Source organism: Hemicordylus capensis, chromosome 1 (genome assembly GCF_027244095.1).
Source record: "Hemicordylus capensis ecotype Gifberg chromosome 1, rHemCap1.1.pri, whole genome shotgun sequence".
Taxonomy (NCBI): domain Eukaryota; kingdom Metazoa; phylum Chordata; class Lepidosauria; order Squamata; family Cordylidae; genus Hemicordylus; species Hemicordylus capensis.
This window is the reverse complement of record NC_069657.1, coordinates 259,128,757-259,200,845: the sequence shown is the minus strand read 5'-3', so window position 1 is coordinate 259,200,845 and position 72,089 is coordinate 259,128,757. Positions and strand designations below refer to the sequence as shown.

Here is a 72,089-nt window from a genome sequence, read left to right as displayed (position 1 = left end):
AAGGATAGATTGGGACTTCTGTTGGTATACCAATCACCCTGTTGTCCAACAGAGTACCTAACTGAGTTGACAGACCTGGTTGCTGAGTTGGCATTGGAGTGGACCAGGTTGTTGTTGGTGTGGGGGACCTTAATGTCCATTTTGAAACCGGGTTGTTAGGGGTGGCTCAGGAATTCATAGCAGCCATGATGACTATGGGCCTATCCCAAGTGGTTTCTGGGCCACCACATGATGCAAGTCATATGCTCGACTTGGTCTTTTGCTCTGATCAGGGAGGTGTTCCATGGGTGGAGGACCCTGTTATTTCCCCACTGTCTTGGATGGATCACCACCTCTGTAGGGGTGAAGGACCCATTAGGTTGGTCTGCCCAAGAAGGTTATTGGATCCAATAGGATTCCAAGAAGCCTTGGAAGGGTTTCCAGCTGGCTCTGTGAGTGATTCTATTGATGCTCTGGTGCAAACATGGAATAATGAACTTTCTAGAGCGGTAGACACAATCACACCTAAGCATCCTCTCCAGCCTGCTTTAAAGTCTTCCCCATGGTATTCAGACAAACTGTGGGAGCTGAAGTGCTGAGGTAGATGACTAGAGTGCAAGTGGAGGAAGTCTTGGCATGAATCTGATAGATTGCAACACAGAACTCATTGGAGGATCTATGCTCGGGCAGTGCAGATGGCAAAGAAGCGGTTCTTCTCCGCCCGCATTGCTTCTGCAAATTCATGTCCAGCTGAGTTATCTAGGGTTGTGAGGGGGTTAGTTCATGCCCCCTCTGCCTGGAATTTGAATTTGGAACCATCTGTCACTTGCTGCGATGTGTTTAACAACTTTTTTGCAGATAAAATATCTTGTATTCGCTGAACTAGACTCCACAGTTACTGCAGAGTCTATCATAGAGGTGCCCAGCAACTCCTCTTGTAGAATTGAACTGGATCATTTTCAGTTTGTTACTTCTGATGATGTGGACGAACTGCTTCGGACTGTACGCCCCACCACCAGCTCTCTTGATCCTTGCCCAACTTGGCTAATCTCACCTGATAGTCATATTATCATAGAGGGTCTGGTAAATATCATAAATGCTTCTCTGAGGGAGGGCAGGATGCCTCCTTGTCTTACGGAGGCTATTATTAGACCTTATTTGAAGAAACCTGTTTTGGATCCCTCAGTTAGCTAATTACAGACCTGTCTCTAATCTTCCTTGGTTGGGCAAGGTGATTGAGCGAGTGGTTGCTTCTCAGCTCCAGGCGGTTTTAGATGACACAGATTATTTAAATCCTTTCCAGACTGGCTTTCAGGTGGGCTATGAGGTTGAGACAGAGGGAGTGTGACTCTGCTGATCCTTTTGGATCTCTTGGCAGCTTTCAATACCATTGACCATGGTATCCTGCTGAGTCGCTTGAAGGAGTTGGGATTGGGTGGCACTGTTTTACAGTGGTTCCACTCCTACCTCTCTGGCAGATTCCAGATGGTGTCACTTGGAGACTATTGATCTGAAAAATGAGAGCTGAAGTGTGCGGTTCCACAAGGCTCCATACTGTCTCCGATGCTTTTTAACATCTACATGAAACCAATGGGAGAGATCATCAGGAAGTTTGGTCTGGGATGCTATCAATATGCTGATGACACCCAGATCTATTTCTCTATACTAACTTCATCAGGAAATGGCATGACCCCCCTAAGTGCCTGCCTGGAGGTGATATTGGGCTGGATGAGGGATAGTATCATGAGCCCCTGGTGGCGCAGTGGTAAAAAACTGCTGCCCTGTAACCAGAAGGTTACAAGTTTGATCCTGACCAGGGGCTCAAGGTTGACTCAGCCTTCCATCCTTCCGAGGTCGGGAAAATGAGTACCCAGAATGTTGGGGGCAATATGCTAAAATCATTGTAAACCGCTTAGAGAGCTTCGGCTATAGAGTGGTATATAAATGTAAGTGCTATTGCTAAGTGCTATAATAGACTGAAGTTGAATCCAAACAAGACAGAAGTACTGTCTGTAGAGGGTCAGGATCTGAGAGATGGTTTAGATATGCTTGTTCTGGATGGGGTTACACTCCCCCTAAGAGATCAGGTTTGTAATCTGGGAGTGCTCTTGGATCCCAAACTCTCCCTGGTTTCTCAGGTTGAGGCTGTGGCCAGGAGTGCTTTTTATCAGCTTTGGCTGATACACCAGATATGTCAATTATTGGAGACTAGTGACCTTAAAATGGTGGTACATATGCTGGTAACATCTAGGCTTGACTACTGTAATGCACTCTATGTGGGGCTGCCTTTGTACATAGTTCAGAAACTACAATTGGTACAGAATGTGGCATCCAGACTGGTGTCTGGGTTCACCCGAAGGGACCATATAACACCGATTCTAAAAGAACTGCACTGGCTGCCGATAGGTTTCAGAACAAAATACAAAGTGCTTGTTAATACCTATAAGGCCCTTAAAGGGTATTTAAGAGAATGCCTTCTCTGTCGTGAACCCTGTCGCCTATTAAGATCATCTGGAGATGTCCGACTACAGGTGCCGCAAACTCATTTGGTGGCAACTCGGGACTGGGCCTTTTCTGTGGCTGCCCCAGGGCTTTGGAACACGCTCCCTGCTTAAATAAGAGGATCTCCTTCTCTGTTTGCTTTTAGCAGGACCCTGAAGACGTACCTGTTTTCCCAGGCCTTCAACTGAGATTCAATTTTTAAATTTTAACGTTTTAACGTGTTCTTATCTACAATGTTTATCTTTTTATGAATTTAAAATGTGTTATTTTTATGTTTTAATTCTGTACACTGCTTAGAGATGTTTATACTAGGCAGTATATAATTTTTTTTAAAGTAGTTCTGATGGCCCTTTGGAACCTCTAGGTTTAGAAACAATGTGCCACTGAATGACAATTGCTGAATGAAAAGTGAGGAGAGCTGTTGCCTTCATCTGCTTGTGGGCTTTCTGGAGGTTTATGTTGGTAAATTTGGGAAGCCAGATGTGGGATTAGATGGGCCTTTGGTCTGATCCAGCAGGGCTCTTCTTATGTGAATATTAGGCCTTTGCAAATTTGGATTCGGAAATTCAAAAAATCTGAAATTGAACAAAATTTGTAAAAATCCCATAAAATCCTAATCCGACCCCAGAAAATCACATTGTAAACTCAGAATTAATTCTGAAATATCAGAAATAATTTTGGAAATATGTTGGAATTTCAGCATTCGCAAAAATGGGGCCTGTGACATGTTTTGGCAGGATTGTCACCCATGATTCAATAAAGTGGCTAAAAGCATGTTCTTAGGTGTATTTTTTCATGGGTGGGGGGAGTTTGAGAAACAAGCAAAATATTAAAAATTCAATGCTTTTAGCTTGTGTTTCTTTAAATCTAAAGAGAGAGGTTTTATGGGAGTGGTTTCAGAGGGCGAGGACTCTTGAGTGGCAGAGGGCAGTGGCCAACCAAGGAGCATTTCATCAAATGGCCTCATGCTTCTCCTCCAGTCACTGTGGTGTAGGGGAGAGACACAGATCCCTTTATTATCCTTCTGCAACAGATCTCCTGCCTGCCTGTCTGAAGCCAAGCTCCAACCAACCAACCACAGCACTACATATCATCAGCAATGATCTCTGGGCTCTGCTGGTCAACTCTGAGTGCTCGCACATACAGGGTGCTTTGCTCTGCTCTGTTCCAGTACTCCATGGCCAACCAGCATTTCCTAAAATGTTAAAAGTTGCACTGAAAAGTGGGGTGGTGCTCCACACACTGCTCATTTTTGGCATCTTTTTCTTTGACAGTTTTCCAAATGATTTCAAATAATCTTTTGATGAGTTGACTGATTTCCTTGGGGAAAGAACCCCGGAGTCCCGCCACCAAGGACTATCTCTGTGTCCAGTTTCAGAGCTCTATGCTGAGCTATTTCAGAAATATAAGAGTTGACTGTTACCCTTTTTAATGAAGGCACATTTTAGTTTATTCCGAGTGTGGATGGAATGAGGGTCCAAGATAGGAGCTTCAATTCCAGAAGGTTTTGTAGCTCTCTGCCTTGAAACAAGCCAGTTTTGGCAATTTGTTTTGGCAATTCTTAGATTAAAAAAACACACCCCAAATCACCAAAAAAAATCACACAATTGTCCAATCTGTTTCAAACTGCCCACATTGCCTTCTGTCATTCATCCCCACATATGTGCCTGACATCTAATCCCTAGAACCATCTCCTGATATTTGGTGATTATTATTTTAAAAACAAAAAAACAAAACTTCATTGACTGCTGTGGGGAGAAATCTGAATTTAAGTAGGAATTTAGATCTGGATTCCGAATCCAATCTGATATCAAATATCACCAGAGCCCATAGAATCCAAATCCACCATTGTCAAAGTCGGATCAGTTGGATCTGAATGCACACAGTTTACCACTCAGTTGATCTCCCGAGCAAAGCCACGCAGCCCCTGTTCAGGAGTTAAATGACCAGCACTGCATTCGCACTGTGGTCAGGAGTGGCTCTCCCTCAGAGAGAGAGGCCAGGAGCAGCTCTTCCCTTAAGGCAGGGTGAGCCACTCCTGGCCACACTGCGAACACAGCGCTGGCCTGGATCTAACTCCTGAATGGGGCCATGTGGCCCCGTTCAGGAGCCAGACAAGGCCCGCCCCTCATATCTGGCATCAGATGCAGGGGCATGGCTAATCCTAGTCTGACATCAGACTAGGGGGCAGGGTGAGTGGGGCCGCCGTGGTGACCGGACACAGGCTGCCACTGACCTAGCTCCGCTACTGCCCTTGTCTTCAGATATTAGCAAATAGTTGCAAATAGTTGTCTGGACATGAGGATAATGTACATCTATTTTATCTAAGAGCCAGTGTTTACCTATAAGATAGAGGAACTATCTTATACTGTGGAACAGTCCCAGGTTTGAAATCCTACTGTGTTATGAACATACTGAATGACCTCAGTAAAACACACACACTCAGCCTCAGTTTCCCGTTTGTGAAAAGCAAATAATCATAGACTGTCATATTGTGGTTGTGAAGATGAACGAGAGAGTTATTGCACAGCAATTTGCACAGTGAAATTGCAATATAAATTATTATTAATAACAGTAATTAATAAATGTTACATAGCAGTAATACATTTGCCAGTAATGAACAATGAGCTGAACATTCATTTGGATGTCTGAGAGCTATCAAATGGCAAAAATTAGTTGCCTTTCTCATAAAAAGAATGAGCTAATAATCCTCTGAGAAATATTATTTATTGGACCATATTCATCTTTATAATGGCACCCACGTTATTAAATCCAGCAGCATTATTTGAAATTATGCCCTGTGAACTTTGGATTTAATAAAAAGCATTTCATAATATTAAAACACTTTGTTATAAACACAGCAAAGAAAAAAATCAGTGTGCTCTCCCACTGTTCAAATCAACAGTGCAACCCAAAGGTTATGTAGGGGAAACTATCCAGTTTGGGAATGGGAATTTTATCATGTAATTATTTTGACAGGGCTGCTAATGCTTTCAGAATAGAAGTGTTATCTATAAATCTGATTCTGGAGTCATTCATATTAGAGCTTGCCTTGTCTTGCCCTGCCTGAGGCATTTTAAACCATCATCTTTTTAAAAATAATAGTTTTAAGGTCTATATGCCTTTAAACAAATAAATTGCAATACAAATACACTTTGCTTCCAAAAGTCAATAAATGGATGCCATGCCTTAGCAAAATTTTCTGTGTCCTGTCTCTCTAATCTACCATTTCAGTTACATTAAGCATTTAAGCATTTGCAACTTAAGCATTTGCATATTCAGAATGTCTTCTGTTCTTGAGATGGAGGCTTTGGGTTTTAAAAAATATCTTCAAACTTAAAAATAAAGTCTGACTGGCTTCTGATGAAGCATGAAACATTATGATCAAGGAACAAGTTGGAAACAAAAAAGTATTCTTTTCCCTGGGTCATTCTTATCTCGCCCTTTCCCAAATTTTAATAGGAAAAACTACACAAATGATGCACATGTGTTTAATTTTTCAATATTACACTGTGTAAACTCTAGATGCTTACACAATCCTACAAAGAAATTCCATTGTCAGATAGAAGTACAATGGTAGAATTTAATCTATTGGTCTCCTATTGTGATTGTATAACAGAAAGGAAATAGTTGCTGTGAAATAGTAACTATCAAATAGTACTCTCTAAATATTGTTAAAACTAGACTCAAAAGATTAGAGTTAGTAAATCTAGCTCACTCTCAATCATAATTATCTGATTTTATTGATTATTCTGTGCAAGGAATATTACCCCCAATCAGCTGTATTTATGTTATTTATCTCCCCCTAGCTACTTGCTGAGTTGCTGTGATGTCATAGAATGTTTGCTAATATCATTCAGTACTAAGAAAAATTGTCAGCCGTACACATTCATATGAAGAAAGCAGAAAAATAGGTTCAGCCATAAACTTCATGCAGAATGAGGTTATAGGGATGTGCAAAACGTTTCGGGCACAGATCGATCTGTGCCCGAAATGAGCAATTTCGGGTGATTTGGGGCTGAGCCGAATCACCCCCGATGACCCCCGATATTTTTCGGGCCTGAGCCGAATCACCCCTGATTCGTGCCCAAAAAATCCGGGTGATTCGGGATGACGTCTCTTTGAATTTCCCGCCTTTTTGCCTCCATTGATTTCAATGCAAAAAGGTGAGATTTGACGTGTGCTCGAATTTTGAGTCCCAGGGGCAAAATAGTGGGGTGGGGTAGTAGTTCCTAATGGGTGGAGGCTACCACCCCAATTTCAGGGGAATTGGGCAAAGGGCTGATTTTTGGGGAATTTTTGAAGTTTTAGTGTCTTTGGGGCAGATCGGGGGCATAGCGTGGGATCTGGGCAAAAAGAGTGGGGTGGTAGTGCCTAATGGGTGGAGGCTACCACCCCAATTTCAGAGTGATTGGGCAGAGGGCTGATTTTTGGGGAATTGTTGAAGTTTACACGTCTTTAAGGTTTTTCTCCATAAAGAAGCATGGAGGTGTCAGCAAATGTATAGCTTCACATGGGGGGCAAAGGGGTGGCCTAGAGCAGTGTGGGGTTGTTGGTAGTGCCAGGTAGGGGCAAGGAAGCTACCTGAATTTTTTCAAAGGATTTGGGCAGAGGGCTAATTTTTGGTAAATTGTTGAAGATTACGCGTCTTTAAGCTTTTTCCTCATAAGGTATACATGGAGCTTTCAGCAGCCCCATAAGTGCACTTGGGGGGTGCTGGGGTGGCCCAGAGCGAGTGGTAATGTAGTGCACATAGGGTGCCAACCACCCCCATGGGTTTCTAACCTATGGGGTACAGGGTTCTGTTGTTTCTGAGGTATTCTGAGTGTGGATTCTATGATAGCAAATTAGAGTGGATTCATGGTGTCTCATAGAATATCTCATTGGGGGTGGTAGCCTCCACCCATTAGGTACTACCACCCCACCCCACTCTTTTTGCCCAGATCGCAAGCTATGCCCCCGATCTGCCCCAAAGACATGAAAATTTCAAAAATTCCCTAAAAATCAGCCCTTTGCCCAATTCCCCTGAAATTTGGGTGGTAGCCTCCACCCATTGGGCACTACCACCCCACCCCACTATTTTGCCCCTGGGACCCATTTTTCTAACCCAAATCAATTCAGATTCGGATTTAATCTGAATCCAAACCGAATCAGGGGTGGTTCGGGTAGCCCATATTCGGGCACAGAACAGAACAGGGGTGATTCGGTTCGGGTCCTGAACCAAATCACCGAAAACCCGAATTGCACACCCCTACGAGGTTACAGGAGGACCTGTGTGGTTGGCAGTGTTAGGCAAGAATAGACAACTTGGAGTGAGCAGCTTGGAAACTGAATGGGGAGAAGGCCCAGGAAGGGCCAGCCCTAGGGTTTTTGGTGCCCTAGATGAATTTTGATTTTGCTCCCGGCCCCCCACTGAGAACTGAGGAACTCTGACTTTAACTTGAGGCACATGAGCCGCTCATTTGTGAGGTCAAATGATCAGCCTGCACGGATGAGCAGCAAATGACTAGCTGTGCTAGTTTGAGGATAAATGGGAGGAAGTTCCCAGTCTATTATGAGGGCAAAACTCTGATTCCTTCAAAGAAGAAAAGATGCTGCTGTTAATCTGGAAATCCAGTCTGAGACCATTTCATTTTTGAAATGAATGCTGAGGCAGGCAACTCATATTCAAGAGAGGGAGTGCAGTTTATGAGATTACCTGTTTATTGGGGGTTGAGCTGCAATGAGCAAAGAAAACGATGTATTTTGTGGTGCAGAATGAACAGGCACTTTGGGGAGGAGAGTAGTACATCTTTCATTCTTTCATCACTCTTCAGTACTTCAGGGTGCAATATGAGAGAGAGAGAGAGAGAGAGAGAGAGAGAGAGAGAGAGAGAGAGAGAGAGAGAGAGCTATATTCTGGCTCTGTCTATGTACCCCCCAAGAACTGGAGTTCTAGGCAAGTACCTAGGTCTACCTAGTGGATGGGCCAACCCTACACTCAGGATGAATGGGAGGCAGAGGGCAAGATGCTCAAATGCCAGGTAGATGGCATTTAGATGGCAGGGACAAAGTAAACAGTCAGTTGAAAAGCAGGAGAAAGGGGTGGATGGCAGAGACCTGAAAGAAAGAAGAACCAAGGAGTTGAGGGACATTTTTCATTACTGGGAGTCTCAATATATCATCTTAACAGAAGCATAAAACAGTGGTTTCTGTCTAGGAGAACTGTTTTCCAGGACAACAGTCACTAAATCAGACTCATGGCTGCAAAAACAAAACACAGTCTATCAGTAGTAAGAGCTACAAATGAAGAGTATGTCCATTGTTGAATGTAGATTTTCTTTGTCACAAAAACATTGTCATAAAGTTCCTGCCTGAGGCAATTTTTGAACAGTTTAAATGCTATCCATCTCTATGACTAACTTTATTCTCTTTTGGCATAAGTCCTGGAGCCAGAGTAATTTTCAATTCCTGATATCACAACTAATTATCCCATTACAGCACACTATACAATAATATTATTCATGCTAATATTAGCAGTGTTATCACTTTTATAAATGCTACTCCTCCTAAATAAATTAAACTCCAAGGCTATTAACATTTTGATTACTGTTTAGCGGCACTGAATTTCTCCTTAATATTCATCTTGTGCTGGCAGCCACAGTAGTACCTGGATTAATTGCAAAAGTAACTGAAATTTAAAGTTAATGCTCTTTGTGTGTTACTCTGGACCGCTAGCCATTTTCTAATGCAATCAGATACTTAATGCAACAAAATAGGTTTCTGAGTCAATGCAAAGCCCTGGAGCATCCAAGCTCTACTCCCTATGATGATGGTTAGCATTGCAACAGAAAATGTTCTTTGGTTCTTTCCATTTCCCTGTTGGGACAAATTGGATGGGGTCTTATGAAACACAGGCAGACTCCATTTATGAAGCAAGGCTTCCCTCCTGCTGTGACTTCCTGGTCCGGAGGGTTGAAGTGGCTCTCTGAAATGCTGTTTGATGTGGAGCAGGGACTGCCTCTGGGGAGGAGTTCATGGAAATAAGAGACCCTCCATTTAAGTGGAGTGTTTTTTCATTTCTCATAACACTAGAATCAAGGGTCATGCCATGAAACTGACTGCCAGGAAATTTAGGACCAACAAAGGTAAGCACTTTTTAACACAACACATAATTAACTTATGGAATTCTCTATCACAGGATGTGGTGACAGCTACCAGTGTGGAAGGCTTTAAGAGGAGCTTAGACAAATTCATGGAGGACAGATCTACCAATGGCTACTAGTCTGATGACTATAGGCCACCTCCAGCTTCAGAGGTGATGCCTCTGAATACTAGTTGCAGGGGAGCAACAGCAGGAGAGAGAGCATGCCCTCACCACTTTGTGGGCTTCTCGGAGGCATCTGGTGGGCCAGTGTGTGAAACAGGATGCTGGACTAGATAGGCCTTGGGCCTGACCCAGCAGGGCTGCTCTTATGTTCTTAGAGCCAAACAACCCATGCCCACTCAGCTGCATTAAGGATTCCCCCCACCCATCTTCTCTTCTGCTAATTTGGTTTCTTTTAACTGAAAAGAAACAGGATGGTTTGGACTAACAGAACAATTCTTCATGAATCATGGTAGGATATTGGGTGTGTTAATGTGGGTTGGTGCACATTAAGTGACACTGATGGCATGAGATTGGTCACAATGTCCTTTGGACCTCTAAGCTTTGTCAGAACCAGCTTTCTTACATATTTGTTTTAAGCATCTTGCATATGAGCAGCATCATGCTGATGAGGCCAGGTGAGGTGACTCCCTCAGGTGGAAGATTGCCCCCAGTTGCCTCAGCTGACTCGCTACTGACCCCAACTTGACTAATAAGTGTCTCATCTACTGTCTCCTTATTCTTAATGCCCTTCTTCTTCTAGCAGTTTCAAAAGCCAGGGAAGAGAGTGGAAGGACGTATACAGAGGAGGGGAGGATATGGCTTGGCCAGAGTATCTGCTCTTGGTTCTGCTCTGGCTCCGTATTGTCTGCACTGACTGGCAACAGCTTCCCTGATTTCAGGGAGGGGCCTTTCCCAACTCTACCTAGAGATGCTGGGTGTCAAACCTGGGATCTTCTTCATGCAAAGCATGTGCACTACCACTGAGCTACAATATAAGGAATGTTGCAGTTAGCCAAGCTTCCAGAGGGGTCCAGATCCATCCATGTTTCAGAGCCCACCAAATCCTCAGCAGACAAGGCAATTTTCTCACAAACATGTTCAAAACAAATAACACATGGAAAACTAAGAATTCCATCAAGATGAACAGCAAAAACCAAAAGATCTTAGAGTTCTTCTCTTCAAGTAATGCCTATTTAATCAACCTGGATTGCCCCACATCATGCAGCTGGAGCTCCAGGGGAAAGGTGGCACCTTAGTATGATTGATCATCTCAGACTCAAGATTCTAGACCCAGGGACCCAGATATAAGTCACAACTGAGCAAAAGTTAGATGCACCTTATGTTCCATGAAAATCAATGGGACTTTAGAAGACAAGTAAGTTCTTAAGGCAACCATATTGCTCACTTCTACAAGTTCAGATGGTGCAGCCTACTCATCCACAGTAAGGGTTCTCTGAGAAAGTGACCCACTAGCATAGCAATGAGATTGGCAGCCCACAGCTAGTTTATTTTTGGCAGTTCTCCCCACCACCGCCAATACTACCTTCCACCACCTGTCTGCCGGCCTCCCTCCTCAGCTTCTTGCCCACCTCCATCCCCATCGCCACCAGCAGCAATGAGCTGGTGTATGGGCTAATGATGTCATCACCTGGCAACATGTGCCGCGCAGTGGTGTCATTAGCCTTTGCACTGGCTCTTTACCACTGGCAACAAGGGTAGAGGTAGGTAGGTGGGGGGATAGGCAGCTGCAGATGAAGGCAGCACATGGATCCCCCACCATGGCCCTGTTGGGCAGCCCTGGTCCCATTGGGTCCCATTGCACATGGTCACCTAGTGCTAGATCTGCCCTTGGATGGACCTCAGCTCAGTTGACTTTAGGCATCAACACAAGTCTTGTGTTGAAGTCTCTCTTTTTTAAAGGGACCTTGTTCAATTTCTTAAGCACTGGTTCTGGTGTACAGAAGGGCTGTATTTTCAGGTTATGGTGCAGGCGCTGGGCTTGGGTTCCCCCAACGTGCCTGGTGTGAGGAATCCCAGTGACAAGGGTTGTTCAGGGTCTGGAACTTAGGTTGTTTTCACCAAGTCTTACCTCTTGAAGTTTCCACCTCATCCTCCATTTATGAGAGGGGTCCTGGATGCAGGGTCAAGGCACCAGGTGTAAATAATTAACTCAAAGAGGTGGCAAATAGACTTGCTAGACTGCAGAATTTGACCTGAGAATGAGCACTTCTGCCTCCTTATCAGAAACTCCAGGGGAAGAAGGAGCAATAATTCCCATGGTGCCCCAGCAGAGACGCTCTTAGCCACGGACTTGGAGATCTGTTCCGTGGCCTCCTGCCTCTGGGGGACCTCCAAATGTTCGGGGGGGCAGAGCCCTGCCACTGCTGGCGGTGGGATGGGGCATGGCTGCAGTGAGGGTGGGGGGCAAGGAGAAAGTCCCCCCTTCTACATTTTTTTTAAAAAGCCACTGTGTAGTGCTGGCAGTACTTGCAGGGATTGGGGGCAGCGAGCTCCTTCCAGCTCCCCTCTCTCCTTCCAAGTGACTGCACAGACCCTCCACCTCTCTGCTTCCTCCACATGGAGGAAGGCTGAAAACAGGCTGCACAGCAGAGAGGTTCGTGCAGTCACTTGGAAGGAGGGAGGGGACCTGGAAGGAGCTTGCTGCCCTCTATCCCAGTAAAAGGGGGAGCTCTTGCTTCCTCACTCCCCACCATCCCTGCAGCCCCCACAGCTGCACCCCATCCCACCCTCTCTGGTCAAGGAAAATATTTAGGTAAGGGGGAACTCTCCCCTCGTCATTGTCCCCCCCCCTTCCACATTGCTGTGCAGCAGAGTGGTTTTTTAAAATGTAAACAGGGGGACTTTTCCCTTGCTCCCCGCCCCTGCTGCAGCCATGCCCCATCCCATTGCCAGCGGTGGAAGGGCTCTGGGAAGGCCCCCTGGAGGCACAAGCAGTGCAGCAGGTTTTAAAAAAAAACTTAAGGGGGGGTTCCTTGCAGTGCGGGGGGTCTCCAAAGCCCTTCAGGTCTGGGTTGATTTTGGACCAAGGTGCACCACTGTGTCCCAGGTGAGAAGGCCTAGGATTTTGCAGGTCATCAGATTTGAAATACTGAGTTGACAGTTTACCCAAATTAAGACCCAGAAATTTGCAAAATCCCACTTCACTTGTAGCCCTGAAGCTGTTCTCACAAGTGCGCAGTGTTCTTAAAAGCAGCACACCCAGGTAAAAATGCAACCTTGGCTTGGCATAAGTGTGTTGTTATAGAAAGAGTACGTTTTTCTCCTGAATTCTATCCCAAAGATGAGATTTGAATAATGGAAATTAAAGTCTCCCTCGTCAGGTACAGGTTATTTAGTGTGCATTGTCTATACGTTCAATATATATGTAAGAAATGATAGCTAAAGAAGGCAGGTTGTTTTAAGTGAGCTTTTCATGTGGGCTATAATAGGGAAGACAATGTAATTAAAGGATTAGGAAGACTGAATGCAATTTCCTTCCTATTGATTTGTTGATACAGGAAATGAGAATTAATTTTCTCATTTCATCTAGTGAGTACAGAGCTTGTGAAAAGTGTCTGATTGACAGCACTGGGAATTGGAGTCTTATTTATCTGCTTTGAACAGGTATATTGTAGACCTTAGAAATGCAGCCTTGTCTGTCCCCCTCCCTCACCCAGGAGTGAAAACGGGAGTACCTGTGCTATGCTAAAGAAGTGGGAAGCTTATAGTACAACGGAGGGCCAGTGAGGTGAAGTAGTTAGAAGGCTGGATAGACACCAGAGAGGCCTGGCTTAAAGTCACGGATTTGCCACAAAGCCTGGGTGGGCTCCCTCCTCCCCAGCAGCTGTAACCAGCTCCTCCCCAGCTGCTGCTTCGTAGATGATCACTGCTGATGTCTCTGACCTTGCTTTTAACTGACTATCAACTATTGGGATCATGCACAGATCCTGAAGTTGGGTAGGAGGCTTTTCCCACCCCATGCTTGATCATGTGAAAAGGTAAAGTGTGTGTAAAGTCAGTGTAGACTCCTGGAGATCAGAGAGCCCTGTGGTTCTTTGGTAGAATACAGGAGGGGTTTACCATTGCCATCTCCTGCGCAGTATGAGATGATGCCTTTCAGCATCTTCCTTTATCGCTGCTGCCCAATATAGGTGTTTCCCATAGTCTGGGAAACATAACAGAGGGGATTCGAACCGGCAATCTCTGGCTTGCTAGTCAAGTCATTTCCCCACTGCGCCATTAGGAGGCTGCTCATGTGAACTGCCCTATTATGTATTTAAGGACACACTAAGGGTGTTTTAAGTGCACACCTAAAATGGTATACTGTAACATAACAAATGTGGCGGCAGATAAAACACATGTATCAGATAGCAACACTTATTGGCAAGCCTGGCATCGGCTGCAGTTCCCTCTTGGGTTTACACTTGGTGACAAGCCCACATAAATGTTCATAGTCGCAGGAGCAGTAACAGCATGTCCAAAGGGGACTGAAATAAGCCAGACACTTGTCAAGATGGTCGATTCCTCAAGGGTCATGTAAAAGCTCAATTCTGTGAGCCAACCTCAGCTACAATTTATCTGATGTGTCGCTGTTTTGAAGTCAAAATCTGTCTGAAGCCAGGGATTACTTGTATAACAATTAGCATCGCCTGATTATGCCTGATCAAATGAGCATTATCACATTAACATGTGTCTTTCACAATGCCATTGTTAACTATAATGAGTAGACTTTCTCATGAAAGGTAAAGAAAATGCAGGTTTGTTTTCCATGAAAGGTGGTATCCAGAGTTTGTTGCCAGGAGGATGGAAGGCCTGCTATGGGGAAAGAGAATGACTGTGCTCCAAAGAGGTGTGCATATATGTTCTGTGAGTGCCCCTTGATCTTCTTCCCAGCAGGGGAGGATTAAGCTTTCTGCCACCCAGAGGCAGTCAAGGATTTTCCACCCCAACTGCAGAGAGGAGGGTAAGAGTGGTGAGGATGAAGAGATTAAGCCTCTTGCTGCCCTACTGCAGCAGCAAGGATGAAGCTCCCACCTTTTTTACTTCTAAATGCCGCAGCAGCTGCTGCAAGGAGCAGAGGATGAGAGACAAGTCTGGAAACTGCAGCTAGTGCAAAACACGGCAGCTAGGGTTTTATCTGGAGCTGCCCAGTGGGAGCACATCACACCCATTCTGAAAGAGTTGCACTGGTTGCCAGTTTGTTTCTGGGTTCAATTCAAGGTGCTGGTTTTGACCTTGAAAGCCCTTAGTGGTTTGGGCCCGGGGTACCTGAGGGACTGCCTGCTCCCAAGGGTTGCTGCCCGCTTGACGAGGTCATCTGAGGGGGCTCTGCTCCAAGTGCCGCCAATGAGGGAGGCTCGGCTGTCATGCACTCGGGACAGGGCCTTCTCTGTTGCTGCCCCCATACTTTGGAATGCTCTCCCAGTGGCCATTCGCTCCTCGGACTCCATCACAGCTTTTAGAAAGCTTGTTAAATCGTGGCTTTTTATCCAGGCCTTTACATGCTTCTGTGTGTTTTTATCCGTGTATAATTTTTATGTTTGTATTTTATAGATTTTAAATTAGATTTGTTTCATATTTTTAGCTTAATATTTTTATTGTCATTTTTATTGTATGTTTTTTAACTTTTGTAAACCACCTTGGGATTGTTTTTAATGAAAGTCAGTATATAAATTTAACAATAAAATTTGAGAGGGAGGAGAGGAGCTGGAAGGAGCTCTCCCTCGCTCCTCCAGTTAACTGTTCATCCCTCCACCATGGAGGCTCCACACAGCAGTGGAAGCTGCTTTAAGGTAAAACAGGGGAACTTCCCCCCCACACACAACCCTCCCAGTCCCAACCGTAGCCAGCCGCCCCATTCCGCCCAGTGGCATTTTAATGTAGAAGGGGGGGGACTTGCCTTCTGTCCCCCGCTCCCTGCAGCTGCTGCAGCGGTATTTAGAAGTAAAGGGGGGGGAGCTACATCCTCACCACCCCTACCCTACTCGCTGCTGCAGTGGGATGGCAAGAGGCTTAATCTCTTGCCACTGCCGCCAGCAGTGGCAGTCTTGAAAGTTTTTTTAAAAAAAACTTTCCCCCATCCCAAGATCTGCCGCTCCTCCAGGATTCGCCACCATAGGCAATCGCCTCCATTGCCTCTGCAGTAATCCCCCTATGCTTCTCAGTCTATCTCATATGTACTTCCTCAGGCATTAAAGGACAAAATTAATTCGAGCACATCGTCAGATCAGCCTGGAGAGGATCACATATGTTGCAAACCCAAACTGTATACATCTGAGGATAGAGATTCAGAGTGGATAGGATGGGTGGCAATCCCCTGGATGAGTGTATAAAAATGGGAAAGGGATAAAAAGAGTTCTCCTTTATGTATGTTCATGCTGTGCTGGGCTCTATTTACTACACCATAAGACTCCCTGTGAGAAGTTCTTGAAATTATTGTCTCGTTTGTGAAAGGATGGGATATCTCCAAAATATGCACCTTGATTTATTTCTAATGAAATAAAGGGGCTGTTTTCCATTTCAGTCTTTATATCAGACTGCCTCCAAATATAGTTTTTACTCCTGACTTGCTTAGATGTTAACTACAAAACTGTGGACTGCACTTATCTCCACAAGGTATGACATGGTAGCTAATTTATAGGCCCAGACTTGGATTGACAAATCGTATCTCATGTCCTTATCATAGTGAAATTGGCTTCCTCCTGCCTGTGTAAAATAAGACCCATGCAGTACAAATAAATTTATTTAAAAGTGTGTTCAATCTTTCATGCAGCATAGAAAATAATCAGAACTTACTGGAGCATGCCATTTTCCTGTGCAAGAACACTAAAAACAGGATAAGGTTTTCCTCCTTAATATAAGAACTAAAGGCCAAACCCTCACTGATTAATAGCTGTGTAATCTGTCAGTCGAAAATCAGGGAGTTTGTGGGTGGGGGTGGAGAGTCAGAATTAAATTATTTGTAAGGCAATTTAGTATGACCTTAATGAAATCTAAGGTCCACCAATGTAGTCTATTAATCTCCATGCCACTGAAAGCAATGGGAGATTTGTCTCAGCATGCCATTAAAATTAATTTGTCTCTTAAAAAAACTGCCAGAAAGAAACTTTATATAGCTTGTGGGCATATGAATGTCTATATGAACTATATGTCCCTATGAACATAATTGATTTATGATTAGTTGGACCATCTAGTAGGGATGTCAACTTGACAGGCATGTTGGACCCCCGATGCGTCCTATGTCAGGCATTGTCAGAAGGAGTTCCACAATGACAGGAGGGAGGTCCAACAGTCAGAACCCCAACAAAACTCTCTCCTGTTGTGGAATTCTGACATGCCTGGTAGAACTCCCTCCCACTACCCTCTCCCCCATCCTCCTCCCTTACCTGGGACCCAGGTGGGTGCAGGAAACAGTAGGCACAACTATTTCTTCACTCTTCTTGGAGTACTGGACCCAGCCATGGCTTCTATCTATCTATCTATCTATCTATCTATCTATCTATCTATCTATTTATTTATTTACATACATTTCCAGCCCTCCCTATACCCAAAGGTCTCAGACCAGGTTACAATAAAACCAATATAAAACATAATTAAAATTCAGCACCGTAAAGTCAAAAATACAGTAAAACATTACAGTGCCAAAGAGGAGAAGAACCACTACATCTCTAGTCAAAGGCCAGGGTAAAGAGGTCCAGGGTAAAGAGGTACCATTCTCCTGAATGTACACAATGTCGGAGCTTGGTGCACCTCAGAGGGGAGGGCATTCCACATCCTAGGGGCCACCACAGAGCAAGCCCTCTCACGTGCCCCTACCCCTTTAACTGCTGGCAGTGGTGGCACTACCAAGAGGGCCTCTCCTACAGATCTTAAATTTTGAAATGTACTTTGACCTTTCCCCACCACCACCCTTTAAACTCTTTGTAGGACCCAGCAGGAACAGGGGATTGTGGGAATTGTACATCTTTGATTATTTATTTATTTATTTATTTATTTATTTATTTATTTATAACATTTATATACCACTCAAAATGCAAGTATCTGGCCGGTTTACAACAAAATATGAAATTAAAAAATATGAAAATTTGTAATAAAAGAAATACAAGATGAGCAAATCTTTCTTATTAGGATAATCATAAAGCAGTTTACTGGTGATGCTACTAGTGGGAGCAGGCACAAAATCATCTGAACTTTATACAGGACAGCTGTAGCGTTTGAAATTGAGAAGATAAAGGAAGATTAAGTTCTGGCATATATTTACCATAGAAAGATCAGGCTGGAGAGGTCAATTGTCCAAACATGATACTGTCTTTTGGTGTAGGAAGATTCACAGATTCACAATGTCCGCCTGTTGCAGCCTTTACCTAAATGAAAGAGCTGAAGAGATGTATGCTCTCACTTTTAGAGTAATTTTACTGTGAAAAAATCTGAGTTATCATCACTGACACATCTCAGCTTGACAGACATAATAATTTGCCGACCAAAACATCTTGTAAACACAGCATTTATTACTCCATTGAACTGAAGTCTTGAAGCTCATTCTCGATTCAGAAACCCCGCATCCAAATTAAGAAAGAATAAAACAGTGAGTAACTCAGTTACTTTCCTAACGATGGTCCATTAACTCTAAATCTGTAACAAAACAATAAAAACAAATATCCATTAGAGCTGGAAAACAAGTATGAGTGTGCCTAGAAAATGCTGCAAGACATAGCTATACATACTCACCAGCATCAATGAACAAGGAAGACGGAAATCAAGGGAAAGTTCTGCATCCTCTTTGCTTTTATAAGAACAGCCAGTACATTGGTTTTCTTCTGAGGTTGGCAGCAGATGGCATGAATGAGTTCTTTTGCATCACGTAGGGATCTCCAGATGCAATAGCAATAGTCCTTTGGTTCTTCACTGAAAACAATGATCAATTCTCTTATTAGGCCTGATTCATACAAACAAGTTGTTGCTGCTTTCTCTCTGGTTTGCCACTAGTAAGTCAGCACCAGTAGCCATCCTTAACCAGCATCCGAGAGTAGAGTTGTGTAAACCTGATTCTATGAGGGCCCTCCCAGACCATTTGCACAATAGGGTCTGATCCAACAGGATCCAAAACAAGGGGTCCAATAACTGGATCAAATCAGTGGGGGATGGAGGTTACCTGGCAGCAGTCCAGTCCAGTGCAGTGGGCTCCCCTTAACTGCTGCTTGCATCGTTGGAAGAAGAGCAGAATTCTTAAAACCCGACTTCTGCCTCTAATGGAGGCAGCAGTGTTTCTAATTTAAAAGAGAAAAGGAGAGGCTGCCACTCTGCTGCCAAGCAAGCTCTCCCCACTTCCCCAATTCATCAAAAAGATTTGATGCACCTGCACTATTAGATTGATTTGATTATGGCATGCCCAATGCATCACCAGCCCAGTGCATTTTATCATAATTGCATCAGACCCAAAACCATTCTGAACGTCATGGTAATGCATAGCTCTATCCTAGAGCTTCCTTACAAGTGTGGAGTGGAGGATACTCTATCACCCCTTCTGGTAGCCTGATAGAACGTATCTCTGAATTGTAAGATATATATTGCATAGCTTTAAAAAAAACCCTATCTCTTACTTATATGAAAATGAATAACATAGTTTAACTGACTTCTCTTATTGGTGCATAGTATTTCCAAATACTATGGAAATACTATGGACCGGGTCTCACGATCCGTGATACTCGGTTTTGGGAAGTGAGTGGGAAGAGCGGGCTAAGCCCGCTCTCCATGTTCACGAGCGGGGAGGGAACCCTGGGCAGCCAGGTTGGCTGCCCAAACGATGGCCGGCCCTGAGACTGAGATGGCGGGGGCTGGGGAGCTCGGGGGCCGCGTGGCCCCCGGAAGCCCCAGTACATGAGGGCGCAGGGCATACTGGGGAGACTCCCAAGCCGGGAGGCTGCTTTTAAGCCTCCCAGCCGGGGGTCTAATCACAAGTAGCCGCGGCGTGGAGCCGCGCCGCGGCTACTCACGAGCAGATAGCCCGGGTTTGCGGAGCACTCGCTCCGCAAACCTGGGCTAAGGGGTGGGCTACAGGAACGGGTTAGCCGCTCCAGAACCACTGGGCTTGGCTGTGGGCCCAGTGGTTCTTACGATCACAAAAATTTTCCTAGCCCGATTTTTGTGATCATAAGAATAGCCCCTATGTTTCTTTTTTAGATGGTGAGCCCTTTGGGGACAGGGAGCCTTATTTGTTTGTTTGTTTGTTTGTTTGTTTGTTTGTTTGTTTGTAAACTGCTTGGGGAACTTTTATTGAAAAAGGATATATAAATATTCGTCATATTCATATAAATATTTGTCGTATAAATATTTGTCATATTGGTATTCTTGCTAATCAATCAGAATGTATTTTGGCCCTTGAGCATCCTCCTCATCCATGGTTTTTTGGCATTTCCTTTTTGATATTCCAAACGTGGTGAGTACTTGGATGTCATATCTTCTCTCTGAGCACTCATTCCTGGCCAGTACAGTATGCCTTGTGCCCTTCTTTTGCACAACATGGTACCAAAATGTCCTGTGTGAACTTTCTCTAGCATGCATGTCTCAACAATCCTGGAATAACAGTAACTTAGTTTTCCTCGAAGGATAAGTCCTTTTCCTACCATTAATTTTTCTTTAATGTTCCAGAAGTCTTTGATTTCCCATGGCAGCTGAGATTTGGTTTTGTGCCAGTCTCCTTTAATCATCTTAAACAACTTCTGCACAGCCTTGTCCTTCTCTGTTTTGTATCTTATTTCCTCACATTTCTCTTCAAGGGCTAGCAAGTTTCTGAGAATCACATGTACTTCTTCCTCATCCAGATCGTCTTCCTCTTTGGCATTCCTGACCTGTAGAAATTATCTGCACATCATGTCTTCTACAGGTACTTTTTTCTCAGGTTTGTGATTCTCAGATAAAATTTCTTCAAATATAAAATAATTCATTGCAATGTGGCTGGTGCCTCAGCTAAAGGGTATGTGTGTGCGCGCGTGTGCGCGTGCGCTCAAATGGCTTGTGGTCTGTCTCCACTGTTCTGCCACAGTTCTGTTTTGTTCTGATGTATTGATGGCACTTCTCACACCATGCCATAATGGCAAACATTCATTTTTCAGTTTGTGCATAATTACACTATGTAAAGTCAGTGGGTCAGATGCCGTGATGGACTATACCTACAAAGATTAGAATTGTTTGGACAATAGTTTTTCCCGTGAAACACTATGGATGCGAAAGCTGGACTTTGAAGAAGCAAGATAGAAAAAGTATTGACACTTTTGAACTTTGGAGAAGACTTTTGAAGATACCTTGGACAGCCAGGAAAACAAACTAATGGATCCTAGAACAAATCAATCCAGAATGTTCACTCGAGGCACAAATGACCAGGCTCAAACTATCATACTTTGGACACATTGTGTGAAAACCTAGCTTCCTTGAGAAGTCCATAATACTGGGGAAAGTTGAAAGAAAGAGAAGAAGAGGATGACCAGCAGCAAGGTCGATGGACTTGATTATTACAGCAATGAATATACCACTGAGAGACCTTCAAGGCCAAGTTGAAGACAGATAATCCTGGAGGTAATCTATCTATGTCATCGCTAAGAGGCGACACTGACTTGATGGCACTTAATCAATCAATCAAAGTCAGCAAGTGTTTCTGTTGCAAAGGGATAGGAATGCAGTAGGATAGGATGCAGTAGTACTGATTCTGTGATACATCCACTTCTACCATCACCTTCTTTTCTACTTCAAAATATTGAAGAATTGGACTTAAGGTTATTATTATTAGTTGCTTCACTTCCTGGAAGGCTTTGTCATAAGATGTATTCCAACACATTTTGTGTTCTTCCCGAGCAACTCCCTCAGGAATGCAGACATCTATGCCAGTTCTGGAAATAAAATGGCTAACTTCTAGGGGTGTGCAATTCGGGATTTCGGGTGATTCGGCTCGGACCCGAACCGAATCACCCCTGTTCTGTTTTGTGCCCGAATCTGGGTCACCCGAATCACCCTTGATTCGGTTCGGATTCGGATTTAATCTGAATCTGGATCAGAATCGATTTGGGGGGGTAAAAAGGGGACCAGGGGCAAAATTTTGGGGTGGGGTGGTAGTGCCCAGTGGGTAGAGTATACCACCCCAATTTCAGGGGGATTGGGCAAAATCCTGATTTTTGGTGAATTTTTAAAGTTTTAGTGACTTTGGGGCAGTTCAGGGGCATAGCATGGGATCTGGGCAAAAGGAGTGGGGTGGGGTGGTAGTGCCTAATGGGTGCAGGCTACCACCCCAATTTCAGGGGGATTGGGCAAAGGGCTGATTTTTGGTAAATTTCTGAATATTTCATGTCTTTGGGGCAGATTGGGGCATATTGGGGCAGAAAGTGGGGGCTGGGGCAGAATAGTGGGGTGGGGTGGTAGTGCCTAATGGGTGGAGGCTACCACCACAATTTCAGGGGGTTTGGACAAAGGGCTGATTTTTTGAGAATTTTTGAAGTTTTAGTGACTTTGGGGCAGTTTGGGGGCAGAAAGTGGATCTGCCCCAAAAGAGTGGGGTGCGGTGGTAGTGCCTAATGGGTGGAGGCTACCACCCCAATTTCAGGGGGATTGGGCAGAGGGCTGATTTTTTGAGAATTTTTGAAGTTTGGGTGTCTTTGGGGCAGATTGGGGGCAGAAAGTGGATCTGCCCCAAAGGAGTGGGGTGGGCTGGTAGATAGTGCCTAATGGGTGGAGGCTACCACCCATCCCCAATTTAAGAGTGATTGGGCAGAGGGGTGAATTATGGTGAATTTATTTGTATGAGGTTTGTCTTCATAAGGTGAAGTGTGCTAAATTGATTACTTCCTCATATTATTCATAGTATACACCTTTTGTGTGAATTCTCATTCTATCATAGCAAATGAGATATTTTTCAATTAAACAACTCTCATGACCCCACTTTCACTTTTTCACACTTTCCTTTACTATGAATAATATGAGGAAGTAATCAATTTAGCACACTTCACCTTATGAAGACAAACCTCATACAAATAAATTCACCATAATTCACCCCTCTGCCCAATCACTCTTAAATTGGGGATGGGTGGTAGCCTCCACCCATTAGGCACTATCTACCAGCCCACCCCACTCCTTTGGGGCAGATCCACTTTCTGCCCCCAATCTGCCCCAAAGACACCCAAACTTCAAAAATTCTCAAAAAATCAGCCCTCTGCCCAATCCCCCTGAAATTGGGGTGGTAGCCTCCACCCATTAGGCACTACCACCCCACCCCACTCTTTTGGGGCAGATCCACTTTCTGCCCCCAAACTGCCCCAAAGTCACTAAAACTTCAAAAATTCTCAAAAAATCAGCCCTTTGTCCAAACCCCCTGAAATTGTGGTGGTAGCCTCCACCCATTAGGCACTACCACTCCACCCCACTATTCTGCCCCAGCCCCCACTTTCTGCCCCAATATGCCCCAATCTGCCCCAAAGACATGAAATTTTCAGAAATTTACCAAAAATCAGCCCTTTGCCCAATCCCCCTGAAATTGGGGTGGTAGCCTGCACCCATTAGGCACTACCACCCCACCCCACTCCTTTTGCCCAGATCCCATGCTATGACCCCTAACTGCCCCAAAGTCACTAAAACTTTAAAAAATCGCCAAAAATCAACCGTGAACCGAATCACCCGAATTTTTCATGCCCGAAATTCTGGTGATTCGGCTCGTGCCCAAAAAATATCGGGGGACATCGGGGGTGATTCGGTTCAGCCCCAAATCACCCAAAATTGTTCGTTTCGGGCACAGATCGTTCTGTGCCCGAAATTTTTTGCACATCCCTACTAACTTCTTAAAATTCTCACTATAGTTTCCATCACTGTTCTGGATTTGGGGATTTTCTGTTTCTTTACTCAGTCAATCTTGTCCAGATCTTGTTTTATTCCTTCAGCAGTCGGGATACAACCAAAACAGTAATGCTGTTGGCTCCAGTCTGAATCTTATTTTGATTTAATTTTAGATTTTCCCATCTGCAACATTCCAGTAGCACATTCAGACTATTATCTTATCCAGAGGAGTTACATCAGCAATGATGATTTTCATTTCTTGTAACCCTTTCAATACTAATAGGGCTTTTTCTGAAAAATGTCCTAGGATGAGTAAATTCCAAAAGGTACTTGAGTGAAGCAACAGCAGCCCAAATGCAAGCTGAAAGTTGTTAGTCTGCTGCTTTCCTCATCCAGCTTTTACTCCCACTTTCCTGTTTGTACATCCAGGACACTAAAGCGCTTGGCTTTAGACAGATTTTGTATTATGTCCTCTAGCATAGGGGGCTTGTAATGTTCTCTTATGATTACCTGATTTAAGTCTCTTGGATCTAAACAAATTTGTAACTGTTTGAGGCTATTCTCACGACCTCCCAGTAGCAGGCTAAGGGAACCCAACCCGCTTTTGGGGAGGTTGTGTGCTGCAATAGGAGCCATGCAGCTCACAGCAGCAAACCTCCCCAAATACCCCTCCCCTTAAATGAGGTTAGTGGAGTGAGCGCTCCACTAACCCCGTTCTTCAGATTGTGAGTTGCCATGGCGCAGCTCTGCGCCACAGCGACTCTCGAGGAGACCCCCACTGGGAGGTGCAGCAAGTCTCCCGGTGTCAAAGGTCCCCATAGAATGCCCCGCAGGGCATCCTGGGACTTCCAGGGGACAGGCCCCACCTCCCCTATCAGCTCCATGATGGAGCCGGTAATCATGTGTTTAATTAACCAGGTGTTTAATTAGATCTGGGAAAGCTGTGGATATAAGAGTGTGAATTTTAACTGGGACATAGAACACTGAAGCTGGTGTATATGCGTTGAAACATTTGTTCTTTGTTGCAGTTCCCCGCCACAGGGGCTGCTGGGTGGCATGGAGCACCGGCTCCGTTTACACTTAAAGATGCTGTCCGCCCCCCACCCGGAGGTGCATTCACGAGCCACGCCTGATATCAACTATTGATATTCCTTCATGTTGTTCCCTGTCTGTCCAGAAATGGTTGCTTGCCGGCGGCTGCTTATTTCTCAAGTTCCATCTCTTTCCTCCATCTCATTCACTTTCCTCCTGTTTTGTTCTCTGCCATGCATACTTCTGCAAAATGGTTCCTCTTTTTGAAGCTGTAGCACTACTTCCCCCATGGTGGGCATTCCTCTCTTTTCCTATGTTTCACCATTTTTACAGTGTTTTGTCTCCTGTTTTCCAGTGAGGCCTTTCAGCTTGCCTTTCTGCCTGTTTAGGATTTGACCCCTTGTCCTTTGATGTTGTTCTGCAAAATTTTCATTTGTGCTCAGAACATCTCATATGCTCTTACTAGTTTTGATGCTTTTTCTAGGGTCACGTCTCCGTCCTGCAGTCATTTCTCCTGGTTCTGTTTCGACCAGCATCCCATTAATATCCTGTCCTTTATCATACCATCACTGCCATGAAAAGCATAGTCTTTAGATATTAAATGCAGTTGTGCTACCTGCTTATCTGCTTCTGTTGTCCCTTGCTGCCTTCCATAGATAGTTTACTCTGAATAGAACCATTTTTTCTGGGTCTATAGTATGCTTCAAACACTACAAACAGCACTGTGGGTTTATTATTTCTATCTTCTGCAGCTAACTCACCAGTACCACTCCAGGTCCTGTCTTTTTAACAACAAACAGCTTTTATCCAGAATTCTAGAGTCTTCTTACAACAGTACGGCATTCACTCCTATTGACCCCTCTGGTAGTCTGATAGACTGCATGTTGGCCATTTGGAGTCCAAACTGTGGTGAGCCAATCATCTGTGGCAGTTATCCAAGCAGATTTTTAAAGCATGGTAGCATTTATCTGCTAAACATGGATTTCTGCAGTTGAGATCTGTTGGAAGTGAAGGACTTTGCACTGTCTCTTGTCTCAATGACATAGGAGGACAGACTAGTGAGTCAGAGGGCTAGAGGGTCAAGACATTGGTCATCCCTTCGCTACTACTCTGACACTATCCCTTTGATATGTAGATTGCTAATTTCAGAGACTTCCTGCCTGCCTGCCTGCCTGCCTGCCTGCCACTTCCTCTTCCCTTCTTCTTCCCTTCCTTCTCCCTTGCAACATGCAAGCTCCTCTCTCCCTGCACCATGTGTGCAGAGATGCAGAATCCATGTGTGCAGAGATGCAGAATCTATCTAGATAGATAGATTAGAGATCCTATCTCTTCACTTTCCTATCTAGAATGGAGTTCTCTAATAAATACTCCTTATATTGATTTGAAACTATGAACTGGCTCCAAGATATTTTACTCTCAGAATGCACACATGCCTAACCAAATTCCGCTTTGTTGTGCCTCTGTGCACTCTGCTATAACGAAAAAGGGTTACTCTTACCAGAGAGAATTCCCAACAAGATTTGCTAAGCAAGCTGCATGGCATGTGTGGCTTTTTGCCACATGGCAGCACCTACATGCATTTTGGATTGCAAGTGGACACCAGGGAGCTGCTTATTTGTTGGCATGATTTTTGTGGAATTGTTTATGTTTCTCTTTAATTCTCGGCTGTGCACAAGCTCCAATGCAATCAATCTCATTTGTTCCTACCTGGCCTTTTTGCCTTCTCCCATGACAACAGCCTTCCCCACTTTCTTCATCAAACCACTCTGTACTCCTCTTTCAAAACACATTATTATAGAACTGGACGGGATCAGATCAACTAGACCAGGGGTCCCTGACCTGTGATACTGCAGATGTTGCTGAACTACAACTCTCACCATCCCCAGCTACAATTTATTTTGGCTGGGGATTATGGGAGTTGTAGTTTAGCAACATCTAGAGTACCATAGATTGGAAACTCCTGAACTAGACCATCCATCTGCCATCCCCCCTTGTGATAAACCAGTTCAAAACAGTTACCCCTGCTAACTGAGCAAAGAGGCTCCTTTTAAAGTGGTGTCTCTCTTATATTTAGCGGCGGGCAGGGAGAGATAATTGTCCATATCCAGCCACAACACAGCATCCCAGTGTCCATCTTACTTTTTTTGTTAGATTGTGAGCCCTTTTGAGACAAGGAGCCATCTTATTTCTTCTTCTGTGTAAACTGCTTTGACAACTTTTTTAAAAAAAGGAATATAAATCCTCATAGCAGCCTACAGTGTGCTGCACTGCAGAGAGGTGGTTGTAAACAGCTACAGATTCTTCAACCAAACAAGTTAAGCTACATGCTGCAGGTAGCATTTTCAACTGCTCAAAAAAGAAGCCTGGCTCAGTTTTTGTAGTTCCTCCTGTCATTTTGTTGTTGTTGTTTTTGGTTTTTTGCTTTCAGGACCCAGTTGCCAGTGGGGGAAAGGACCAAGACCATTTCTCACTTTGGGTCCATTTTTATGTCGACATTTGCCTAAGGTAAATCGACAGCTTTGCCAAAATGTCTAGCTAGCCTGTTGTTACTTAACCTGCACTGAAAGACAAATTGTTTGGCTTGAAGAACCAGGCTAGTTCCTCAGTAAGGCCATGGCCAGATGGCACCTGGGATCAGCTAATTCTGCTGGTCCAAAGAATTGAAATACACTGAAGCTGTTCTCATGACCAGCCTAACCCTTCCTGGGGTGCCCCAAGCAGAGTTAGGCTGGTTGTGAGAAGCAGTGGGATCCTTGCAGATCCCCCATCCGCCTAACCTCTCCCTTGGAGAGGAGAGCTGGTCTTGTGGTAGCAAGCATGACTTGCCCCCATAGCTAAGCAGGGTCTGCCCTGATTGCATATGAATGGGAGACCTGATGTGTGAGCACTGCAAGATATTCCCCTCAGGGGATGAAGCCACTCTGGAAAGAGCAGACGGTTTCAAGTTCCCTCCCTGGCTTCTCCAAGATAGGGTGAGAGAGATTCCTGCCTGCAACCTTGGAGAAGCCGCTGCCAGTCTGTGAAGACAATACTGAGCTAGATAGACCAATGGTCTGACTCAGTATATGGCAATTTCCTATGTTCCTAACAAACCCAGCTTTTATACAAGGGTAAGGGTGCTCTCACACCCTTACCCCCACTATCTGGTTGCATGTGATAGATAGAGTGCCCGTCTCATGGGGGAATCTCTGCGCATTGCATTGAGGGATGCCTGCAGGCTGAAACAAGTTCCATCCCCGGATTCCTCCACACTGCTCCGTGCTTCACGGAGCTGCATGGAGTAGGGCTGTCTGTGTGGGCATGCAGGAGGCATGCTGAGGGCAGACAATTTGGTCATCTGGGGGGCGGAAGCTGGATTAAGTTCCGCCTTCCGCCCACACCCTCCCAGCCCACCCAGCATGAATGTGTGACTCACCCCACTCTCTCGCCACCTGCAGGGTGGTGCTGCAGCAGAGGCGTAACTAGGGAAAACGGCGCCCGGGGCAAGCACTGAAATGGCACCCCCTGCGCCCCCCGCCCCCCCCCCAACATACTACATTATACTTAGGTTTTTCCTCACAAACGCCCGCCGCCGCTGCCGCCAAGCCAGGCCACTGACTGGCCGCCAGGCCCCAGCAAAGCAATGGGGGGGGGGCGCGGGCGGCGCGGAAGGGACCGCTCGTGGGGGAGGGGTGCCGACGCGCTCCCTTGACTGCTGCAGCGCTGCTGCACTGAGCAGGAAACATTTGTATTAACAAAAAATTAAAAAAACAATTTTTGTCATGGCGGCGCCCCCCACGTGACCAGAAAAGATGGCGCCCGGGGCACGTGCCCCCCCTGCCCCCCCCTATAGTTACGCCTCTGTGCTGCAGAGCAACAGAGAACAAGACAGCTGTTCCTCTGAACTGCCCTAGTAATGCATGGTGCTGGGCCCTGCTGCTCCAGCCTCACCCCTATGGCACCCTACAAGCTATTGCATTGGCCTCTGCCTCTTGATTTCCCAAGCAAACACCCTGAAATTCCAGCTAATCTGAAAGCCAACGTTCCTTAAAAACCTCTCCGAGGACAACGAGAAAATGTATTATGTGGCAGTGGTGACTTGCTTCAATAGGAACAGGGACCCAGAAATAGGTTTTAAATCAGGAAAAGCATTCCCCCAGCTGAATACTGACCACTTCTTGCTTTACTGCTTCTTCTTCTTCTTCTTTTTAAGCCAGCAGCTTCTTACTATTCTATTGTTTGTGAGACTGGAGAGGCAGTCTGCAGCCACAATGTAGAGCCGCAGGGTGGAAAACACCTTCCTCCCATTTTGGCTGCCCTTGAGTGTGAAAGACTCCAGGGGGTATCTGTAAAAGGTAACGTTGCAGAAAGAAGGCTTTCAGCAACAGAGAGAAAATAGATGTGAAAGGCTGGAGATGTTATGCACAGACTAGACTCACCTGGAAATAATATTCTTGCAAAATGTTCCTTGTGTGTTTGCCAGGTAGTGCAGCTTCACTCGTCCTTTTGTTATCAAATCCCTTGCCTCTTTGGTATTTACCTTGTGTTTTTAAAAGGACAGGACTTGCTTGCTCGTAAATTGTGGATGATATTTGGGGCAAAGATATATGCTGTTCTGTACATTCATTGTGGTATTCTTCTTGACTCATCAGCAATTGTTTGTCATATCAGAACTGCTAGAGACAACAGTTATGTTTTTACTGAGACAGTAATTGCTCTGGTGTGCGTAAGGGAAGCCATTCACAACTATCCTTTTGAGCATTGTTCAGTTCAGTGTCTCCTGACAGACAGGACGCTGCAGGAATCTTATGGATTCCACCTTTCTATTTGCACCCAGCTCCCAGCAGGGATCAAGTCTTTGTCCAAATCAAAATGTCACAATTGGTAATTTTGGGTTGGTCCAGAACCACCTGACTCGTGAAATTGTTGGCTACTCTCAAAACCAGGAGCTTTTCTCCTCGAAAGGAGTGTGTGGTTTTCCTTGGAGCGATACCTGCTTGGATTTTCAGCTTGACATATGCAGTTAGAGAGAGAGGTTTGCGTCCTTGCGTTAATCTGACTGAGATTAACAATGCCTACCTGACAGGCAGGATTAATAACTGCTCTAAAGGTATGGAAACTAAGAGAAGCTTCTCATGCAACAATTTGTAGACGGGTGGAGATAACGGGATACAAAATGCATGCATGCCGTATCAGTTGTGAAGAGTACGTGTGTGCATAATTTGCCACTTGTCTCTTTAAAATACACAAATTCCACTCCCAGTCACAAGTTCTGTGTATTTTCCAGAGGAAAGTGGTGTGCTGCTATTCCTGTGCCGTTGTGTATGCCAGGGAGTGCTGTGTTCAAGACAGAACTTGGTGTCCCTAATTTTTGCTACAGTAGAAATTACAGTAAAATTTCTGACATTACATTATATGTGCATACGGGGATCTGTATGTATGTACATGTTTTTGTGTGAATGACTGTACATGAGGTTCATTTTAAAAGTAAACCTGGATAAAAGCGCCTACAAATGCAGGGTATAGATAAGAAGTGTACTACTGTAGCCGGATTCAGACATTATTAAAAGGCCCTGCTGTAGCTGTGTACAGTGGGGCACAGGGGGAGGACAATCCACCCCTGCTGCAACAATCATCTATGCACCCCACCACTCACAGTTTCAACAGGACTTGTCCAAAGAGGGAAAAGCCCTCCACACATGGGGAGGATCAATCCATCCTCACAATCATGGATATGCCTGCCATCATGGGGAGGGCTCTTTTCTTTGCAGGAAAAACTAACAGCCTCTTGGCTAACCTTAAAGAGCAGAGCAACCAACAGGGATGATTTAAACCAGAGATGTGCACAGAAAACACAAGTGAAGCTATTCTGACGCTCACTAGAAAGCAGGCTAAGGGAGACCAGCCTGGTTTCTAGTGAGTGTCAGAACCACCAGGCTTGCAAGGGAGCCCAGTAGTTCTACAGCAGCTAGCCCACCTAATTCCCCCTCCCCTTAAACCAGGTCTAACATGGTTTTTCTGGCCGTGAGACGCTGCTGCGTGACTTTGCATCATGGCAGCTCATGTGGAGACCCCCAAGGAGGAAAGGAGGAGAGGAGAGCTAGTCTTGTGGTAGCAAGCATGACTTAGCTAAGCAGGGTTCACCCTGGTTGCATATGAATGGGTGACTACATGTGTGTGCACTGTAAGATATTCCCCTTAGGGGATGGGGCCGCTCTGGGAAGAGCATCTAGGTTCCAGGTTCCCTCTCTGGCATTGTCAAGATAGGACAAGATTTTTTTTATAGGACAAGATTTTTTTATTGAACCAACAAACTACCAAAGCATACAGTACGTTGCCAAAGCACAATTATATACAAAGTGGTTGTTTGTACATGATATATCTACAAAGATTTACACACAAGGATTTGGAAACCCACAAGGTTATGAAGTATATGCAGGTAGTACTGTAACTCGGGGGTGGGGGATTTCAAGGCACATCAGGTAATCGGGGGTGGTGGTTACGTCCAACGTCCATTTCCACAATTTGTCCCATTGCTGTTTAGAAGAGATACTCTTGTCTTTTTGCACATAACCATACAAACTTTTCCAGAAGAGATTTACTGTCTCATCTGCGTGAACCTCTTGGTCGTGTCTTCCTCTGCCTGCAAACTTGGAGAAGCCGCTGCCAGTCTGTGTAGACAATACTGAGCCAGATGGACCAATGGTCTGACTCAGTATGTGGCAGCTTCCTATGTCCCTATGACTGGGAGGCTCCTACAAGCTCCTGGCCTCGAAGATCTCTCTAGAATGCCCAGCACGCTCACACGTGGGGCATCCTGGGACTTCCAGGAGGCGGGCAGCCACCGTTCCCCGCAACCCAAGGCGAGCTCTCCCCACACACACCACTTGAGGTGCTTCACTTTGATCATGTGAATCGCCACAGTGTGTTTGGGTAGAAAACTTTGTGGTTTAGGAGGTTACAAACTTTTATGGAGGTTTCCTGCTCCTATCACATGCATTCTAAACTGTAAGCCAAGCGAGGCGGGGTGCAGCAGCAGCAGCTGCTAAGTGGCAACCGATGCAGGAGCACAGAGACTTGGGTAGACCATTGTGCCTATGTGGTGGAGGAGGTGGGTGTGTGGGTTTGCTTACTCTCCCCTCCGCTTTACTGTTCAGCAGCAGTGGCTTCTGCATAGCCATCACCTCTGCTTTCCCCACTCTTAACCTTTTCCTCAACGCAGCCCAAGCATGAGGGTGCATCCACACCCCTCCCTTGCACCGTGTGTGTGATCATCTCCTTAAATTTCTTTTTGAGGTGCTGCAGTCTCTCCTTGCACTGGATGGCCATGCATTGGTACCCATGCTGTGCCATCTGCTGAGAGACCCAGTTGTATGTGGCCTCATTGCAGAATTGGTTCCGGAATGCAGATAGCACACCATTACTTGGCCACAGTCCAACATACACCCCTGACTCTGCATCCATCCAAAGTTTGGCATGGACTTTTCTTGCTGCATCCCCAGGCTGGCTGCTCCCTGATGTGCTGGCAGTGCCAGTGCTACTACTTGATGGCATGGCGGCAGAAGAATGCTGGGACTACATGGTGGTTTGGAGCACTAAATTGTGCACCTGTTGAAACAACTCATGGGTCACCAAACTCCAGTGGTCACGTGAATGGGAAATTGGGTGGATGTAAGGATGGGGGCATCTCTCACGTGCACACTTGTGCAGCACTGGGCACGTGTGGGTGTGGCCAGGCAACTCATGGATGCACAGCGGGCCAGGTGCAGGGACTTGCCCTCAGGCCTTAGCAAAAGTATCTACTGTGGGCAGGCCCTGAAAGCCTTGTTGAGAGCTTCAAACCTATAGGCAGCTGCAGGAAAAGAGATATGTCCAAGGACAACAAGTGTGGGTACTGATGACAGGTTCATGCAGTGCTTCTAGGGAGAAACAAGGCAGAGGGGTTAGCATGGTAGCGAGTAGCCTTTGAGGCCCCCTGGCTCAACATATCTGCTCTGTTCTTGAACCAGGACGAGGTTCCTCTTGCACATCAACCCCCTCATCCCACAATATGCATTGGTGGTATAGTTAATAAGTAACCTTTCTTCCATTGTGAGGCAGCTGTAGAGCGAGAACAATAGGAAACAAATGGGGCAAACAGGAGCCTCCTCCTCCATCGCTGTCTTGGCACACCCTCCCAGTCACTCTGAAAGGTTCAACAGCTCTTCCAGAGAATTTGAAAGGTTCAGTGGGCACCCCTATGGCGGTCACCTGCAGCAATTAAGATTTCTCACAACAACCAGGAGGCAGTGTTACTGTAAGAAACCACTTTTAATATTTTGTGGGGTGAGCCAAGCTGTGTCCCCTGCTTATAACACTAATACAATCATCCATCCAGCCGCTGTAGATGAGTGCCTTTGCGGTGGGTGTTGGCATCCCATGCCTGCCAACGTTCATCTGCATGGGACCCTGCAAATGGGCATTGCACCAGAAGCACACCTTTTGTGCAGGTGTCACCTTTCAAAGTTTTAACCCATTAGGTTTGCAGGGCATGTAGGGGGAGCACAGGTTGTGCGGTGAGGGGCAGTTATGTTTTACCGGGTGCCCCCATGCAAAACATAATTGGCAGTGCTGCATTCCCAACAAGGGGGGCCTGGAGGGTGCAATGCTTTCATACGGTGGAGCAATGTGTTGTGTGCACAATGGTTTCTGCAGAAATGGCCCCCTGTCTGGCTGAAATGGTGCGCCAGATGAAGTGGCATGTAGGTATTCTTCCCCAGTTGTCACCGTCACCGTCTATCTTTCCTGTATTTGTAGGGGGCACCCAGTTCCCGTGGAAGGCAGCAGCAGGCCAGCAAACCCTGAAAGGATCATATCACTTTAAATACTCCAACAGTAGGGTCATAATGTCACTTTTGCCAGACAGAAGTGTTACGAGAAATGAGAATGCATGGGGCGTGGCACTTTAACGGAGAGGTGACCATTGAGAACCACAGCGGGCATAGAGCTTCCACATTCCTGGGCGGGTCTGGGTTGCCCTCTCTATTAATTCCATTCCAGAAACAGCACAAAAGCGTGGTTATGGTGATATCTGTGTTCAGATGTAACGGTGGCATCCCCAAAATTCAGGTTGCAGTGGCGAAACTCACTACAAACGGAAAGTTCAAATTGGAGTTTGGCAAGGGAAACCACATTATGTGTGAATGGGGCCACTGTCACCCCTTGGAGAGTGATGGCACATTTGTTCAGGGATCCCAGATTTAGTCATAAAAGTCTCTAAAAATATACACCATGTACATATCTTTCTCCCTATACAAAATTTTCATCTACATGGGGGAAAGTGTATAGGAAGTCTCTGGCTCAGTGTTTTGGAGGTTTCCTCCGGGCAAATCAGCCCCAGATATGTGAATCAACCATAAGTTAAGGAAATGTGCCCAATCTGCATATAATATTGAGTTTCTGTTTCCTCCAATTAATGCTCAAGGGATTTATGTGAGGACTGTCAACAGTGTTAATGGAATTACCTGCATATATCTCCCACACTGCAGTAGAAGAAAATAGTCTCTAATCCTTTTGAAACCTTAAGGCATGAGATTAGCTCTACAAAAGTATCACCCCCACATAATAAATGCACACACAACACTCATTAATATCGATAGCCCAGACATACATGTAAATATGTACTCAGAGATGGTTTGAATATTTGAAGCTGACTGTTACTGAGTCAGACTAGTGATCCATTTAGCCTAGTATTACCTTTTCTGGTGTGCTGCATTTCTTTCAAGTCCCAGGCAGAGGTCTTCGCCAGCCTTTTTTTGGAGTGAATTTTATTGGAGTGACTAGAAACAGAACCTGGGACCTTGTGAGTACAAAGCTAGATTGGGAGTACTGAGCTAGACTGGGAGAGCTATGCAAGCTCCAGTTTCCAAGCTGAGAAAGAGCAGACACTCTCCACTTGGAAGGCAGGCAGGGGGACACCCTACTTGATATAGTCCCTTGTGGCTTTGAGGGATCTTCCTACAGCTAGGGAAAAGAGGGCATGAGTGTGAACCTAATTTCCACGAGTCTCACTTTTATTTCTGTGACCGCATTGCTCTTGCTTTTGGACAAAACCTTGCTGCAGGAGCTGAAGGCTTTAATACCTGCAGTGATTCCCTTTAATGCAGGGCAGCACAAATTTGGCCCACCTGCAGATGTTGTACTACAACTCCCATAATCCCTGACTATAGGCCACTATGGCTGGGGATGATGGGAGTTATAGTCCCATAACAGCAGAAGGGCCAAAGACGTGCAGGCCTGCTTTAGTGTGAGTCTCCCTATCTAAGGGAGCCTGAAAGGGATTTGTGTGACCCTCAATATTTCTGTGAGCCTTGCCCAACTTTATGCAAACTGCAGGTTTAGAGTGTTAAGTGTGAAGGCAAAGTTAAGCATCCAAGAGTGGCTGAAGTGGGCAACACACATTTGCTGCCCTGAAAACACTTTCCAGGAAGTGTGTTGAATTGGCCCCCAACACACTTAAAAGCCTCTGACATATCGGGCTGGAGCTATTCAGTTGAGCATCTGTGTGGAGCACATGCAGCTGTACACAGATTTGGCTCGCTCTCTCTGCAACTGGAACCCTTCCCAGGGCTCCCCATTGTGAGGAGAGAATAGAACTAGAGATGTGCGAACCAGTTCGAGGTCGAGACAGTTCACCATCGAACTGGTCCAGCTCAAGGACTCGCCCTTGAGCTGCACCATGCCTGGTTCGGCTCAACTTCAAGCCAACGCCTGCCTTGTTCGGCTCAGGGCCGGCTCAGGGGTTCTAACGTTGAAAACAAAGAATCACTTTGCAGGTCCAGCAGCCTTGGGGGGATGCTGGTGCAGCTGTGGAGGTCTCTGCAGTCTCCCTCTATCCTTGCCGCCCTCCTGCTGGTCCTCTAAGAGCAATTTTGGCCCATTTTGGGGCCATTTTGGTCCTTTCCCTGGTGGCGGTGGCCATTTTAGAGGCCACCACACATGCACCCTGGCCAAAAATGGGCCGAAATGGCCCTTAGAGGACCGGGAGAGGATGGTGGGGGGAGAGGGAGAATGTGGACCTGCTGGTGAGTGATTCTTCTTTTTAAAAATTACGTTAGAACCCCCAAACCGGTTCAAATTCAAACCGAGCAGGGAGGTTTGTTTGATGGCACAAAACAAACATGCCCAGTTCTGTTCAAGTCCGGTTCAGATTTGGGTGCCGAAGGACTACCTTTTCCTACATATACCTACCCCAATTATGCTTAGGTCATCAAATGAGGACCTGCTTAAGGTGCTTTGAACCATCTGAGGTTTGGCAGGCAAGAAGCAGGGCTTTTTTTGTGGTGGTAGTGGTTCTGTGGAACACTCTCCCAGTGGAGGCCAGAATGAATGCTCAGTTTTAAGTATGTGTAAATATTCCGCTCTTCAGGAAATCCTTCAGTGTGGGTGACTCTCAGAAGTTGGCTACTCAGCTCGAATGCTGCCTTTTGGTTAACAGCTGCATATTGTTATTAGATTTTGATTTATTGCTTTGTTTTCCATTTGGTTTAATACCATTTTTAACCTGTTCTTTGAAAAATACTTGAGGTCCCATGGGAGCAAAGCAGTATAAAGGCTTTAAAAAATAAAAATAAATAAAATTAGTCACTTTTGAAAACCCCAACACTGGCAAAGAAGGGACATGACCTGCAGTTCAAGGGCAGGCAACTTTTGCTGCAGTGTTTTGGAGGCATTTGTATACTGCAAACAGACCCTTCACTTTTAGCAGCGTTTTTTAATGCTGAGCACCTTGAATCCATGTTTTATCAAGCAGGATGGGGGTGGGTGAGAAATGTGCTGCAGCCTCTGCAGGATCCAAATATTCTGCAAGGAGCCTGCCTCTAGGAGGGAGGAGCACAGTGGACAGAGATGTAGGCAGAGGAATGAGATTTCGGAGTTTAATGACACAGAACTGTCAGCTACGGAGAGGAGTGTGACGTACGCTGAAAGCAGTCGAGAGGAGATTGCTGTTCCCTCAGTGAATAAGGACATAAATATTCTGGTAGCGTGTGCAGCAGGAGCTTTGGTGTTGCTGATTGCTCTCCAGCGTCCTTGAAAGATACTGTATCAGTGCGCTGCGCATTTCAATATTCTGTTTTGCTCACAAAGCACCTGGAATGTTTCAACTAAGTGGGAAGGGGCTATAGGAGGCTAGAAGGAGCAGAGGCTTTAGGGACACAGGTGGCTCCAGCAGCTGCACCCTGATCAAACCTACTCTGTATATTCCAGCATGCTGGGAATGGGGCGGAGTGTTTGCATGCTCAGATGTAATTGCATTGGTTGTGGTAATGATGTTGATTTCCTTGTGCATTTAGAAATATATTTTTGAAGAACTGTGGGAGCAAGGGTATTATTAATTGTAATTGCTTCAGTTAATAGATCTTGCCTTTTTCAAAGGAGACTAGGGTTGACGGGTGCCCTTGGAAGTGAGCAAACACATACTCAGACATGGTCCTTGTAGTGAAGAGTTTTGACGAGTAGGTTCCCAAATCAGTGCAACAGAAGAAATCCACTGAGGATACCGTAGAGAAATGTTATAATGGTGGCCACCATCATTCTAACCTAAGTCAGGTTTCCTACTAGCATAGGTCACACAGGAAAGTTGCCTGGAAGTTTTCCACAACCGGCTTTTAGCCCGCATCTCCTCCAGGATGGAGCAAGCGCGTTCACGTATTGGGCAGATTTACCTCGAAGTCGCTGTGAGCTATCAGGGAGCACTTCACACACGATTCGGGTTTTTCACTGCTTGTTAGAGCGCAACCTTATTTATATCAGAGGTAGAAAAAATATACACTTTTTGCATTGGGTTTTTTGGATAGCGTTGAGTTTGCAGTAAAGACTTGCAGAAAATTCTAGCTAAATCCTGCTGTGTGGAGAACTCCCAGATACCGAGTCAGACCATTGGTCTATCTACCTTAGTATTGTCTACACTGACTGGCAACACCTCTCCAAGGTTCCAGATGGGTATTTTCCAGCCCTACCTGAAGATACCAGGAATTGAACATGGGGCCGTCTTCATACAAAGCAGTTGCTCTTCCACACTCCTCCAGCAAAAGAATGCTGAGGATCCAAAAAGGATTAAACTGCTCAACTCCTGGTTTATAAGACCAGTGCTCTAAGCACCAAGCTATGGAGCCATCTAAGCTAACACCTTTAGGGCATATCCATAGAGCTCTTACTTAGGGAACCAAAGTGTTGTTTCTTCACTGAGACCAAAACGTTCTATGACATCTTCTAGTGGTTTCTCACAGTAAGCCTTCTCCTTTACTATTCTTTTTCTGTCAAGGCCAGCCTAATAAGGTTGGGCTGAAACTCAGGTGGCATATTACTAAAGGTGGTGGATTGACTGCTATGATCACTGACCCACCACCTCTAGCCACCTTGGTCAACCCACCCCTTCCCCCTAGAACTTGACCTAGAGGTGATAGTTTCCTCTTCCTCCCTTTGGTTTTCCAAAACCCAGAGGTGGTAGAGTGAGGAGGAGGAGGAGGAGGAGGAGGAGGAAGAAGAGGAGGGTGATGGCAGCAGGTCATATACCATCGGTTAAGGAGGTAGGACGGGTGGGAGTGAGGTCACCTGGGGAGGGATGACCCTGTAGTGCGCTCTGCATGCCCTGGGGCTGGAGGCAGCAAGTCATTAGGCAGCCTCAGGCACCAGGGAAGGGAGGGCTTGGGCCAGATCTGTGTTCTATAGGTAGTTTCTGCCCTAGATTCCATTCCAACCCTCTGTGCATTTTACATGGAGAATTTCTAATAATAATTCCAGAATTGGCTGCCGCTTTCAGTCCTATCTGTCCATTTATTTATTTATTTTTAGAGCTAGCTGTGTGAAACATTACTTTAGTGCATGTTAAGTATCGTGTGGTCACTGAAGGAGTAACAGAGTGTAAGGTATGCAACCCAGGCCTTTCAATAGAGCAGCCCTTGCATTGCCTGGGAAACCCTGTTGGAAACATTGGGAGGAGGGAATGACAGTAGCCGTCAGTTAGGAAGGTTTTGAGAGGGTGACACTTGAGTCTTGAGGAGAGTAAATACTGAACAAGGAAGTGATTTCTCCAAGAAAGAGAGAAAAGAGGGATTTATCTAGAAGCAGAGGAAGTTCTGCACACTAAAAGGAAAGCCCATTCTCTTTTCAGGGAGAGACCTGGGGAGTCCTCAACTGGTAGGCAAGTCTGAAACAAAACAACATAACCAAGCAAGGCACCCTAACCCTAAAAGAGGAAAGTCAAGGAAAAGGAATTATACTAGTAAATCACCATAAAACTTCACTGTTATGAATTCATGTTGAACATTCATTTTAAAAATATGAAACTTACTGCCACCAAGGGCTTTGGTGGCCTCAGGAGGTGCTGTGGGAGCTGCAAGGGGCCTCTGGTGGCCCCCCTCTCCCCTGGCCTCCCCCAAGTCTCCCCAGGCCAGTTCAGCCTGCTTCAGGGCTGGTTTGGCCCTCTGTGCATGCACGATGGCCATTTGGGGGGTTGCTGCGCATGCACACTGGCTATTGGCATGGCCTGGGTCATGGAAATGGCCAGTGCACATGCACTGCAGCCTCCAGCCACCGTGTGTGCAGAGGGCCAAAATGGCCCCCAAACAGTCTGAAATGGTCTGTGGAGATTTGGGGGGAGGCTGGTGGGGAGAGGAAGAGCTGCCAGAGGATTCTCCCTCCCCAGGCTGCTGCTGTAGCCCCCAAGGCCACCAAAGCCCTAGGCGACTGCAAGTCTATCATACTTTTAAAATGAATGTACTAACCCGCACCTTCCTCAAGCCAGGCCTGAACCAGTTCAGATTTAAACCTGGTTCAGCTCAAGTACGGTTCAATAGCATGCTGTGGCCTATTTTGTATGATGTATGTTTACACATGACATGTTGCAGCACATGTTTATATGTTGTGAGTGACTCAGATTTGCTTGTGGCATGCTGTGTGCTGTGTGCATTTGTATGTTTTAACGGTCATTGTAAATCAGAGCTGTACAACTTTGGCCCTCCAGCTGTTTTTGGACTAATTCTCATCATTCCTGACTATTGGCCACTGTGGCTGAGGATGATGGTAACTGTAGTCCAGCAACAGCTGGAAGGCTGAAGTTGTGCAGCCCTGTTGTAAACTCTTCTATCTCAGCTTCCCACCTGTTCCTTGGCTCTAAACAAAAATGGGCTAAATTGTGAGACTAGTATACTAGTTTAACTACTGGACAAACTATGATAAAACAGGAATAACATGGGGTCTTCCCAACTTACAGTATTCTTTGACCACCTTTCCTCTTTCTCCAGTTCCCTTCTTTGAAAAATAAATATTAGCTCAAGAAATCTTTGAGTCCTTGTGTGCTGCTATTTCTCCTGGAGGATACTCACAGCAAATCTCAATGTAGGTGTATGTGCTGGCAAGTGTCATAAAGACTTTTACTCCAATCCGATTGTCTGGATATCCATCAGAATGACATTGTCTTGATCCTGTTCTCAAATGGTCCAGAAACTCGTTATAAAAGATAATCAAACAACTGGCATCCTCATTCTTTCCCCCTTCACCCATCTTCTTCTCAACCTGAAGGTGCTTTTCATGATAAAAGAAAGTCCTCAGAGAAAACAATCATGGAACTGCACTTTATATATAGTTCCGAGCTATACTTGTTGCGAAAGAGATTATTCATTCTGCCCCATGCTTGCATTTGTGGTCAGTATCAGACCAAGCCTTGGGATCAGATCATGAGACTTGAGGGATTTGTGAGCATTTCAAATAGTTTTGTTTTGTGTTCAATGATTGAAATGAAGAGTTGAATCCTGGAGCTAAAGAGCAGCCAGTATTCTTTAGGTCTCAATATTTTGGTTCAATATGTTGTTGCTGCTGCAGTGCTGAATTACAGCACAGTGTTTCTTTTAAAGCACCCCAACTGGGTCTTCTAGAGCTCTGCTGTACAGAAATGAAAAGTGTAATTCAGCTCTCTGGTTCAAATGAAAAATCTTCCACACCTGGAGTAGTGTACCAGGGGAGTCAACTGAAAGATGAGAGCGGCACTGGAGCGCTCTTCAGATCCCACTTTTTATTTTTAATAGAAGAGCTTCCCCCTCACCATTTAAAGTTCCATGCAGAAAGTTTAGCGGGGGGGGGGGGGAGAAAAAGAAATCAGACTAAGTCACACTGATCTCAGTGGAACTAACCTCTAAGTATTTGTGGGGATTATTGCCTTGTGGCTAGATCCTATGAGCTCCTGTGCCACCAAAAGGGTTTACAAAGGGGGAGAATGAACTTGCCACATTTGCACATAATGTGAAACTGGAGGTCAGTGGACCCATGGTTGTTTTCCCTAACCATGAATTGAATTGCAGATGTTCGTCCAACTGCAGTCTGGCAATCTCCGGTTTCAGAATAAGGGAGGCTCTCCCTCTTCCTGGGCCGCATCCCAGCAAGCTCCGTAGCATAGTACTGGTGTCTCCAGACTGTGGACAAGTCATCAACATGTCACCAGGGCAGATGCCTTTGGCCATGATCTTCAAGGGGGCATGCTGAGCACGATCATGCCTTTTCAGAATGGGCCACCCGCTCTTGGCATGGAAAGGGCACTTAAATCCCTGTAAATGCCATGTCATGCCAGTGCTTCTTCTGACAGCAATTGCACCACCACCCTCTGAAGAGCCCCAAATCAAAACTGTCCCACACACATATGATTTCGGGGGGAGGGTCTTGGGGGGCACTTTTTTCCTGTTACTCAGGAAAGGGAAGGGAACATTATGACTTCCCAGGAGGGGATATGTATATGAGGGAGGGTAAAGGTTTCTGTGGGGTCTGTGCTGCCATGACCTAAGATGTTCATGCTAGGGCTTATCCCAGCAAACCAGTCCATGGAGACAAAACCACACTCCTGCTTCCCTGGTGGCTTGCTGCTGGCAGACTAGCACTCTCATGAGAGGGTCAGTCTACTGAGAAGGACATTAGGGCAAAACACTCTTGGTCTTCCATTGGACTGCATGCTCAGGAGTTAAGCTGACCCCTCAAAGGGGGCCCTGCTTGCATGAGTTCCCAACTCTCTCTGGTTAACAATAGAACTTTTGCATTGCTACCTCATTCTCCCCTGGGAAGCCTTGCATTGTCCCAAAGGAGATTTTGATGTCCAATGTGTCAGAGCCTAGCCATATGTGCAGACAAGGGAAACATTGGGTGCAGGGATGGATCTTTACTCTAATTCAAAATTCCCAGGTTCGGAAGGGCATTGTGACATATGCAGATCTGCCACTGTGAGGATTTGTGGGAGAAGGGGGCCCTGATTTTCAGTGACCTCAGGAGAGTGAGGTTGCCTTTGGGGGGCACAAGCAAGGGTGCACATGTGTAAATGGGTGGACAGGCTGCCAGAGGGCATGGGCTTGCAGAGGGCACACAGTCACCAAGAAAGGAAGAGCAGTTTCTGGGGCACCCATCCCTGTGGCTTTCCTATATAGAGCAACCTGGCTGGGCAGCATCTGCCATCCAGCCCCCATGGCCTGATGCTCTCGTGAGACAGCAATCCGTGGGAGAAGGGGATGTCATTGCACATTATTAGCAATTTGGCTTGACACCCCTGTCCCCACAGATGGTTCTTCTAATGAGTTGTGAGGGGGTATCCCCATGGCCTTACATTCTCATGAGTGAGCAGTCCGCTCGGGATCAGCATATGTCATCATCACAGATGTCAAATCACTCCATTCACTGGGGCAATGCTGATCCACTTGTCTGGCCCTTCTCATGAGTCAGCCTCAGGACTGCACAGGTACCCCCAAGGGGAGGGTCTGGGTCCCCTTTCCCAATCATTGTACAAAAAATAGCCATTCAAGAATCACTGGTTGGGGCTGCCATTTTAACCCAACCCTGGGTAGCATAGAAACATAGGACGCTGCCATATACTGAGTCAGACCATTGGTCCATCTAGTTCCCTTCCCTGTCATACGTTTCTGTTCCAAAGGGATGCCCTGCTTATGTTGCCACCTGGAGTATTTGTACTTGTGAGCATACATCATTGTCGTTTCATTCTTGGGGAGCAAAGCATGTAGTGTCCTTCCTGTCATCCAGTCCCCTTTCCCTCCTGCTTGCCAGGAGGGGAGCAAGGGACAGAGTGGGAAGAGGAAATGCCCCTTTGTGACTTTGTCATTTGGCAGGCTGACAAGCAAGGGCTGGGATGTAGTGGTGTCTCTGTTTCCGGTCAACTGCTTTGTTGGATCAGAGACAGGAAGGACAGGGCAAGAGGTCAGAGAGGTGGCCAGAGCGAAAGCGGGCATGGAGTGGGCATGATTCCACGTGGGTCAGCACGACCGTCTCTATGATTGTGGTTCCAAATACTGCATGGAACTGCGGTTATGGTGCCATCTGTGTTCAGATGTAACACTTTGGCGGCTAAACCTCAGGCTTCTGTAGCAAACCTGAATGCAAACCAAAGGTTCAAATTGGAGTTTGAGGAGGCAAACACAGGTTGCATTTGCCGTGAAACTGCAGTTGCATACATTAGGACGTAACAAGTCCCAACCTCTGCCCTGTTTTACTCTAGTTTTGCGTTATGTGCACATTCGACCTGAGTCAGTGAAATGTTATGCCATTACACCTTGTATGAAGATGCAGTTGTGCACAGCTGTAGGGGTGGAATGTCAGACTATCTTTCAAAGTCCTCAGACAGAATTTGAATGAGTCTTCTAATAGCCATATTATCTAAGGCTTGATCAGCAAAATAATCTCATCCATTGTACGCATATAAATGTTCAAAGATTAGGAATTAGCCATGATAGTTCAGTGTAATCTGCTTCATATGTATTTTTCCCTACTCACCTAATATAAAGCAGGCCTAGATTTAAATGTTACACTTTGTTACAACATGACTTTAAAAATAGTGTGGATTTTTAATATTTCCAGGATCAGAAAACCTGTACAGATGTATATGGAATTTCAAATGTTCTTATACAACCTCTGCTTAGTAATAGGGCTGAGCCAAATGTGAGCCAAAGTTTTCCTGCATCAGTTTTTACCTCAAAAGTAGCAATGCTGAGTGGCAGATACATATACAACATCTTAATCTTAATAATTTTTTTGTGTCTGTTTTACCAGTTGTGAGCAGTTTGCATTCACTGTTTCCCTCCTCTGCTGCTATCTTTGTGCCTCTTTTTCCTCTGTTTTATTCCTCCCCAAATGACCCCAGGCAATCAGGGATCATGTACCAGATGAGATAATGCCACAAGACTACATAACCAATCAGATGTGGCTAACAAAAGAGTGAAGGCAACACTTCCTATACTGGTCACATTCTAGCCAATCAGGACCACTGTAACAATCACTTTCAGTCTTTTTACAGCAGCTACACCCACAAATACCAAAATATTGTCCCCCTTTCAACAATGATTAATATTTTCATGAAATAGGTACACACATTTGAGCTCAGTCCTAGTGATTAAAGGAGAACACAAGTGACTCAATCTAGGATGACCCAGCTCAAATAAGGAAACAGGCTTCTATGCATGTAACTGATGTGGATGCACATTTGGCTGTGCAACTCCATCTGTATCCCATAGCTCATCCTATGAACTGGAAAGATGCACTTTGACATGGATAAGAATGTGCATTCCAGTTCAGGGCCACTAGTTGCACATAACAGTGCCAAATAGTTGTAGGAGAAAGATAATGAAGTGAGACTTGTGGGACTGATTCATTATTCTATACTTCTCTGTCTAAAAGAGTGTGATGTCTGTTTTAATCTCCCTTTGTTGTGATGTAACTTTTGCTTGCTTTTTAAAATTTGTCACATGTCCAATCCCCACTGCTTGAGATGGGAACAACAATTTAAAAATAAGCATAGAAATATTAGGTAATTTAAAAACAGAAAAAAATGATAGGTGCTAAAAAACAATAACAGCCTGTTGAGGCTCTGCCATTAATATTAAATGGCCATACAACCCTCCTGAAAGATGCCCAAGCTTTAACAAGTCTTCAGGAAGAAAGAATTCTACAAATTATAGGGGAGCCTCTGTATTCCTTTGTTGCTTGAATAAGGTGCACCAAAGGCATAGATGAGAGGGTGCTCTTCATTGCCTTCAAGGGGCTGCAGTGGGATAACATTAAGAATATGCTTCTACAGGCATCAGTGAACTTGTAAACAGCGGGGGAACAATGTTGCATATCTGAAATCTCCAGGAAGAGTCATCACTTTCCCTAGTGTCAGGACCAGTCTTACCATAAGGCAGGATGAAGTGGGCAGCTTCATGTGGCAGACTGTGGGCCAGGTCTCAGGGGTGGCACAGAAGTCCAACCAGCATCTCCCTGCTCACCCCTCCAACACACACACACACACACACACACACACACACACACACACACACACACACACAGCCTACAGAGGAAGGAAAGCAAAATGGTGCCATGCTGCTTTTCATCTTCCATTCTTGACAGAAAAGGGAAGTAGGGAGAGAGATTTGAAAGAAGGAAGAAATAGAGAGGCATTTTAACGGGGGCAGGAGAGATAAAGGAGATGCCATTTGGTACTCTGCCTCAGAAAGCAAAATGCCATGGGCTGGCACTGTCCAACGTAGTTAATAAAGGATGTTGCTGTCTGAAATAAAGATGAAAAGGGCTACTAAGCAAACAAAACATGAAAATCTATAGGCAGAATCTTCCATCGTTGAGAAGCCAACTAATATAAACTGCTCCCAATGAAACACATTGTCGGTAGTACTGTTATGCTCTACAGTGCTTTGCTGATGCCCAGATTTTTTTTTTAAAAAAAAACTGATTTGTGTTATCTGCATCAGCAACACTTAACAGTGCAATCCTATACATGTTTACTCAGCAGCAGGACCCACTGGGTAGCATCCAGACTAAGAGTTCCATCACCTAAACACTTCTGCTTGCTCAACAGGAAGGGGGTTATTTCTGCTGATTCCTCTTCCCTCTGCAACCTATGCACCCCTGAAAATCTGCTCCCCTGACCCTTGGGAAATATTTTCAGGAGACACAGGGGATTGCAAAGGGAAGGAGGATCCATGGAAATCACTCTCTCCCCTTGTGTAAGCTGGCAGAGTCCAGCTGGCAGAAGTTTATAGATGTTCGTCACAGTGTCTAAATTATGCTTACTCGATGGTAAGTGTGTGTAGGATTGCTGATTTAATGCCCTTATTGGATCATTGCAATGTTACATTTTGTGACATTGTACAGCTGTAGCAGTTGTATGACTTGTCCCCTTAAACTAAGCAGGGTCCACCCTGGTTGCATATGAATGGGAGACTTGATGTGTGAGCACTGTCTGTAAGATATTCCCCTGAGAGGATGGAACCGCTCTGGGAAGAGTAGAAGGTTCCAAGTTCCCTCCCTGACTTCTCCAAGATAAGGCTGAGAGAGATTCCTGCCTGCAACCTTGAAGAAGCCTCTGCCAGTCTGTGTAGACTATACTGAGCTAGATGGACCAATGGTCTGACTCAGTATATGGCAGCTTCCTATGTCCTATGTCCTAAGCTGTATCTGAACCACTTCGTTTCTGCAACTTCAACCTAGCATGAAGTAAAAGGTTGCCTTATATTAGAAACTGGGAATAATATGACAAAGGGTGACTTGGGACCAAGAATCTTCCATGCCCCACAATTGCTCCAGTTATTGCATCAGTTTATTATGTGAATCTCTTGGTTTATGTTCACACTGGCATACAGGTATTAGAGAACCGATCAGGAGCACAATACAGATTATACAGGTTGATTGCATATCTTCATGGAGCCAATGCTAAATTTTATTCATGGATTTGCCTTTATACATATACTATCAATCCATATGTTTTGCCATATCCCGCCCACCTTGTATCTGAAATTTTACTTTTTTTTTTCTTTACCATGAGCTCATTGTGGGTTATAGCTGGCAAGTACTTGGGCAATTCAGCCATTCATTTTCAGTATAATTTGTCCAGCTATAAGAAGTAAAACTGAATGGGCTATTTGGCTTTTAGATTATTTTAAAGGGATAATTACTTCCTTGGAATCGTTACACAGCAATTTATTTTAAATTTGAGCTCTAGAGAAGCAAAGACATTTACACAGATACATTGCATCAAATTGCTGCAGCGATTGTGTATCATGAATATGTCCCTTTACCAATTCATATATTTAATTGATGCTAATTAAAGAGCAGGTTACAGACCCTAATCCAAAACCCCTTTAATTTTAATAATAGTCTGAACTCTTTTGAACTGCTTTCAGATATCTTTGGCTGAGCCCCATAAGAGGTATGCAGAAAAGTCCATTAAGGCTGCAGTCCTATGCATACCTTGCTTGAGAGAAAGCACACTGAAATCAGTGGAACTTACTGATAACTTACTTATCAGTGAGTAAACATGCATGAAATCAAGCTGCACAAATACAATTTTAAGCACTCTCATAGGGAGTGAGTTTTTAAAACCACCATCTTCAGTTTTGTTCATGGGTCTGTTCTCCGTGTTCTTTCAGCATATTGAGTTATATGCCATAGAAAAATTAAATGTTCTAAGCATAATTAGATCCACTATGCTAAAAATCAGTTGAGACAATCATGCTCAGAGGTTTAGAGAAACAGTCTTCCTTTGTTCAGTAATTAAATGAAACTAGTGGGCCCGGGCACAGAGCATCTGGGCCTCTAGTTGGGCCCAACCATCGCCATCTCATCCCCCTATGCCGTCACTGCCATCTCACACCTGGGGGCCAGGGCCAGGCTGTCCCACCACTGCCGCCTCCCTCTGCCTTGCTATCATCCTCCTCGGGGTGGCGGGGCTTCGCCCACCGCCCGTCCTCCTCCCACCACTTGTCATCCTCCTCCTCAGGGCAGTGCTGCTGCCTGCCTCTGCTCCGCCACCTGTCCTCCTCCCACTGCCCGTCATCCTCTTGCCCGCCACCCCAACCATCTCCAGGCGCACGCTGCTCCAACCGGCTCCTGCCGCACTCTCCTGCCCTTGCACATGTCACCCCCTCTGGGCCCGCCATTGGTTGTGGCTGCAGTGGGGGCGGAGCTTGCCACATCCCCACGTATCCCCTCTACAGGAAGTAATTATATAGATTGTCTATGTGTCCCAGTATACTATGATAACAGAGAAATTACACTCACCATGTACGGATTTCTCTTACACTTGCCTTTATATTCAATTGCACCTTATTAGATTCTCAATTTAGATCAGGGCCTTATTGTGATAGGAAGAAAATAAGCAATCAGTAATGGATAGACTTACAACTGTTGATTGAAGGGTTGGTGGAAAGGATTACAATATACAAGCTAGGAGTGTGCAGTCAATTGGTGACATTTTAGTTCTAGTTTTGTTTGATTTTTATTTTAGTTTTAGAAGAGTTTCATTTTTAATTTAGTTTTCAGTATTAATTTATTTGTGCCTTCCCCATATACTAAAAAGCATTGTTGGACTGTGGGTTCTGTCTGCCTACCCACCAGAGGAGAGATGAAACTTGCATTTGAGAGTAAAAAAGAATATCTGACCTGGGGATACAAAGAACATCTTTCTCGTGGAATTAGTTGACACATTGGCTAGTCAGTCTCTCTCTCTCTCTCTCTCTCTCTCTCTCTCTCTCTCTCTCTCTCTCTCTCCCATCTCCTGGCATTAGCCTAAGGTCATAATGGCCTGTCCCTCTCTTCCAGTTGGACAATATCAGTCTGAAGCCACAATGGCCAGTTTCTCTCTATCAATTGGACAAATCAGTCTGAGGTCACAATGGCCAACCTCTCTCCTTCAAGTGGGCAGCATCAGCCTGAGGTCACAATGGCCAGCCTCTCTCCTTCAATTAGGAAATAACAGCCTGAGGTCATAATGGTCAATCTCTCTCCTTCAGGTGAGCAGCATCAGTCTGAGGTCACAATGGCCCTCAGCCCCTCTCCTTCAGTTGGGCAGCATCAGTCTGAAGTCACGATGGCCAGCCCCTCTCATTCAGGTAGGCAGCATCAGTTAGAGATCAGCCAGAAGTCACACTGGCTTGTCTCTCTCCTTCAGTTGGGCAGCATCAGCCTGAGGTCAAAATGGCCAGCATCTCTATTTCAGTTGGGCAGCATCCACCTGAGGTCAAAATGACCAGACTCTTTCCTTCAGTTGGGTAGCATCAGTCTGAAGTCACAAAGGCCTGCTTTTCTCCTTCAGTTGGTCCAGCATCAGCCTGAAGCCACAATGGCCATCCTCTCTCTTTCAGGTGGGCACCATCAGCCTGAGGTCAAAATGGCTAACCTCACTCCTTCAGTGGGCAACATCAGCCTGAAGCCACAATGGACAGTTTCTCTTTGTCAATTGGGCAAATCAGTCTGAGGTCACAGTGGCCAGCTTCTCTTATTGAAGCAGGGAGTACAATAGCAGTGATAGCTTGCAGGTACGACATCTCTTTCTCACTGAAGTAGAGAGAAGCAAGAGTGGGCACAAAATCTCTCTTTTGGAACACAGGCAGAAGCAGCAGTGTGTAAGCATAATTTCTATCATATTGAGGTGGGGAGGAGCAGTGTGTGCGCATGGTGATAATCAGTGTCTCTGTTCTGGAAATGAACAGCATTTCCATAATAGAGAACTCTGCTCACAGACAGTGCTTGTGCTATATTTCCAGGGATTATCCCTCCCCCTATTTTCTGCGACATCCTCCTCCCTTCCCAAGGGTCCTCCCATCCCCCAATTGGCTTTTTTCAGAGAGGCTTTTTGAGGTCCAAATTTAAGCTGTTCTTGGTTATGTCCAAATAGTTATTATTCCATTACTATTCCTGATGCCTAAAATGTGCCACATAAACACCAAACATTTTGGCCAGGTCTCTTATCTATCTAGGCTGTTCTTGTGAAGGCTTATGAGGATTAGGCTCCCCCATTCCTCTAGTCTCTCTAGATTGCAGCCAACTCCCTAGAAAGATACTCTGTGATCTCGTCTTACTCTAGAAAGAGTAGCCTGTGATGCCTATGGGTGGACATTCCCTCTGCCTCCAGTAAGCAACACAAAGTTAGTGCCTGAAACCCACAATGGGGGCAAGCTCTAGCTCCTGGCATTTATCAAGTCCCTAAGGGTTCGACTCTGGATCCATTTTGGACTGACCCTGAAAAGTCTGGGTTCTAATCTGCAATGGACCCCCAAAATCAGGTGTACAACACACCTTCCCTGATGGAAGGAATTCTCCCCCATTCCTAGAAGTGAGAGATTGTGGCTGAAATTCTGTCTCTGCCAGATAGACGTCAAGTTACTTTTTTGGAGGAAACACCATCCAAGAAAAAACTGAAGTGTAACCCATACACACATTATTGCCACATTTTGTAATGCATGAAATAACTCTCACTGTGTTCCAACTTTTGTTCCCTTCTAGAACATAGGACAATAAAAATTCGTCACACAGGGTTGCGAAAAGGAATGAGAGAAGGATTACAAAACACTCCATATTTTAAAATTTCTATATAAATGCTAAATAACACTAAGCTGAAACTCCAAGTCCAGCTAAGGCTGCAGTACATTATTTTGCCAATTTGGAAACAGACAGGCCATTATGCTGATGTCTCCTGTCCAGGCTGCTCATCAAGCAGAGCAACACGTACACAGCTTGATGTCAGGTGCAGAGCTTAGAAGTTCAATCTAGCCCTAGTTATAGTCTGTCCTTCGAATCTGCTCAGAAATGTTATTCACTATTTTACAGGCACTGTAATGACTAAGGTGATGCATAAAAGCTGCATTCCACCATTTTAAGCCTTGAGCATTCTATCAGTCATAAAACCCAAACCACTCATCTAAATTACCTGTTATTTGGTATAGCGTAATTAGGTTAAAAATGTCACTACATTTTCAAATTTGGTGCCGATCACTGAGACTTGACCAAGACAGGCCTGTTCCGTTGTGACTCCTTGACTTTGGAATGCCCTCCTGGAAGAACTTCAAAATGCTCCCTCGCTCAGTGTTTAAAACAAAACAAAACAATTAAAGACACATCTTTCCGGAGAGGCTTTTTAATGTTGCTTATATCAGGTAGGTTTCTTAGTTGTTAGTTTTTTAGCTTTTTACTTAAAACCTTTAACATATTAACTGCCCTGCGCCATTTTGGAGGGGCGGTATAAAAATCGAATAAATAAATAATAAAATAAATGAAACTGTTAAAATATGTAACTTATAAATGTGGCTTTAGCTCAGTCTTAACTGTTTAATGTTATTTATTTTTATTGGTTCACATTGTGTCTATTTTATTAATGTTGTGAACTTCCCTGAGCAACAGTGACCTAGAGGGGCAGGGTATTAATAAATAGACCACAGAAGGTGTAGGCACATAGAGCCTAATTTCTAAAGCTAGCATAAGCTGCAAGGCTGTCCAAAGTCTTTATTGCTTAAATGGCCCAGAAGTTAAGAGACACAACTTAACATGCACCTTATATGCTTTTTATAACACAAATAGAAATTGTAGGCATCTTCTCTCTTCTTAAACCAAATATTTTTTGATATTTTATTTGCTACCTTATTTTGAATTAAATGAGCCGGCTATGGATTGAAACCATGAGTTTTAATGATTTTTCTCTCTCTGCAAGAATTCATTAGTTCTTGTTTGATCAGCTATCTTCATGTGATATCAATGTTCCAAGCTGCTATTCTAACTGTATATTAAGGGGGGGTGGGGTGGAATAGACTCTCCATATGCGAGGAAAGCACCCTAGATACCTGTCTAGACAGTATCATTTCATCAAAAATCATGAGCTAATACATACAATTAAAAAAGAATGTATGCCCACTTTTACAGAGCCACGATAAACATTAAGCCAGTATTGTATTGACTCTGCATCAGATGAGAATAATTTGACATAGTTATCATCTCTGAAAATGCAACTTGCAGGTTAAGTGCTATACTTGAAAAAAGAGGAACTGAATATAAAGTTCTGAGGAAATGGATCAAAAATATTAATAGGTGAGTGACTAGTGCATTATTGATGAAGAAAGCCAAAAGTGTTGTATTCAGCAAAGTTAAGGGGTATTGTTTTCAGATATGATAGACTTCCCTTAGAAATGGTGTGGAGTGAGTGGGGTGTGTGGAGAGTAAGAAGAAATGCAAGCAGATTCAGAAGGTGGATTCAAGTGGAATGGTGGTGCTAAATGTAGTATATCATACAATATAATTTGTTTCCTTCACACAGACTAAGGAACATTCAGAATATAGGTCTAGTATTTACGGTGATATACCAGCCATGAGCACAGCTACATTAGGCAGTAAGAAGGTTAACTCAAGAATATAACTCAAAATGATGATGGAAAAAATAGATATATTTTTATATATATATAAATGTATTGACTCTGCATCAGATGAGAATAATTTGACATAATCATTCCTCAGATTCTGAGCCCCCACAATAAGGATTCAGTTTCAATTTGTTATCCCTCATCCAGCCCATTACTGCCTGAAGGCAAACATTTAGGGAATGAATGCCATCTACCCCTGCTAACTGGGCAAAGAGGCACCTTTTACTGTGGTGATTCTCTTTATTTAGCAGGGGGAGAGTAACTGGCTCTATCCACCCCCAGCACAGTACTTCCAGTGACTGTTTCTGGTGTCTATCTTATGTTTCTTTTTAGAATGTGAGCCCTTTGGGGACAGGGTTCCATCTTATTTGTTTGTTATTTCTCTGTGTAAACCACCCTGAGCCATTTTTGGAAGAGCGGTATAGAAATCGAATTGTTGTTGTTGTTGTTGTTGTTATTTCCTGATGATGGAGATGAAAAGGAGAAGTAGATTTGGAGGCCATCAGCATACTGATACCCAGCACCAAACCTCCTGATGACTAGGGGTGTGCAAATCGGGAATTCGTTGATTCGGTTCGGGACCTGAACCGAATCACCCCTGTTCTGTTTTGTGCCCAAATATGGGCCACCCGAATCACCCTTGATTCGGTTCGGATTCGGATTTAATCCGAATCTGAATTGATTCGGGGGTAAAAAGGGGGCCCAGGGGCAAAATTTTGGGGTGGGTGGTAGTGCCCAATGGGTGGAGTCTACCACCCCAATTTCAGGGGAATTGGGCAAAGGGCTGATTTTTGGGGAATTTTTGAAATTTTAGTGACTTTGGGGCAGTTCGGGGGCATAGCATGGGATCTGGGCAAAAAGAGTGGGGTGGCGTGGTAGTGCCTAATGGGTGCAGGCTACCACCCCAATTTCAGGGGGGTTGGGCAAAGGGCTGATTTTTGGGGAATTTCTGAAGTTTTCATGCCTTTGGGGCAGATTGGGGCAGAAAGTGGGGACTGGGGCAGAATAGTGGGGTGGGGTGGTAGTGCCTAATGGGTGGAGGCTACCACCCCAATTTCAGGGGGATTGGACAAAGGGATGATTTTTTGAGAATTTTTGAAGTTTTAGTGACTTTGGGGCAGTTTGGGGGCAGAAAGTGGATCTGCCCCAAAGGAGTGGGGTCGGCTGGTAGATAGTGCCTAATGGGTGGAGGCTACCACCCGTCCCCAATTTCAGAGTGATTGGGCAGAGGGGTGAATTTTGGTGAATTCTGAGGTTTGTCTTCATAAGGTGAAGTGTGCTAAATTGATTACTTCCTCATATTCATAGTAATTCAGAGTGTGAAAAAGTGAAAGTGGGGTCATGAGAGTTGTTTAATTGAAAAAAATCTCATTCGCTATGATAGAATGAGAATTCACACCTCAGAAGTTGTGAGAGAATGAAGCTCTTAAGGACTCCATAGCTCTCATTTTAAGGAGCAACTGTCACCAAGTTCTACCATCTGGAATCTACCTGAGAGATAGGAGAGGAACCATTGCAAAGCAGTGTCCTCTATCCCCAACTCCCCCAGGCAATCCAGAAGGATAGCACTGTCAATGGTACTGAATGCCTCTGAGAGATCCAAAAGAACCAACTGAGTCACACTCCCTCTGTCGATTCCCTGGTAGAGGTCATCCTTCAGGCTGACCAAGGCTGTCTCAACCCCATAGCCAGCTCTAAAGCCAGTTTGAAATGGGTCTAGATAATCAGTTTCCTTCAGAACTGCCTGGAGCTGGTCGGTCACCACCCTCTCAATCACCTTGCCCAACCAAGGGAGATTGGAGATTGGCCTGCAATTATCCATTGCTAAGGGGTCCAGGGAAGGCTTCTTGAGAAGCAGTCTAAACATTGCCTCCTTTAAACATGGAGGCACTCTACCCTCTCTCATTGATGCATTTATGATATTAACTAGGCTGCCTCCAACAATCTCCCTGCTAGACAGAAGCAGCCATGTCAGGCAAGGAACCAGAGAACAGGTGGTAGGCCACACCGCCCCAAGCAGCATAATTTATTCTTTATTCATGCATAAAGCTTTATTCGTTCTTCATTATTCATGAATAGGACTATGAGTTCTAATTTGTACATGAAGAAGAATGCATGGGTGAGTTGAGATGACCCCCTCCTCATCCTAGTTCTCTGCATTGCTCCATTGCTCAGTTGCACTTTCCTCCCAGCTGGCTCCTTTGCAACAGAAGAAGACAAACACCTGAAGGAGGGCTTAATTCAGTTTGGCTGCCTTGGAGATAGTAATTATCAATGTGTTGTCCCCTGAGATAAAAAGGGATGTGTTTATGTGCATTAAGGGTGTTACCTACTATTTCCTACATCAAAATCTGTTGTTAAAGCCTCAAGAATAGGCTGGGCTTGCTTTGTTTGTTTGTTTGTTTGTTACCTAGTTTCTGGAGGGAATAAGGCTTATGAGATTACCAAGTCTGTGTGTATCACCCTCTAATAGGGGACCTTGTGGTGACTGGCTAGTGAACACTGTCAATCAAGAGGAATTTAAAGAACCTCCTCTGGAAAGAATTCCTAAGGGAGGGGCTTTGGAATGGAGTGAGCAGGTGGCTATAAAATTCAGTTGGAGATAACTGTCAAGTTCAGATAGAAATGGGCTAGAGACAGGATCTCTAGGACATGTTAGGGTCTCTAAGACAGAACTAAAGGTGGAATTGGAAGGTTAGTGGGTAGGTTTTACACACCAGCATAATATCTGTAAAGCAAGCTTGACTACAGGGGCGTAATTATAATAGGGCAAGGGGAGACAGTTGTCTGGGGCCCACTGCCTTGGGGCCCCCCCAGAGGCAAGTCACATGACGGACTCCCCTAGTCACGCACCCGCCCGGGCTTCCTTCAGTTGTATTCATCCTCCGAAATTGATGTGAGTGTTAAGACCTGGAGCTACCAGAACAGCATGTCTTTCTCTAGTATAATTAAATGACTTGCATCGTCCATAATTTACAAAACTTAAAAAAAAATAATTTAGGATGATATTATGCTTTTTGTTACCACTATTCAGCCTCATTTAAGATTTCTTTACTTCATGAGCTGAGCTTCGGAGAGGGGGCATTTTAAAATCTTGTCTCTGGGCCCACTCCAACCTTGCTATGCTCCTGCTTGACTATCAAAATTAAATGCTGGGAGTAGATCATTGATTACACAGGATATACAGCCAGGGAGGCTGCATCCCAACAAAGGTGTTGAAAGTCTAAAGAAGCTTTTTATTTCTAAATAGTCACCTCAGTAACTTAAAAGTAAAGCTTTTGTTGATGTACTGACACAATCTTATATAAATACTTGAGTTTAAATACAAGTTCAAAATATAAGAGGTTGTGTACAGACTTGCCAGTTCAAAGGTTCTTACTTTGTTTCAGAAAGCATTATGTGTTTGACCCTACATTGGGATCTACATTGACCCTACTTATTCACTACATCCCACCTTTATTGGGATGTAGTGAATAAGAAACCACTGAAGCTCTTGTACAAGAATAAAGTTATTATCTTTTATTTGGAACTTTAAACTGTTTCAATTGAGCCTGTTTACTTCTCCCTACATTACCCTCACACATGAAACCAAAGTCTGTGATTGAAACCCAAGTGAGAAGTTGGTGGTGGCAGCGTAAGAAAAAAACAAATTGATCTGGTAAGAACTAATCTGCCTACTTCCCATTCACTATCCCTACTACTGGACTAAATTTGGTCAAAATCAGTTAGGCAGTTCACATGTTAACACAATTGTGCCTCAAACGTTCATGCAGCAGCCATCTTGAACTGGGATGGATGACATCATCACAAACTATGCCTTTGGGGTGTCTCTATGTGTCCCTACAACTGTACCAAATTTGATCCAAGTGAGTTCCCACTTGCACCTCAAAGGTTCACATATCTGCCAACTTGAATTGGGGTGGATGACATCATCACAAACTACACCGTTGAGGTGTCCCTTTGTGTCACTCACTACAATTGGACGAAATTGGGTCCAAATCAGTTAGGTGGTCCACAAGTTAGTTCACTTGTGCCTCAAGAGTTCATGTGTCCACCATCTTGAATTGGGGTGAATTATATCATTACAAACTACGCCCTTGAGCTGTCCCTACAGTTGTCGCAATATTGGTTCAAATCGATTAGGCATTTCACAAGCTAGCCAACTTGTGCTTCATATGTTCATGCATCCACCATCTTAAACTGGGGTGGATGACATCATCACAAACTTTACCATTGAGGTGTCCCTATGTGTCACCCACTACAACTGTACCAACTTTGGTTCACATCAGTTAGACGGTTCTCAAGTTAGCCCACTTGCGCCTCAAATGTTCACATGTCTGCCATCTTGAATTGGGGTGAATGATGCCATCATGAACTATGCCATTGAGGTGTCCCTATGTGTCCCTACAGCAGTAGCAAATTTGGTTCAAATTGGTTAGGTGGTTAACAAGTTAACTCACTTGTACCTCAAACATTTACATTTCTGCCATCTTGAACTGGGGTGGATGATATCATCACAAACTACACCATTGAGGTGTCCTTATGTGCCCATACAACTGTACCCAATTTTGTTCATATTGGTCCAGTCATTGCAGTTGATGAGGGGACACACAGACATCATAAGCTTACTTTCCTTAAGGAAAGTAGACTAAAAAGAGTTTAAAAACAAAAGGTTACAAACATATTATTTATTTTAACATCTATATTTTATACACCAATCTCCCTGACCAAACTTTGGGTCCTGACAGACCTCAACACGGGGTTTTTTTTTTATGTTTGACTGATCCACCATCTTGTTTCAAGATGGCTACCACTCAAAATATAGGCAATTTCTAACTCATGTGCTGATAGCATGATACAAAGCAAACTCACAGCACATGAGAACAGTTCCTGGGTAAGAGTCACTGTGTTAAAAGAAGCAGAATGTAAGCTCCATTAGTTCTACTTAGAACCACTTCTGGGGGGTTTTCTGGCCAATGAGAAACCCTAAATGCACTGCCCTTGAAGCTTTGTTGAGTGAAAGGTGGGTCATTCTGAAAATTGAAATTACAATATAGGATAATAAGAGGATAGTAGCCATTAAGGATTACTGAGCTGTTTTTCACTTCTGTATTTCATAGTTGAAATAATCAGAATTATGTATTTGGAAAAATAGAAGTGTGCAATGAGCTTTGATGTCATATTTATTCTGTTTCACTAATGGATGTAAATAGATGTACATAATCTGCCATGTTACAATGCAGCAACCCTACCAATGATTATATGGCTGAACTCTGCTTTCAGTTAAGGTCTCCAGAGCCTTCCATTGCATTGCACTGGAATTGACAGATTATCTGGATATATCTCGGTGAAGCTACCTGAATTATTGATTTAACCATTACTGCTATCTAATGCAAGGCAGGATTCAAATAGGAAGGGCAACTGTTGCTGCAAATAGCAAAAGATTGCATCTCTCAAAAACATCTAGGAAATAAGGGAGCAGTGAATGGCAAATCGATGAACTGATTCTCACCTTCTTGGCAGAATGTAAATAATTTATAGTGCCCCTCCACACTTGAATGGGTTATATAACAACATTAAAATTTAAAACAGGGGAAAAAATCTTAAGGACAAACCCCAGCTCTCAAAACACCAAAGTTTGTTTCTTCTATTGAAACATTTGTATCATGCCTTCTTTCTCAAATAGAGCTAAAGAGGCTAACATCAGCTAAAATATAACCATATGCATACATTAGTTAATCTCAAATTGCATTAATAGATATAAAGGGTATTCACATGAATGGGAGGCAGGCAGGGCGGGCAGGCAGGAGAAAGGGTACACAAACCTTACTTCCCCACCACTAACAACAACAATTACTCAGTGGTGGTGGGAGCACGAGCCACTCCTTTCCCACCCTTTGTCCTTCACTAATGCACAGTCCAAGCAGCCTGCCTTCCTATTCTCCTGCCAGATCTCCCCTTCTTGCCCAATATTCCAAACCTCAGACCCCAAAACATCACACCCACAACCTTTCCCTCCTGTAACACCTCTATTCAATTTACTTCTCATCATCCCATATCCATGCACTACGTCCTTTAGTCCCAAAATATTCATTACCCAATAGTCATTTCGCACACTATCTGTGCTGCTCCACACAGCATGGGTCTCCGGAGGCTGGGATGATAAGTCCCGGCCTCTGGGTATCCCACAATGCACTGATCAATTAGTGTGGTGCATTAGATGAAACCCCTATGAGACGGGTGCTCTAGGTGCCTGTCTCTGTGGAGACACATGATCCCAGCAACTGGGTTTAGCCAGGCTTAAAAGTCGGGTCGGACTGGGTTGGAGCATGAGGATCCCTGCGGATCCTGACACTTCACACGTGCAGCCTAACCCAGGCTAGGCTGCCCTAGCCGGGTTAGGTTGCATGTGAGAACATATTGCTATCAGGTCACGGAAAGCCTTTATAAAGAAAAAGATCTTAAATTAACCTCTTAAACCATACGTTATTGGATTTTAGTGAACCTTCTTCTGGAGATAATTCTAAGCTAGCTATTCTGTACTGAGGGTACCACACAGAAGGCCTTGCTTTGCACCCCAACTGATTTCAGGTATTGGATCAACCATGGAACTTAAACAGGGCTTCAATTTCCAAAGATTTTTTTTTTAAAAAAAATTCTCCATCTTCTCTGCGTGTCTCCTTAGAGAATGCTATCCCAAACTGCTAAAGAATGTGGTTGTATACTTCTGTTCCACACGCATTTTTAATGCTAGTTAGGGTGTGATTACTCTGTTGTCAGAAGTACAATATTCCTTTATTATTTATTGTTTACACAGTCAGACAGTAGTTATTGACTGGGCTGTTTTATCCAGACATTTAGTCCTTCCCAAGGACCTGAGATGGCTGAATTTTATTATCAATATCGTTGTTGTTGTTATTATAGATATCGTCGTAGAATATAGGCTGTTCTGAGTAAAGTTGCTTTTTGTAATTGGCTGATGGTGATTTCTGTGGCCCCTATGGTGTTGAAGTGCTCTTCAATGTGTTTTGGAATTGCACCTAGGGCGCCAATTACTACTGGGATTATTTTGGTCTTCTTCTGCCACAGCCTTTCAATTTCAATTTGTAGATCTTTGTATGTTGTTATTTTTTCTATGTCTTTTTCTTCTATTCTGCTATCCCCTGGTATTGCTATGTTGATTAAGAAATGATTATGTTGATTATTGCTATGGTTTTATTAAGAAAACCATTAAGTCAAGAGTGTGTGTACACAAGCATAAATACGCACACTCCCGGACACACTTATTTCTAGTTTTAAAAAAATGACTTCTCAGCTATTGCTTAGTCTGTTCCCCTGACTGCATTTAAAGATAAATCATACACACTACAAACTCTATATGAGTCCTCTCATCCAGCCACTAGCCAAGACTGCATGAAATCCCAGAGTTAATGAAGAAGCTGTTCATTTAATCAACAATCAGTTAATAGTCCTTACATAAAGTTATTCCACTTCAAAGCAGATGGTACTAGTCTTTGTATTGTAAACAGCCATTTTCTTAGCCGAATAACCATTTTAATGAACGATTGAATCTCTTCATGCAGAAAAAGCCCCTAGCCAGAGATTTTTAAATCTCTTACATTGCTTTTAGGGCTTTTGGGGCATTCACTTTAGGGATGAGTATTAGTATTGGACCCAGAGACATAAAATTGGGGCGGTATAAAAATATGTTAAATAAATATGTTTTATTTTTATTTTAAATTTTATTTTATTTTTTAGCTGTTTTATCTGCTTTCGTGATCTGTCCCAAGAAATAGTGCAATGGAGGCGCAGAGTATAAATATTTATTATTACTGTCGTTGTTGTTGTTAGTAATAAATAAATAAATAAAACCAAGCAAGACATTATGACATGCTCTGATTCACTCATTGATTAATGCATAATATTCTCTGTACGTGTTACTTGGAGTTTGAAGAAAGAGAAATACTAGAACATCTTAATGAAAAAAAAGCAGGCTGACATCCAGACCAGCACTGCATGGTTTCAGATTGCTACACGGGAGCCGCTCGCCGCCTTACAGAGGCGCGGCTTGTTTGTCCCAGCCCCTTCCGCAAGGAGCACGCGGGGCTGGGAGCTGGCCCGATCAATTCTTTGGTCTGACATCACGCAGCACAGGGTCTGGCAGGGGGGCCCTCAGGCAGAATAAAGTAGACAGGGTTAGGCGGGGGGTGAATGCGGCTGTCGCACGCTTTCTGGCCTACAAGGGAGGCAGGTGCGTCCCGCACGATGACATGGTGTTTTCGCAGCCCGGACTGTACAGAGGTGATGGGGTCCACCTATCGACTATGGGCATGCGTTTTTTCGTAGATGACCTGAGGCTGGGGTTGGCAGTAGCGGTTTCAGGTTTGTGGGGTGCGGGGCATTAAGCTAGGCTAACGCCCGCTGTGGCAGGTACAGTGCGGTAAGAAATGCTAACTAAATGGGTGTGGCACCTGAGGTAACATAAATCTATGTGGGCGGGCCGATCCCTTGAGGCTTGACAGATCGGGGATGTGGCCCATGCCTTGCTACAGGCGGCATCCTCACCGTATGGCTATGCAGCGTCGGGGGGATGACGCGCTGTTAGTTGAAATGCCTGACTTTAGGTCGGCTAAGAAGGGCACCTCTGCTATTGGTGGAGGACTCGCCTGGAGCCAGGGTGCTATCGCCACGGTCTTTAGGAGGGGGCGGCCACAGCGTGGCCAACCCCGTTAGCTTCCGCACTGCATTGGGGGGTGGCTTGCCAATCCCAGCCTGTATGGTTGTAATCAAATCAAAATAAATATTGACCGTTTCACCATCAAATGTCTCCGTGTCTCCTTGGGGTCTTGGGACAATGTCACATTTGCACCGATCTCCCCTTCCCTCTGAAGCCCACTGTGCATTACAAAAATATGTCCCTACAATGTCAGCCACACACAGGAAGGAAAATTAAAATAGGAAATATGAAGAAAAATAATTATACTCTCCTCCGCATTTGTGTTCCCTTTTTTTGGAAAGAAACATGCCTGCCAGTCAGCCAGTGAAGGTTAGAAGAATTAGCCCTTACAAGTCAGATTTTCCATGGTTGGCATGGGATTTATGGAGAAGATTTCACAGGATAAGCGGTAAGCCTCTTAGGATCAAATGCAGCTTTTGAAAAGACACATCAATCAGCAGTGACTCTTGGCAGTGATAAATTGAATAATGAATTTTAATTGCACCTATTTTCTTCACTTTGTAGGAAAGGTTTATATTTAAAATACAGAGAGCTGACTTCAAGGTAGATGTCAAGGGGTTCTTTTTATTGTAAGTTTGGTTAGTGGTAATTTCCGTCTTAGAGCACATTATCAAATTCAAAGAAAAAAACCAGATTTTCAATGATACTCAGCCTTCTTTGAAGTGAATACAGAGCTTACTGCAAGTCTTCTCCCCCCCCCCTTTCAGTTTGAGTTCAAATAAACCTGACAGGAAAATCCAAGCCAAATTGATCAATTCCTTGATCTGATTTCCATAAACAAACATATAAAAGATACTGCAGTCTCCTATTTTTCCTTACTGATCTGTTATGAAGCTATGCTTTCAATAGATCAGGGGTTCCCAACCTGTGGTCCTCCAGATGTTGCTGAACTACAATTCCCATCATCTCCAGCCACAATAAATTGTGACTGGGCATGATAGGAGATGTAGTTCAGCCACATCTGGAGGACCACAGGTTGGGAACGCTGCACTAGATCTCTGATCAGCAAACCAACTCCTATGCTGCTAGATCCAGAAAATTTATGAGCATTCCCCACTCATAATGATAAAGCTGAAATCAGAATATGGCTGTGTTCTGTATTTGTTGTCCAGCACACTGATGGTACTAACAATATATATGATTTTTCTGTCCTGCCTGCCAATGAGATGAGGCAAGGCAAAGCAAGGCCAATGAGCAGGAACTCAGAGAGTTCCAAGGAGGCAATGGAGTCACAACTCTAACTGGGTCCTTTTATGTCTCTTGGCCCTGCCTGACAACCTCCTTTATGCTCCATCCCACTGCTGCAGAGTGTGGATGTTTAAAGGGGCAGCTCCCCAGGCTGGAGCTAAGCACTCTGCTGTCTCTCACCTATCACCTGTGTTCCCTGCATTGGTGAGCAGGCACTGAAGGGTTAAAGTCCCTAATAGCGAAGTGCCTGAACCAATTAGGGCAGCTGTGGTGGAGCGGGGAGCAGTTCCTTTAAAAACCAGGTAAGCAGAACCTTACCTGCTCTTCCACTGCCCCGCTGCTTTTCCAGGTACAGCGCTCACTTTCCAAAAGGCCATGCGCGGTTGCAGCACTGTTCCCAGCAGCCTGCGCACTGCCCATGCACACTACCTGTGTGCATTTCAACGGCACGCATAGGCTTCTGGGAGCAGTGCTGCAGCAGCATGTGGTCTTTTGGAAAGTGAGTGCCATGCCCGGAAAAGCGGTGGGGTGGCGGTGCCAGCGCTCGGTTCCCAGCCTGGCCAGGAATGCGTCTCCCTGCCTTTACAAACAGGGAAAGGTGCTCCCAAACGTCCTGCAAACATGGTGCTGGATGTTATTTACTTGCAAACTGGGTGTGCGGCCCCATTTGCAAATGTGATCATGCCCCCTGCAGGTCTGACATCAGATGTAGGGGGCGTGGCTTGGGATGACGGGGGCTGCCGCCAGCGGACCGGACAGGGACCGCCAGCGTTCTCCCTACACCACTGCGCCAACCTCCACACGCTATACAGGATCCTCACTGGGACAAACATCCAAACAACAAAACACAAAAGATTACTAGATAGAATACAACAAACTATTTGTTCCTCTCTTCAATAGAGAAATCCTGGCTTGCCATAGCAACCACTGCATTAGCTATTCTGCTTCTGAGTTAGAAAATAGTTTCTAAATGTGGCATAGAAATATGTAAAGGGAGCTGTAATCGACTTTTATATTGTTTCACAGCAGATTGGAGGGGTAAGAGAAAGATCTTTTTATTGTATGAAAGAAAACAAAGACAAGAGAACAAGGAAGGATTTATCAGCTGCCAAGCTGCATTTTGTAATGAATCTATACTAGCTGGGCCAGGCACAGAGCATCTGCACCTCTAGTTTCCGCCGCCACTGCTGCTAATTTCTTTTCCCGTCCGCCCACATGCTGCTTTCTCCCCCCACCTGCCTTCGTTTCTTGCCTGCCCCTCACTGCCATTACCATTTTCTCCCCCCACCTGCCCCTGCTGCTGTTTTGTCCCCCTCCCCACCACTGCCATTTTGTTTCCTGCCTCACCTCCGCCAGCGGCGCATTCCTTTTCCTCTGCTGGCATCTTGCTCGCAAACTCTCGCAAGAGCTGCCATGCACGGGATTAGTGATGGGTATGCCTAAGAGAAAGAAAGAAAGAAACAGAGAAAGAAAGAAAGAAAGAAAGAAAGAAAGAAAGAAAGAAAGAAAGAAAGAAAGAAAGAAAGAAAGGAAAAGAAAGCAAGCAAGCAAGCAAGAAAGATTATCTTCCCTTTTCATATTCCTGTCCATAGTACCTTGGGCAAGAATATAAATCAAATGGAGTTAGCAATCAAATTGAGTTAACAGGCTGGATCGCCCCCCCCCCCAAATCATGAACGGAAAGAAAGTAACCATGTCCCCCTGTTCTACAAGTCCTTGAGAAAAACTTCAGAAGTTAGAATAATAGGTAGGCTCTTCAGCAGTTCTCACATTTTGATTATTATTTATTATTTATTCAATTTATATGCCACCTGAATATATCAATATTCTCAGGACAACTTACAATAAACAGTGAAATAATGATGGCTGACAGAACACATTTCTGATTGCAAATGCTCCTATGCAAACTGAAGAACATTTTTGGATTTTAGCTTCACTTTTCTTCTGCAATGCTCTAGTGCAAGGTGCATGCACCTTTGGTTTATTTATTTATTTAAAATATTTATACCTTGTCCCTCCAGTATACTACGGCTTGGGGTGGCTCTCAACAATAAAATAGACACAATGTAAAATAAAACTAATAAAATTAACTAAATTAATTAAAACAAGTTAAAGTCCAGGCTACAATCACTGTCAGAATTAAGTTTCAAATTAAAAGTTATTTTAAAAGCTAAAAATTTGAGGATTATAAAAAGTAAAAACTAAAGACCTACCAGATATAACCAAAGATGGAACATTAAAAAGCCTCTTTAAAAAAACAACAACTAAAAACTCATCTTTTTAAACACTGAGGGAGGAAGCATGGTGAAGCTCTTCAGGGAGGGCATTCCAAAACCAAGAGGCCACAACCAAAAAGGCCCTGTCTCTAGTCCCCACCAACAGACCTTCCAAGGCTTGTAAAGTGTTGTTGTTGTTGTTGTTGAAGTATTTTAATTGGATTTAAATGGTTTGTAATTGTTTTAATTGTTTTTATATTGTTTTTAGCACTGTGTTTTTAATTGTGTGCTTTAATGTCTTTTTAAAAGTTGTTGTACACCGCCCAGATCCTCTGGATGGGGTGGTTTATAAATGTAATAAATAAATAAATAACTGGATCTCTTAGTGGCAGGGCCTGAGATGATGAGCAGAGGGCCCTGGAAAGTTCTCATGAGTGATGCGGTCTGACAGGTACTCCAGCCCCAAGCTGTGTAGAACTTTAACGGTCAAGAAGAGCACCTTGAATCTAGCCCAGAAGCAGACCGGTAACCAATGAAACTTGCTCCCATGAGCATCCTTGCAGCAGCATTCTGGACCAGCTGAAGCCTCCAAACAGTCTTCAAGAGCAGCCCCACATAGAGCACATTGTAGTAGTCCAACTGGATGTTACCAAAGCATGAGTGACTAAGGTCAGGTCCGACTTCTCTAAGTAGGTTTGCAGCTGGCACACCAGCCAGAGATGGTAAAAGGCACTTTTGCACACCACTGCCAGCATCACCTTCTGAGTACAACCCTCCTGGTAGGAGCAGAGCCATTATATAACTGTGCCCCCAAGTCCTAACCTAGTGAGACATCCCAGAAAGATACCATGATTGATGGTATCGAAAGCTGCTAAGAGGATCAACAGAGTCACACTCCCTCTATCTCCCGGCAGAGATCATCCACCAGGGCAGCCAAGACAGTTTCAGTCCCATATCCAGGTCAGAAGCCAGACTGGAAAGGTTCTAAGTAATCAGATTTATCCAGGACTGCCTGGAGCTGAGATGCCACAACACTCTCGAACACCTTGCCCAAGAAGGGCAGGTTTGAAACTGGTTGAAAGTTATTTATGTCATCTGGGTCCAATGAGGGATTTTTTAGGAGAGGCCTAATGACTGCCTCCTTCAGGCAAGGAGGCACCACCCCCGGATCTAGAGAGGCATTCACCAAACCCACCACCCATGGACCCAGTCCCTCCCTAAAAGCCTTCACCAACCATGAAGGGCAAGAGTCGACAACGCACATGGTAGGCCTTAGCCTTCCAAGCAGACTGTCCACCTCCTCAGGCAACACCGTTTGAAAACCATACAATATAACAAGACCAGACAGTGCATTGGCAACATCCAGTTCTTGTGCCGCAAATATCTTAGCATCCAAGTCAGAATGGATACAAGTGATTTTATCTGCAAAATGTAACCCAAATTTGTCAGAGTGGGCTGCCAAGGTTTCTGTTTGATGGTCTTTGGGGTCCTCAACTAGGAGGCCCTGAACCACTCGAAAAAGTTCCACTGGATGACACTGAGCAGATGCGATGGTGGCAGAAAAGTAGGATTTGTTTGCCCCCATCATGTAGGCCGTAATATAGGCTCTAGCCTGTGTCCAGTCATGTTCATTCTGAGTTTTCCACCAACAACGTTCAAGCCATCTACCAGCCTACATCACTTTCCACAGCTCGCCTTGGACACGGTGGGTTGGGAGAGGACACCTGGAAGGACCGTGTCAATCACCCGGCCCATCTGCTCATACCAGAGGGAGACCAGGACATTAACAGGATCATCTACTTTCTCAGCAGGAAACTTCCCCAGAGCTCTCAGGAATCCATTAGGATCCATAAGTGTCCAAGGTTGGACCATCCTAACTGTTCCCCCACACCTGCAGAGGTATATTGGGTCCACCCTCAGTCTAATCTTGACCAGATAGTGATCCATCCATGATAACGGTATTGAGGCCTCCTGGACTATCCATGGAGCACTACTGTCCACCATTGACCCAAAGACCAAGTCAAGCGTATGGCCTGTCACAAGTGAGGGACCAGAAATCAGTTGAGACAAGCCCATGGTCATCATGGAGGACATGAAGTCCTGAGCTGCTCCAGACAAAGCTGCTTCAGCATGGCCGTTAAAGTCCCCCAAGACTGTGGGGTCCTCAATGCCACATCTGCAACCTCCTCAAGCAGCTCAGAGACTTCCTCAGGCAGGGAGACTGTTGGACAGTGGGATGGGCACATACCAACAGAATCCCAACTTTGTCTTGTGCTCCCATCACTGCATGCAAGCACTTGAACTGGTCAGAATAGCAGAAAGTGCATCTAGTGAGGGGGATGGTTTCCTGATGAACCAGGGCAACCCCACCTCCCCGCCCTCCCTGCCTTGGCTGATGCTGCACATGGAAACCCAGTGGGCACAACTGGGAGAGACTTACATCTCCACCCTCATCTAACCAAGTCTCCATAATGCACGCCAGGTCCATGTACTCATCCTGTATAACCTCCTGGATGACTGTAGGCTTTGCATTTATGGACTTGGCATTTAATAGCACCAGCTTCAGGCAAAGTGGGCTACTGGGAGAGTTACTAGGGTCTCTTTGGATGAGATAAGGGCCAGAGAGCATGATGGCTTTAATATAGCCAACACACCTTCCCCTCACCTGGCATGTCCTCCTCCCACCGTGATATTGCCCTCTGCCAAGGACCACCTGAATTGGAAGGCCCTCCTCCAAGGTAACACACACACCCAGACACATATTGAGAAGAGCAACCCCTTAGTAATGGCAAGAAATTAAAAAAAACCCTCCTATTAAAACCAAGGCAATACTCTAGCCAGTCTGGTAGGTATAGTGCAGCTGCTAAAACACCAGGCAGGCATGGGGAGGTATGTTGCCATCAATGCTCCTGCTCTGCAATCCACCAAATGTGCTGTGCCACATAATCCATCTGGCTGCTGTGGTCTACCAGCTGTTCCCCACTTGGCTGAGAGCCACAAGGCTTGCGCCAAGAGGCTTCCACCACAGCTCAGCTTAATCCTTAATAGCTGCAGCAATCACCTGGAAGGGGTGGAGCAGAAGCAAATAATCAGGGCCCTGCTCAATAGAGTTCTCTACCTTTCTCCCTGTACACTTCATTCTGTACTATGCAAGATGGGGCAAGGGGGAATTAAAATGGAATTAATGCAGTTTTTCTAAAATACGAACTGAGTTTTTCACAGTATATAAGAACATAAGAACAGCCCTACTGGATCAGGCCTAAGGCCCACGTAGTGCAGCATCCTGTTTCACACAGTGGCCCACCAGATGCCACTGGAAGCTTACAGGCAGGAGTTGGGGGCATGCCCCGCCTCCTGCAGTTACTCACCTGCAACTGATATTCAGAGGCATCCTGCCTCTGAGGCTGGAGGTGGCCTATAGCCCTCTTGACTAGTAGCCATTGATAGACCTCTCCTCCATGAAGCTATCCAAACCCCTCTTAAAGCCACCCAAACTAGCAGTCAACACCACATCTTGGGGCAGAGAATTCCACAAGTTGATTAGGTGTTGTGTGAAAAAATACTTCCGTTTGTTGGACCTAAATTTCTTGGCAACCAATTTCATGGGATGACCCCTGGTTCTAGTGTTTTGTGTGTGAGAGAGAGAAATTTCTCTCTATACACTTTCTCTACACCATGCATGATTTTACCTCTATCATGTCTCTCCAGAGTCGTCTTTTTTCTAAACTCAAAAGCCTCAGGTTTTGTAGCCTTGCCTCATAAGGAAGGTGCTCTAGGTCCCTGATCATCTTGGTTGCCCTCTTCTGCATCTTTTCCAGTTCTACGCTGTCCTTTTTTAGATGTAGTGACCAGAACTGTATTCAGTACTCCAGGTGTGGCTGCACCATAGTTTTGTATAAGCGCATTATAATACTAGCAGTTTTATTTCCAACCCCCTTCCTAATGTTCCTGAGCATGGAATTGGCCTTTTTCACAGCTGCCACACATTGAGTCGACACTTTCAACGAGCTGTCCACCACGACCCCAAGATCCCTCTCCTAGCCAGTCACCAACAGCTCAGGTCCCATCAACGTATATTTGAAGTTGCATTTTTTTTTGTCCCAGTGTCCATCACTTTACACTTGCCAACAATGAACCGCATTTGCCATTTTTTCGCCTACTCACCCAGTTTGGAGAAATTCTTTTGCAGCTCCTCACAATCTGTTTTAAATTTCACTACCCTAAATAGTTTGGTATCATCTGCAAATTCGGCCACCTCGCTGCTTACCCCAACTTCTAGATCATTTTGAATAAATTAAAAAACACTGGTCCCAGTACAGATCCCTAAGGGACCCCACATCTTACTTGCCTCGATTTAGAGGATTCTCCATTTATACCTACCCTCTCTTTCCTGTCCTTCAGCCAGTTACCAATCCACACATGTACATGTCCCCTTATCCCATGACTGCTAAGTTTTCTCAGTAGTCTTTGATGAGGAACTTTGTCAAAAGCTTCTTGGAAGTCCAGGTATACTATGTCAATTGGATCACCTTGATCCACACACTTGTTGACACTCTCAAAGAATTCCAAATGGTTCGTGAGGCAAGATTTACCTTTGCAGAAGCCATGCTGGTTCTCTCCCAGGAGGCTCTGTTCTTCTATGTGCTTTACAATTTTATCCTTGAGGATGCTTTCCATCAATTTCCCTGGAAATTGGAAATTTCCAATTCCCCTGGAAAGCTATTTTTTCCCTGGAAAGCTATCAATTTCCCTGGAAAGCTAACCGGCCTGTAATTTCCCGGATTGCCCCTGGATCCCTTTTTGAAAATCAGTGTTACATTTGCTACTTTCCAGTCCTCTGGTTCAGAGTCTGCTTGTAAGGATAAGTTATATATTTTAGCAAGGAGGTCAGCAATTTCACATTTGAGCTCTATGAGGACTCTTGGATGGATGCCAATAGTACATATTGTGATAAAGTGACAAAGTGGCAAATATTCTTGAATGGTAAGTTTTTTTAACAGGTGAATTATTTAGTAGTGCTCTTTTCAATAAACCAGTTGCTCAGATTTAATGAGACTCTTAATATGTTCTTCCTCCATCTCCTTTGTTTCAATATTCTGTAAAGTCCACTTGCTTTATCCCACTCTCCTTCTAGCAGACAAATCCTTTGTTTGTGACAAATCCTTTCCTTGATCCAGGCCAGAATGCTCTGGGTTAATCAAAAGCTAGTTCATCCCAGGACTTAGACTGGACTGGAAGAACAAAAAAAAGGTCTAGAAGGAAGGAGAGCAGACCCTTTGTTATTTGTAGAGAAGGAACTTGAACATTAAGCCCTGCACCTCTTAATTAAACCTCTGCATCCTAATCCTCATTCATAAGAGTCCCTGGCCCTCTGACTATTACAGCCTTCTACTTTTGTGCTGATGAGTCATTGCAAATATTACATATGGGACTGGCCCAAACACATTGTTATGTTAAGATATGAGATATTAAGATACATATGATACAATATGAGACCTTTGTTAGCCCTAGCCCTGTGACAACTGCATTTCCATAAGTGGCTCCCACATGGCTGGGGCAATATTTAAACGAGGAGCTGATCACAGTCATGGAGGAGGCCTACAAAAGGTCTTTCAGAGAGGTGCAAGCCTATTCTGTAGTGGGGACATTCATGATTGGACCCCACTCATTTAAACATTATCTCAGCTGTGGGGGAACTGCCCATGGAGAAGGGTTTCCCACACTGATACGGCAACATCTAAAAAGGGTCCCTTAAATATGTGATGAAGTGGCCCATGTGAACACTTAATTCACACCATGACAAAACTATGAAAGGTTTGCAGGGGAGGTCTTAGTAGTACATGTCATTCTGTTCTTTTTCTCAGGGAAACTCTTTTTCTCATCAGCTTCCAGGCAGATATGCCCATAACATGAAGAAAATGCATGGAACATTCCTCAGAGCATTTATGAAATGCAAAATCATTGCCTTTTGGGATCCATCCAAGGGTCAGTCATGTCCAGTACTCTGTTTCTAGTAGTGGCTAACCAGACGTCCCTGGGAAGCTCCCAAGCAGGACCTGTGCTAAGGAAAGTCATTTTGGTCATGGTCAAAATAATAGAGATGGCCATCTTTTCTTGTTTGTTCCTGGCAACTCACACACAGTGGTATAATTAATATTAGCCATTCCAGAAGAAGGGAACCTTACAATTTATGTCTGGTCCCTGCTTCTGACTCCTCTTCCTCAATCCTAGCAATCAAGGTGACAGGACTGCTGGTTCTAATGGTCTTGGCTTTTTGTTGGTTAATGTCAGGTCAGTCCATAATAAGACCACCTCCATTCATGATATGGTATTGGAGTATAGGGCTGACCTGGTTGGGCACGGATGGGGATGTTGCCCTGTCTGAGATATGCCCACCAGGTGCTTCACCAGCCCCGAGTCCATGGCCAAGGAGGCAGAGTCACAGTGATTGTTACAGATAATCTTGCAGCATTCAGGGGCTCTGCTCAGAGGGTGATGGGTTGTGAGTGCCTGTTTGTGGTGTTGGGCCTACACAACAAGATAGGGCTGCTGTTGATGTGCCAGCTGCCCCACTAAACACTGCCAGAACTAATTCCAGACGAAGAGAAACTTGCATATGGGAAAATGTTTTATCAGGTCACGTATGTGAAAGTCTTAGGTCTTCTATTTTGATCATTTCAATTTCAAATGTTGAATTTCAAGCCAGACTTCTGGATAGGGGTTATACTGTTGAATGATATGTATACTCCATCAGCAATAATGAAAGATATTCATCTAATTATTATAAAGCAAAAATAAGAGAGTCTAGAAGTTTACCCCAAAAAAGCCAAAACGTTTCAGTTATTTCTTTCCCCCTGTATTTTCATCACCACAATCCATAATGAAAAGGAGGCATCAAAAGCTCAGAAATTAAAAATCCCCTTTTCATTTATCTCTACAGTCTGATAATGTTGCTAAAGGTTCCAGCTGTATTCAAGCCATTAAAAACTTTTTTAAAAACCCTCATTCATCTATTCCATCCCAACTTCTGTAATCCTACTAAAAGTCAAAAACAGAAAATGCCGAGCAAGAAGCAAAGAACTTGATTACTAGCAATAAAACACTTTTATCAGTCTTGGAATTCCAATGCTGTGTTTAAAGTTCAAAATGAAAATAATTAGTCACTGGAGCATCAAACACTTTGCAAAACCTCTCACAGAAATTCTTCAAGATAGAACTAGAAGGTGATCAAAATTAAATGCTGCGTTCTGCTAAGAATTAAGCAGTAAAATCACGTCAGTCATGCAAAGCCTCAATCCCCTCACAGCCAGCCCTCTTCCTAATGCCATTTACATAATTAAGTGAAGTCAGTAGAGAGTTCAAAAATTGCAAAAATAGAAGAAGGAAAAATAATTTTTTAAAAAATCTTGCAAGCTCAAAAGCCATGGTCAACTCAGGGATTCAGTAAGAAAAACAAAAATGGATAGGTAGTAAGGCATGGTGATGTTAGACTGCAGAAACAAGCAGAAAAATCAAGTGTGGGTCATGCAAAGTTCTATTCCTCTCCCAGTCAATCTTCCTCTTGGTGCCATTTCATCTACTGGGGGTTCCATGGAGATTCAAAAATGATAAAATCAGAATATAAGAAAGAAAAATACAGGGGATCTTGTCACCTTGAATTCCAGTGTTAAGCCGAGGTCTCAGATATTTATTAGGCAAAAAATTAGAGATAAAATGTAGCAAGGTCATCCTTTATAAGGCTGGTGAAAACCTCTCTCCTGATGCTTGAAGCAGAAAGGTCTCTCCCAGGGGGTCGTCCAGAGTCCTCCAGACTTTCCCAAAGGGGGAGGGCCAAGCGCTGCACGCATTCAGATCTTCATCTTGCTGATGAAAGATAATTAGACCAAAAGGGAGTGAAAACACCCGAGAAGGATTAGTTGGGTGCGTCCTTCCAGGACGCCATCTTTGCTTCTTCCACATCTGCTTATTTCTCCGCTCTCATTGCATCGGCAGAATCCTGTCCAGCGGCATTATCTCGGATCACCCATACCATTTTGGGGAAATGGGAGAAGGAAGAACTTCCAATGGGCCACTGTGACAGTTTTGCCAAATTCTTTGCCGATAAGGTTGCACATCTCTGTTCTGAGTTGGACTCTGATTGTGCTACATCCATTGAGGTGATGGAGGTAATGTCTTGTGATGTCATTTGAGATACATTTGAGCTTCTGGAGGCTGATGAAGTGGATAGGGTTCTCTGTGGCATGAGTACGGCATCTTGTTCATTTGATCCTTGCCCCTCCTGGTTGATTCATTCCGCCGGCGGGGGATGAGGT

At 44.6% G+C, this 72,089-nt stretch overlaps 1 long non-coding RNA gene across 1 annotated transcript; it reads right to left on the bottom strand.

Annotated features, from left to right (window-relative positions):
- Positions 1-44,864: 44,864 nt before the first annotated feature.
- Positions 44,865-48,027, bottom strand: LOC128351157 (uncharacterized). The gene is made up of 3 exons (XR_008319624.1): positions 47,891-48,027; positions 47,510-47,582; positions 44,865-45,002 (listed from the first exon to the last, which is right to left on the bottom strand). It is a non-coding gene; the product is annotated as an uncharacterized LOC128351157 (long non-coding RNA).
- Between the last annotated feature and the right edge of the window lie 24,062 nt (positions 48,028-72,089).